Source organism: Glycine max, chromosome 9 (assembly GCF_000004515.6).
Source record: "Glycine max cultivar Williams 82 chromosome 9, Glycine_max_v4.0, whole genome shotgun sequence".
Lineage (NCBI taxonomy): Eukaryota > Viridiplantae > Streptophyta > Magnoliopsida > Fabales > Fabaceae > Glycine > Glycine max.
In genome coordinates, this window is record NC_038245.2 from 39,051,206 (window position 1) to 39,123,294 (window position 72,089).

A 72,089-nucleotide genomic window follows, 5' to 3' on the forward strand; every position below is an offset into this window, starting at 1 on the left:
TGAAAGTATTTTGTTGATCATGGTCGTCAAGCACAAAGGGAAATACGCGATGGTAAAATATATTGCTTACACGTCATGAAAAAACTTCGGGAAAATCAAGAAAAGGCTTGTTCTCACATTGTTCGGACATATGATATTCAGAGAACAATATTTGAGGTTGAGGAGGCTTTCGACCCTATGACTCAACGAGGTGGACATAAATGGGCAGTTAACTTGAATGAGCGCTACTGTCAATGTGGACAATTTACTACTTACCACTATCCGTGCTCTCATATCATTGCTGCGTGTGGTACTGTTAGCATCAACTTCTATCAATATATAGATGTTGTGTACACAAATGACTACATATTACGTGCTTACTCCGCACAATGGTGGCCTCTTGGGAATGGTGATGCAATTGTCCCATCTGATGAGCCGTGGACACTTGTGCCTGATCCAAGTTTTATTCGTGACAAAAAAGGAAGGCCAAGCCAAGATCAACACAATTAAGAAATGAAATGGATTGGAGGGAGCCATCGCAAAGTCGATACAAGTGTGGCAGATGTGGGACAGTAGGACACAACCGGCGTAATTGTCCATTGCAATCTCAACAAGGCAGTTGTTGATGTCATGTATTAGATCATATGATAATGAAATGTTTACTTCTTTTTTTGTTATTGTTAAACACATTTATGTGTCAGTGACATTATCGTAATTTATTTTAAAAGCATTGCACGATAAGATTGAAACGTTAAAGTGACAATAATATAAAATTAACATGGAAACAACCATACAAAGTATATGACATTGTTAAAACATGGGAAAAAAACAATACAAAGTAAACCCATTATTAATCAATCATCACTATGTCTGTGATGTCGCGACGATGTCCCACATGGGCGATCCCAATTCCTAGTTGCCCTATCAGGGTTTCTTCTACGATTCCCCCTTTCATCCACTTCGTCAGCCTCGGCAGAGAAATCATGACGTAAATCGACCCCCAATAAGTCATTCATGTCGGGTATATTTCCAGGTACATTCCACGAACCACCAAGTGGGGCATTTGGGGTCGGTAGTTCATTATTTTGGGTGAATGAAGGAGTCCCCCCTGAAGGAGGAGAGGATCCAAATATGCTTGTCATATTGTACCCTGGTTGGAAATCATGTGGGTATGAATACATCGGCGCCATCTGTGATGGTTCTTGGGTGAATACCGGCGGTGTGTAATACATTCCATGTTCTCGTTCTGGCATCGGAGGCAAACTGTACAGTGCTACATCAACAGTTTGTCGACGTCGCCCTAAGCCTCGAGTCTCCACACTTCGCTGTAGTATATTAAACTACTGATATTCAAATTGTGGCTGAGAAGGGGGAGCATCTTGATGTGCCTCAAGTATCCTATCCTCTTCTTCAAACATAAGAGTGATATTCTCGATACATGGCAGTAAATCGTCAAAAGTACAAACCCTTCTCCCAACAGGCGACACCATAAAATGTAGTGTTTCCGTGATTTCATCCTGCATAAAAAATAAAGGAATAGTTATTAAAATAATCTTCAACGCAACATTATTTTCTAAATTATAATGAACAATGTATACCAATAGTCCTCTTCTTGCATGTTTTGGGTCGACATAAACTTTTGTCTTACGCCTATACCACCTCATATATTCAGAGTTCAGACTAAGGGTCCCTGTTTGTGGCGGCGTTTGCTCTACTCTCCTTTTATAGCGACTATTCCATTCATTAAGCGCGGGTTGCATTAGTCGCATCCAATTTCTTCTTTCTTTTCCCTTTAAGGTCAAGTCATGTATGTTGTTGGGTTGCATTACTGGGCCCGAAATAGGTTGTTGCATTCCAAACTGTCGCATGACTCTATCCGGCTGGTGCCATTCCACTTTTTGAAAACAAATAAGTGGTACGATACATGTCCATAATACAGACCCAATAAAACAAACTTGACTCAAATTCATTTCCACATGTCCAGCATAAGAGACCCAAACAAACTGCATATAAAAGTTAAATTAAATAAATTAAGTAACAATTACAACATCATTTAATAAACAAATGTCAAAATTATTACTTTGTCGCGTTTCATGACATATAATTTACGACGAAACTCAAGTAAATTGTCATTGCCTATGTGATGCAATTCACCTCCCAACCATCTTCACTTACCTCTACAAATAAATCCACTAAAAAATATAAACGGCCTATATGCAAAAAAAAAAAAAAAATATATATATATATATAATTATTAAAATATAACAATTTATATAGTATTTAAATAACAATATTATTATCTATAATTATCTTCAACAATAATTAACAATTTCATATTATTATAAAATCAAAAACAAAGCACTAAAAATATATATCAATTTAAACTGCCTATCTACCTACAAAAAAATATATAACAAAGCACTAAAAATGTAACACACTATCAAACTAATAATAATTACCTCTACAAATAAATCCACTAAAATATATAAACTGCCTATCTGCAAAAAATATATATATATATATTAAAATATAACAATTTATATACATTAAATAAATTAAAAACACAAAATAAAAACTAACCAAACAGGGGAAGGGGAACCTGCAAACAGGGGGGAGAAGCTCGCTGCAAAACAAAAAATATATATATATAAATATTAAAATATAACAATTTATATAAATTAAATAAATTAAAAATACAAAAAAAAAAAAAAAACCTGTTGGGGAAGGGGAAACTTCAGGGGAAGGGAACTGTTGGGGGGAAGCAAAACGCGAAGGGGATGCTAAGGGGGGGGACCCCATTTAAGGGCGCCTGGATGCGCCTGGGGTCAGGGCGCGAACCAAGGCGCCTCGGGGCAGGCCACGAGTCAACGCGCCTACGTGCAGGGCGCGACCGTACGCGCCTGGTTGCAGGGCGCTTCCAGCCCCTGTCAGCACTGCCTGCAAGCCGCTGCCAGAAATGCCACGTGTCGCGTTCTGGTGGATAGCGCCCCTTAGGTAAGCGCTTCGAATTACAGAAACAGCACCCCTTGGTAAATAAGAATGGAACAGACCCATTCTGGTAATTAAAATGTAAAAGTGACCCAATATGGTGATTTTGCCTGTCCTAATCTCTATCTTCATCACAAAATTAGTTTGGAAACTACATACTACATAGCCATAGTTTGCATAAAAACTATAAGGCATTAAGTTTTTGTCTAAAATAATTATTTTTTTAACAGAAACTAAACACTATCAAAATTTTACAATTCCTTACCATTCGGCTATTTACCGATTTATATAATAAAATAAATCTTACATGATTTCGTATCTAACAATACATAAATAAATTTATAGTTTTATATTATCATTATAAATCACATGATTACAGGCCATGGATACAAGTTATTTTCCAAATCTGAATTAACTCAAACTAATTCAAATAATTTGAATTAGATCATTTATGTATTTGAATTAAAATTAAACTGAATCAATCAAAATTATTCATGTACGGGTTAGATATATAGACCCGATCAAAGCCAATAAAAAAAATTTGAAGTTGTTTATTAAAACTACAAGGATTGGGACCGCTAGTGTTAGAACTTCTTAAGGTATTACTTTTAGATATATTGTTATTTGTTTCGTCTTTTTATATTTATTTTTTCTGTCATGTTATAATATTAATAAATCATATTTTGTTCATTTGTTTTAGTAAATTTGGTTGCAACATATCTGATTGTAGCAAATTTAGTTACAACAAAGTTTAATTTGTGTAAAATAATTGTAATTCAAACTATTGTAGTAATTCTTGTTGAAGAATATTTTGTTTTAATTTGTATTAGTCTATTTTAAAATATTATGTTGGTGGTATTAAATGAATCAATTTTACTACTTTCAAACATTTGATTTGATAATAGTGTTAATTGTATTAGATATTTGGATGAATCATGATATAAAATAATATTTCAAAGAAAAAAAATCCAATTTAAATGAATAACTCGTTAGCCGAACCGAACCAAACCGTTCATGAATGGGTTAGGTTCAGCTGGGTTTAAAAAAAAAGTAAAAATTAAACCGAATCAAACCAATCAAATTTGATTTAATTGAATCATGAATTTAATCAAAATCGACCCAAAGGGGGCCATGAGCACCTCTAATTCTACTATTCATTATCCTTTCTTTTTTACTTATCTTTTACCATTGAAAAGTCATATAACAAAAAATTATTAAATGAAAAAGAATTAAAGAAACATCTAAACTTATTCGGTTCGAATATTCTACTACTTTATTTGTCACTCTCAATCAACACATGTACTCTATATACTTATATAATTACTTCGTTTTCATTTCTCTAGAATAAAAGCTTCACAATTCATAATTTTGCTTTATAAGACTTTTAGTTAAGTTGTTTTTTTTTTTTTTTTATCTTTTTCTAGATTAATTTTTTTATATTAAACACTATAAATCATTTATATTTTTTGGATCTTACCACAGGTATCTTCCACTAATAGTAATCTTGTTCAAACTGAATAAAACTATGTCATATATATACATACATATACATATATATATATATATATATATATATATATATATATTATTTGAAGTAATTTTTTTATTGTTCCTAAACATACGATTCAATACAAATTTTGATTAACGATTCAAAAATTAGTTTGATAAGCCACGATTCAAATCTCGATTAGATAACCTTACTTTAGAGTCCCCTTTTAGGTACTCATCCCTATCCAACAAGGAACAACTTGTAACGAGGGAGCAAGAATCCTAAAGTTAAGTTGACTCGTTGAGAACAGTCATAAATTTACATATTGGAACCAGCTTGTTTGTAACTCAAGCCTGAGAAGATCTCGTGCTAGTTCATTGGCAATGCTCCCCCAAGTCTCATGGAGTCATGTCTATTGCATCAACCTCCTTTCCAAGTTGATATTTTTCACTATAACTTAAACAATCACTGCTTTGGAAAACCATAGCCTGATAAGGGGCATTGCAACATCGCTCCACATTGTCCAAACAAAACTCAGATGCATCATGTATGAATGATTCACAGTAAAGCGGTAGACAAGCAGGGAGGGGGGAGAAAATTAATTCAATTAGAGAGCATGAGTTTTTAGTTACAATTACAAGTTGTAGATTGACAGTTACCTAGGAATCACAACAAAATTATTGACCTGGATTTTACTATGCGCATCAATAAGCAGTTTGATTAAAAGGGGAAAAATTGGGCAAATTGTGCTAGTATGTTCACCAGTAATACATCTTCATCCTGCCTATTACCTGACTGCCAGACCTTGAAACCTCGAGGAAAGTAGCCAGCATCACTCCAACGTTTTAGAGAAATCAAGGAAAATGGTCCTTGTACATTTCCCGTTGGATCTCTGTAATGCCACATCAAGGTATCCAACTGCACAGCAGGAACCAGTTTTGTAGTACTTTGTTTTTTATTTTCTTCATCTTCATCATCATCACTTAGCTCTATAACTTGAATCTGAGATGACTGTATTTGTTTGTTGGGCAGTGCTTGAGAGATTTTCGCTTCATGCGATTCAGCTGGCTTAGACGTGCCATTATTATATGCAAAACTTATTTGTTGCTCTGGCGGCTGCTGAACAGGTAAGCCATCACTTAGCTCTATAACATCGAGCTGCGATTGCAGCATCTGTTTGTTGGGCAGTGCTTGAGAGATCTTCACTTCATGCAATTCGGATGGCTTAGACATGTCATTCTTATATGTGAAGTTTGTTTGTTGCTCTGGAGGCTGTTGGACAGATAAGTCATCACTTAGCTCTATAAACTCAAGCTGAGATGGCCGTATCTGTTTGTTGGGCAGTGCTTGAGAGATCTTCTCTTCCTGTGATTTGGCTGGCTTAGATGGTCCATTCTTATATGCAAAATCTGTTTGTTGCTCTGGTGACTGTTGGACAGGTAAACCATCACTTAGCCTTATAGCTCGAATCTGAGATGACCACATCTGTTTGTCAGGCAGTGCTTGAGAGATTTTCGCTTCATGTGAATTGGCTGGCTTAGACATGTCATTCTTATATGTGAAGTTTGTTTGTTGCTCTGGAGGCTGTTGGACAGATAAGTCATCACTTAGCTCTATAAACTCAAGCTGAGCTGGCCGTATCTGTTTGTTGGGCAGTGCTTGAGAGATCTTTTCTTCCTGTGATTCGGCTGGCTTAGATGTTCCATTCTTATATGCAAAATCTGTTTGTTGCTCTGGTGACTGTTGGACAGGTAAGCCATCACTTAGCCTTATAGCTCGAATCTGAGATGACCACATCTGTTTGTCAGGCAGTGCTTGAGAGATTTTCGCTTCATGTGAATTGGCTGGCTTAGACATGTCATTCTTATATGCAATGTCTGTTTGTTGCTCTGGCGACTGTCGGACTGATAAGCCATTGCTTAGCCTTATAACCTGAATCTGAGGCGACCACATCTGCTTGTCGGGAAGTGCTTGTGAATCACCGGGCTTAGACATGTAATTCTTATATGCAAAGACTGTATGTTGCTCTGGTGGCAGTTGGACAGATAAGCCACGGGACTGGTGCTCTGCCAAAAGATGCCAAGAAAATCAAAGAATGACATTAGCATGGACTTAGATGAGTAGGTTGGTATCCATTAAGAGATACAATATTTTAAATTACACAGGGAGAGAGATGCTGGGAAAAAGATAGGTATTACCAATGAAGAATCATGGAAAAAGAAGAATGTTTATAACAAACCTATGGTGTCTCGAGAAATGCAATTCAACATAGTGCTATTATTTGTCATATCCAAAAGAGGAACTTCTGGTGCTCTGTGGAGAATGGGAATTGACTTTGGTGAATTGCTTTGTTGTTTTACAAGATCAGCAATATCCAATTTTGAATTTGCAACTTCATTTGGGACCTCGGTCACTGAAGATGATTTTGTATATGTAGCCTGCCAGAACTCCTGTAAATTGTTTTCTACGTTTTTATCTAGAACATCTGGTGTTGTAGATTCTGATTCTTGCTCATCTGCAATAACTTGAGGAAATTCACGTAATAACCGTTCCTGCTCATCAGGACTCTGAAGCTTCTCCCTTCTTCGTAGGTACTCATCCAGTGTACTTCCAATTGATTAAGGAATCTTTTTTTCATAGAAAACCTTTCTTACAGTTTTTGACTTAAAAAGGATCAGTTAACAGAGCATTATACACATGATGAGACAGAATTTTAAAGCACAATGTTCATCACCGCAATTGATTGCTTTCTAATTCAGGAGTATAAGTACTACTTTACTGAAAAAAGAATAAGTGAAAGTCATATACAAGGGATTGTAATGTAGTCAGTCTGCATGACTTTAAGGTGGTATGTAGTTATTAAACAGCAGATAAGTCTGCATGCTGCATTAAAGAGAAACACAGAGGCTGCCCCCACTCTTCTCCCATGCCACCTGGGCATAACTCAGGCGGTTGGGGGTTAGGAGAGAAATTGAGTAAATATCCTACTTATGCGATGTGGTTCAAAAGAGAAATATGCTTCACCCTAAAAGTAAAACTATCCTACAATGACACTGAAAGAATTGCTGCAATTCGCCAAAACAAAAGAAAGAATTGATGCAGGAAACATTAGACAAATTAAAGAATTATGCAACTGTCAGATGAAACACAGACTGAACAAGAATTGATTTGATGGCTCAAATCAATTAGGTGACCAACTCATACAAATTGAGTATAGGCCTAACTCAACCCCAAAAGTCAGCTCATGGGTGAAAGTTGCCCCCCATTTATATACACGATTCATACATCTATCTTTAGTCAATGCAAGACTTGGCGTGTAGATAATATGGTAGGTGGCTCAATATTGAATCTAGGATAGGCTTTGATACCACCTTAGGATTTGGGTTTGAGCCTAACTCAACCCAAAAACTAGTTTATAAGGTAAAGGTTGCCTATTCAGACACTGTTTCTGGTTAATGTGGGACTTGGATTTTTCCTAATACCAACAATAGTCAAAAAAGATTGTTTGTCCTGAAAAACAATGATGGGAACAGATTTTTTATTATTATTTATTTATTAGTTGAATAAGCAAATCAGTAATAGTATATGCAAAAATAAATAAAATTAGAAATCTATACAATCAAGGATCATGAAGTTGTTATTAGTTACTATATATATAGATTGCCATAAACAGCCAATGGTTTTATTTATGACAAATAGTACAGTTAAATGAGTTAATAATGTATGAAGTATCCATTAGAGAACAAATTTAATTGTATAGCAAGAGTGGTGTCATGTGCTAACTAGGTTGTTGCCATCTTCTGATGCAAAAATGGATGGGGAGACATTACCACAATATAGAAAATTCGTCAATCTAACAAATATCAGAAAAGGATATTCTCTGCGCCAACCCTTTTCATTAGCTCGATCAATAAGATTTTGTAGCAGAATAAATTCTCTTGCAAGCCACTAAAACAAAATCATCACATAAAAAGAAAGCAGGAATTAGGAAAGTTAGGCGAAAAATAAAGCCAAGATATCAAAAGGGTAAAAATAAATTCTTATTTGAAACAAGCATGTACAGTGCATGTATAGTTTTAATGTGCACACAAAACAAACATGACAAGTATACACATGCGCATGCATGTATGTAAGAATTGATATTTGACATACAAGATAAGTATCAATAAGTATGAGAGAATATATCTAAGGTACAGCTAGCATGTATAAACACGATAAATAGTATCTAAGAGGTGTCAAATGCATAAACACAAAAGTGTTCTTTATTCCCAAGAGTACCTTATAGAGGTGATAGAATGTGACACTGAATGACAAATTCTATTTATGAAGTGTCAGTGATTCAGTGCGGGTAATTGATTAATGAAAAGAATGCATGCAAATGAAATTATTATCAATGTTGATCTAATTTGCAATGGAGCATGGTTAGCCATGAGCATTGCATAGTACTGAAAATAGAAATCCGTAAAAGAAGTATCAAAAAGGCAGGCTGCTATAGAACTGAATTTTGGCTTTTCCTGGTGCATAAACATGTTACAACAAAAATCATCAGCATATGTACAGACACCAACACATGGAGTAAAAAGTGGGACTGCCCATGAAATGACTCCAGCTGCCTTCTTATAGTATACAACAGTAGCCAAGTCTTTTCCCATTAGGTCTGTGTTTACTTCAGCTTATTTTGAAGTTCACTTATTTATCCCAGCTTTCAAAGAGAGCTTTTGAAGAAAAAGCAATTATTTGCATAAAATAATCTATTAACAAACATAGACTAGGTGACATTGGTTACAGGAAGAAATAGGACATTCTGTTGCTCTTTTTCATCCTTCTTAAATAGATGCTTCACACACTCAATTATGAGTTATGATTTTGTTTTGTGAGACTTGTGGTCAAGCTATTTTGTCAATTTATTGGTATAAAATGTTATATTGCAAACTACATTATTTATCATTTATATGATATAGTTCAAGCTGTTTTTCATTGTGTCCTCCCTTAATCGTACAATTTGATTATATTCACAATTCAAAAAATAGCTTGACAAATTATGAGAAAATCATGAACAGAAACATAAATGAAGCAATCAAAACACAAGGTTCAGCTACAGTTCAGTACATACATGCTTAATCATATCCTCATGCAATACTCTAGCTGTCTGCTCCATATCCACCTACCATGTATAAAAGAAAATGTCATATCATTTAGATTCATTAAAGCATCAGACAAAATATCTAGTATCTAGAGTAAAACAGACTTGCATGTATACGGAATACACTGTGCTCTGTATTCCTTTCAGTTCACAATTTATGGAAGTAGATTGTTCTAGTGATGCAGGAATTTCACTATTTTAGAATAATTCACAGCAATAAAAAGAGCTTACAATCATAGGTCTCTTGACCAAGCCATCTTTTACTCTTTGGTGCAAATTCTCACACTCCTCCTGAAACCCAAGTCACATAATCTCAAGCCCAAAAATTTAAAGGCAAGAATAATAATACAGATACGGAAAGCATAAAGTTCTTGAACATGATAATATCATTAATATAGTATAAAGTAGCTACACAAAGTTGTGATTCTTATGCAAAAGTATGCTATTTATTCGTAAGCACTCAACACTTATTTAAACTATTTTAGCTAGTGAAACAAATTTTTAAAAAAAATGACAAAATTATTATTAGCTTATTAATGTTGAACATAGAAAGTACTTTTTCCAAAGTAGAGCATGGAGTTCGGAATTTGTATGGTAGTTACTTTGTGTTTTGTTTTAGTAAAGAATTTCCAAACCATTTTGCTCCATGCCCTATTTCTCAGACTTCTATTTATCTTCTAAGCTTTGCATTTTCCTACATGACTTGACACTGACTTTTGATTATCGTCTATTATATTTTAGGTTTGTCCTTGAGAGTTGAGACTATCCATAAATAAACCATGTTGTTGCAGGTTAGAATGAAGATGTGGTTTTGTAAAATAGCAGCAGCTAGAGCACATCCCCAGATCCCCAACATTTAGAGCAAGATACTGGCTCTACTAAAACTTAACAAGACTACTTTTATATCAATTTTTTTCTTCTATTTCCCACCCCATCCTTTACTTCTTCACATTTTAGTTTTGCACCAATTGGTACTAGAATAAAACCATGAAGCAGTAGTCAGAAGACAACATACACCGTTATGATGCATAGAACTCCCCCCCCCCCACCCCCCTTCCCACACCCTGGAGTCCCATTTTGCTTTACCGTTCTTTTGGCATTAACTCTATCAAGCATGGTTACAGCCAGATGTTACGCATACATCACATCCACAATTAAACCCCACATTATTAAAAAAATTAGGATACAAAAAAATGGTGTTGGAAGATAATCAGCAGTAAACAATATCAAACCAACCATCAACTTCCAGCTAACATGTGCTTATTTAAAACTGTCAATGAAGTATTGCGGCATTAATTTGATAGAAATTGATCAAGAACAATGATTACACAGACAACTTGACAGTTTTGGCTTACACCAGAGCCAACATTTTTTTTTCTTTTTTGGGTACATGAAAATTTATGGGGAGGAAAAGTTGCTGCATTCCAAGTTCATGACATAGCCACAAGCCATTTCAAATGGTACTTAAAGTTACAAATGACATGCCAATGGGCCTCATTTAGATAAATTTCTCAACAAACACTTATAGGAGAAAAAAAAATAGGAGGTAAAATGAATCAAATTTCTCCCTTAAGTGAAAATCAACTTATGCACCTAGCTTCTGGACAAATTAGATTAGGGAGCTTCTAAAAAACTAATGGGAGAAGTTTAATTCATTAAACCTCTTTATTTTCTTATCTTATAAATGCTTGTTAAAAAGTTATTCAAACTGGGCTTAAGTAGATAAAATTTGATCCTTCTAGTTGAAGTTAACCCTCATTAACAGAGTCCACAATTTTTGCTAAATAAAGCTAAAACTGAAAGTAGCAAGACATGTTAACTGTACCTCAGAGAAATTATCATCTGAAAGCATTTGAATCCTGATATCTTTAATGAAACCAGAAACTTGAAGGTGAATTTCCCCATTTACTTCAGAACTCTTCTTCGTACCTGGACAGTAGTCCAGAAAAAACAGTACTTCAGCTAATTAGAAGAATTAAATATCATTGCCTAATTTTTCTACATCTGTCATATTCAATTGTCAATTGCATGCCAAATTCATAAACAAATAATAGATTAATACAAAACAATAAGAGAAATAATTTTGGGAAGGAGCCCATAGAAAATTAATTGGGAACCAAATGGAGTAGTTTTTTTGTTCATAGTTATTCATTGTGAATAGTCTAAAGTATTCAACTAGAATGAATCATAACTGGCACGTGACCTATATTAATGATGTCAAAAAGCAGTAAATGATTAAGTACAATTTTTTCCCAGTTATTTAAATCCCACCCAGCTTGAGGTTTATTGGATTAGATTGCTTTGTTCATTGTCTTTCGTTGTGAATAGTCCAAATCATTCAATTAGGACTAACCATGTCTGGCCTTGACCTATCCTAATAATGCCAAAATAGAGTACAAAATAATAAGCACATTGGGATTGGCTTCACTTATGTGAATCCCAACCAGTGTGATGTTATAGGATTAGACAACTTTGTTCATTGTCATCAATGCAAATAGTCCAAAATTTTCAATCCAGACAAATTTGACTGCTTCGCCAGATCATCATATACATGTGACCTAAAAACTAATGATGTAAAAAAAGTAATTAAGTACATTTCAGTTTGCTTTATTGTTTGTAACCTCTGCTTCTAACAAACATAAGTATTCAACTTAAGCAGTTGATGAACATACCTATTGAAAGTGAAGTGTACATTTAGAGGGAAAAAAGAATTTACTTGAATGCAATGTCATAATCAACGAACAGCAGCCAAATTACCTGTGACTTGCAAAAGCTGGTGTGAGTTTTTCTGAAGGTAATCATTAGGGTCACATCTGATTCTTATGAAGCTTCCAACAACTTTAGTCTCAAAAGTTTCAGGGTCCTTTAAAAGGTCCATAACTAGACTCCTCTTCATATAAACAAGCTTGATGTTGGCAGGAACAATGGCAGCAAAACAGCTCCTTGGTTTTTCAAAAACTGGTTTCTTTGGTTGGCTCTTCCTCTCGGAAGGTGCTGTTCTCGGGGTTTCACAAGCTGTCAAGGCATTCTCATCATCTTCTGAGTCAAAGAAAACGCCATCAGAGGACTCCTCACAGTTCTCCTTAAAGTGTGACTCTAGCAGGTCATTGATTTTCAACCGGCTAATGGTCTTCCTCCCAAACAGCGAATGAAGCCTCTCATCACACTCAATTCGCTTCTTTTTCGTCTTGTGAAAGAGGTTGTGCTGCTTAACATACTCCATTACAATATTTGCAACCTCACTTTGAGCTATCTTGGTGCTCGTATCTCTACCGATGGATTCGAGAAACCAAATAAGGGAAGTTGATCCCCATCCTTGATATTCCTTTTTCTTTGTCCTGTATTTCCTTTTCCTTCTCATGGGGGTCGGAACCGCCTCATTAATTTCCTCCGTCCAGAAAGAACCAGCACGAGGTTCATCACCCATCCTTCCTATCATAAATAACCCTAAATCCAACCCTCCTCCACTAAATGCTCTCAGTCTTTCCACCTTTCAAATTCCCCTATTCCCATGCTCTCTCTGTTGTCAATCCCCAACCAAAAAAATCAAATTAATTAAAAAATGACAAATTGACAGCAGAAAACAATAAAAGAAAAAACAAAGGCATGCATTTCCATTGCTGACGAAAATTGAAAACCTAAAACACAGGGGAGCTCAAAGCACCATGAATAATCAGAAAACATAACAACAAAAACATTAATTAACCAAAGGAAGCACATATTCAGAAGCAAAATGGAATGAAAACCACTAAAAAATCGTCGTCTTCAACGACATAAACAAAAACTAACAATCATGTAATTTGGGAACGGAAAGAAAAAATTGCTGAAAAATTGAGAGAGAGAGAGAGAGAGAGAGAGAGAGAGAGTAGATACCCGCTGAAGAAGGAAGTTGACTGAGAGTGACAGTGTTGTTGAGAAAGTATCGTTCGAAGATTCTAGAAGAAACAGAGATTTGAGAGAGTTATTGCTGATTGGTGCAGAACGCAGTACTGAGCAGTATGTGTGTGTCTCTGGGCAGAGTGAAGAAGCAGCCTTGTGGTTGTTGGCCTTGTTGCTCACTGAAACAGCATAAAACGGTGAAATGTGTGCAATAGGCAGGAATCAAACACAGAAAGCAAAACGGAATGGTCCCACAAAACCAAATAAAATAACTTATTTTCAAGCATATGTATATATATATATATATATATATATATATATATATATATATATATATATTTTTTTTTACTTACTTTAGACATGACAATGAGGTGGGTCGGCGACCCGTTTAACTCTTTATTTTCCATTTCGGTGAAGCAATGGCGGGTGTGTTTGGGGTTCTTTTTTCTACAAGGGTGGTGGCACGTTGAGACTAAAACCTAGGATATTGTGTGAGCTTTTAAAACCCCTTCCATCACTAGGTCAATCTTGTGTGGGTTGGAATGCATTTGGGATTGGTTTAAAAGAGGCGAAAATAACATATTTATACCTAATTTCGCTTTTGTTGGATTTTACTAGGTTGAGAATATACATGTATTTAGAATTATTTTTTTTACAATAATAACAAGACTTGGATTTTATGTAAGTTATCCAAATCCCCTCATCACTAGGTTGATGCGGGTGGATTAGGGTGTATTTGAGATGGGTTTAAGAGAGGTGAAAAAAAATACATCTAACTTTGATTTCGTTAGGTTTTATTAGGTTTGAGAAAAATTATGAGAAACTTATGTTGCCTTTTTAAATATATTTTAATTGTTTATATATTTTAAATAAATTATATATTTGATTATTAATAATATTTTAATTCAAATAACATATAAAGATTAATAAATATCTTAAAAATAAAAAAATTAAAGAATTATGTAATATATGCATTACTTTAATTTTATAATTTAATTATTATAGTAGTAATTGATTTATATTTTTATATTTATTAAAATTAAAAATATGAAATTTAATTTTTTTTTTTAAATATATCACGAGGTAGTTTTGGAGGATGAAAGTGTAAAAGTGAAAGAGTGAGATAACACACCTTCAAACTCGACCCAAATCCAACTTTAGTAAATCAAAACCTTGATCTCAATCAAAATGAGTTTTTCATTTAAGGTTTGGTTAGTGTTAAATAGATCATTTTTTGTGAAAGACAAGGGTTAAGGCTTGAAAAGAACTTTATTTAAATTCCACGAGGGAAGTGAACTCAAGATATATTAGCTAAAATATAGCCCGACTTAAAAAAGAAAGAGCAATATTAAAGACATGACCACAAGTGTCGATACTAAGACCATGCTTACACAATAGGTCCGCTACTTGGTTTGCCTCACTATATATGTGTGCTTATAGGAATACACTCCCGTTTTGTGTTCAAAGTCTTTCACCCTCCTCGAGTTGGAATGCTACATGACTCTATAAACATCCATGCTAAAGTAAATCAATGGATGTTTTAGAATCAGATTCAACCTCCCTGCCATTGCACCATTATAGTTAAGTTTTAACTTCCCTGAACATTGTGGAAACCATGAATTACTTGATCATTGTGGAAATTTTCAGCAATAAAAACTGCCATTTAGAGATACCTTCTACAATGTCCTTTGCATGCATCCTTTCGTTTGAGAAGATATACTCATTACAATACTTCCAAATAAAAGATAAAGTGACTCCAAAGAAAATGTTCCTATAATTGGAATCTTGATCCCAACATGATTCAATAATTGGAATCGAAACTGTCTTAGAATGGTGTCATTCTAAGACATTTTTTATAGAACTGTCGTGGAAAGTCTTGACTTTCAATAACATTGACTTCAAAAATGGTTCAAAACCGTCATTGAATGTGCTTTTTCTAGTAGTGTGAGTTATTTAAAAGTCACCTTCTACAATCATGATTATAGAACAAATCATTTAGAGAATTGCCAAAAATAAGGGAATATACTTGCCTTGCTATAATGCAGTCCCTTAGACAATGCAAAACTGTCTCTACATTTGAATTGCACTAGACACAAACATTTGATTGTGACATACATCTTCTATAGTGACAATCATTTGTAAGGAGGTCATTATGTGCAACTTTCACTACTAGAAAAGTGGCATTTAGCGACCGAAACCAGTGACCGAAATAGTTGTGTCGCAATTAGCGACCGTAGTAGCCACTGAAATGCTTTTGTCGTAGCTTGCCACTGAAGTTGCGACCGAAATTTTTTTTTCTTCAGTAATTTACATCAGCAGCCAATTTAGCGACCGAAATGAAGTGTTGCAAAAAATTTCAGTGACTATTTCGGTCGCGAAATATCTATAAATCAAAACTAATTTAGCAATCGAACTAGTGACCGAAGTGGACTTAGATATAGCGACCGAAAGAATTCAGTCGCTAGTTTATGATGATAGTGACCGAAAATGTATTCGGTCGCTATATAACAATTTTGACGTCTGCAACTGAATTTATTATTTTCTAAAATATTTATGAAACTAAATTTTTAATTTATTTTAACTCATAATAAATATAAAATATATTTAAATACGTTTTATAGTTCAAAGTATTGAAATTAATATAGTAATATTTTTAAATTAGCAAAAATATATATATATTTTGTAAATCATAATAATATATAATTTTTTATTATACTATGATAATTTTTAATATAATTAAAATTTAAATTTACTTATTTGATTAATATAAATAAATATGCTATCATTAGTCTTTATTTGTGTTTGTACAAAATAATTTTTATTTATATATTTATTTGAATATTATAATAAATCAATACCTTTTATATCATGAAAATATGTAATAATAATCAAATTTTGTAAAATTAAGTATTTTAAACTCTGAGTTTCCTTATACTTCAAAATTTACTATTTGAATTGCTGATTCTAATTGTTGATTGTTAAATGTTATATATATATATATATTCAAAATTCACTATATGAGTTGTTGATTTTAATAGTTAATCGCTAAATCTTAAACATTGACTACACTAGAAAGTTGATCAACATTTACTTAAAAAATAAAATTTTAAAAATGTTTAAGAAAAAACTAGAACCATGATCCTTAAAATGAAATAAACATGACTTCTTTACCATTACACCAAAGTGTTCATTTGAATATATAGTGGTAAATAAAGTATTAATATAAGTTTTATGGAAAATATTTGAAATTCAATTTTATTCTTTTTTAATTTATTATATTTTATAATCTTATATAATATATTTTAAAATATAAATTTAATTACTCATTTGTTTTTTATAGTTTTATCATTTGTACCTTTTAATATTTGTAGTTTTAAAGTGATTTTTTTAGTTCTTATGATTTACATTTTAATCATCGTATAATTTTTGTAGTTTGAAAGTGATTTTTTTAGTTTTTATCATTTGCATTTTAATTCTCTTTTAGTAATTATAGTTTGAAATTTGTCTTTTTAGTCCCTATATTTTATATTTTAATTATCTTTTAGTTCTTATCATCAAAGTATGACTAATATTGTCAATTACAATTAACTACAAAAATATTAAAAGGTATTCGTAACTAACTTATGGTAAGATAATTTGTAATAAAAAAATAGTTAATAATTTATAACTAATTTGTAGATAATTATTTTTATATATTTTTTGTAGTAAGGACTAAAAGATAATTAAAATACAAATTATAGGGACTAAAAAAATCACTTTCAAACTATAGAGAATAAAAGAGAATTAAAATACAAACTATAAGGATTAAAAAGATCACTTTTAAACTATAGGGACTTAAAAAATCACTTCTAAACTATAAGGACTAAAAGGTACAAATTGTGAAACTATATGAACCAAATAAGTAATTTAACCTAAAATATAATATATAAGATTAAATTATATTTTCACACTAATTAGAATATGTATGTTTATATAAGTTTCATTTTTATTTTATATATCATATTTATCTTCTCAAATAATGTTTGTGATTAAGTGACAATATTTTTTTAATCTAAATTAAGACATTCATGTTATTTATTGTAATATAGATAAAAAAAATACTATCAATGAATCACATACATAAATATTTAAAAAAATAGAAAATACAGTCATTTTATTTAATTACATATCTTTACTAAATAATTAAATTCTTTTAAAAAATTACGTACCTAATTAAATAAATTTAAATATAAATATGACTTTAGTGTAATATATACACTAATGATTCAACTAAATTTAATAAGACTCAACATGAACTTAGTATAACATATATAGTAACCAAAGCTTATTAACTAATTAAAAGTTACTAGTGCGTGTTCTCGTGTGATGGACAGATTAATAAATTAATATTTTTTTTATTTTAAAAAATTAATTTAAGATTAAATATATTTTTAAAAATAGTCAAATTAATTATATTATGAGAAAAAATTTGTGTACTAACATATATAAATGTGTATTATACTCTCACTTTTTTTAAGAAATCCCTTTTTTTTAGATACTACTCTCAATTGATTATGTACAAGAGTCAAACTCATGTTTTTTTAATTTCGTATATTACATGTTAAGATCCTTTTTTAATTATCTTGAATAAAAACAATTATTTAATATTATATTTCTAAAGTTATAAATTAATTTAAGAAAAATTAATAAAGACAATTGAGTTAAAATTAAGTTAGGAAAATTAATAAAAATAACTAAATTTTACCCACACATATTACCCACGGAATATGCATTTGTCAAAAATATAAATTTTACTTATGAATATTACCCACGAGATGTGTCAGCCACTTCGAGCTGATAAATTTTTGGATTGGACTGCATTGGACTAATTTTGAGACGAGATGCTATTTTCATAGCCCCACCCAATCCTATATGGATCAAATGGGACAACTCATGGGCTCATTCATTTAAAAAAAATATAAAATAAAATTCTAAAAAATTATTTTATCTCGTGCGGGAATATTTTTAACTATTTATCTTTTTCGTGTTTTTAGATATTTTCTCAACTTTTTATGGCCATTAACATTTTTCTTTCTAAATTACATTTGAATATATTTTTAAATAAGTTATCAATAGTTAAAATAATTTTATATCATAATATGAAGTATTTTTCATAAATAAAAGATCATTTATATTTAAACATATAATTTTTATTTAAATAAATTCATATTGCTTAAAGAGAATTAGAATTTGTTTATATTTAACATATAAATACTAAAAGTGAATTTAAACCAACTTATAATAATTCAAATCCAATTAAAAAAGAACTTATATCTTTATCGGTGAAAATTAACAGGCTGATACATGCACCTGTAGTATAAAAAATGTATATTTTCAATTAATCAGAACTGATCATTAAAATAATTATTTTAAGATTTTATGAAAGATAAGAATGCAATTTTTCTAATAGTAAATTAGATTTAAATCCAGTATAGTAGAATGTAAATAATTGGGGGATAATATAATTGAAGATATCCTATAACTACGGTTGTTTGTAACTGTAATGCAGTGTTACAAACCCTGACATGAGTCACTATTATTATCAAAAAATTTAGTCACAATTGATTACTATTTTTAATTACTAACATTTTTTTATCACCGACCTATTTTTTAGTTGACATAATAATACACATAATCTTTTTTAAATATTAAAATGAACTCCACTTAAATAAATACATGTTAATTCAAATATAAAATTAAAATATAAATAATCCATCACATGCTCAATGTTGGTAAAATGTTTACCGTTGGTAAAATTTCAAAAAAATCATATACCTACAATTACTTAATATTTATAAAATCCTATAAAACTTCTACCTATGATTCTCATAAAATAAATACATATTAAAATCACACTACAAGATATACATGAAGCGAAAAGAGGGTAGTGTGTTGCGTAATAAAAGAAAACGAACGATAGGCTTCAGTCTAGATCTCAATCGTCTCCACCTTGCTTTCTTCTCCAATGTCCGATTCTCTCACCGATCTTGCGCCAAATACAAATTCGTTACATCCTAACCCAGGTATCCTTCTTAGCATTTCCCTTTATGCAACATAACTCATAACTCATAACGCACACACCCCTCTTCTCTAGCGTTTCGATTTCACCTTGTTTTCCTTTCTCAAATTAGGGTTCCGACGAGCATGGTGGACGGTCCGACGAGTCCAGGCAATGGTAGCCATGAGAGTGGCGAGCATAGCCCTCGCTCTAACGTGCGCGAGTAGGACAGGTACCTCCCCATCGCTAACATAAGCCCCATCATGAAGAAGGCACTACCTACGAATGGTAAAATCGCCAAGGACGCCAAAGAGACTGTTCAGGAATGCTTATCCGAGTTTTTAAGGTTTGGAATAAGTTTAATGTTTTGCTTATATGGAATAAGTTTAATGTTTGGAAATAGTAGGCAAAAAATGTTTTTAAGGTAACCTGTTTCATTTGGATTGTTTGGAAGAATCTTTTTTATGTAGTAAAATTACAAAAAATGATTTAAAAGTTTTTTGTAGTAGCTGGTTTTGTATTTAAATTAATCAATTTGCAGAAGTCTTCCCTGTGGCCCTTGATGCATGCTTTGAGAATCTCAAGAGATTAAATGATGAACTGTCTGAAAAGTATGTGCTTTTGGGCAATGGATTGAAACCCTCTGAAGCTGATGTTATAGTGTATTTAGTGATTCATTCTTCCCTAGTATGCATTTCACATTCATCATACTTGCTTTCAGAATACAGGACCGCTTCCCCACCCCTTGTGTTGTGAACTAAAATAGTTGGTCAAACGGGATTTTTTGGTCTTTAATGCTCTTTCTTATTTTGTTAGGATTTGTGCATCTAGCATATATCAATTTGTATTAGATTCTTGATTTGTGTTGAAGATATCTAACCATTTTGTTGGACTAATGTTATCTTAATCTTCTTTTGCACTAAAGAGTTGATGATAATCATGATATAATTTAATCATTAAGGTTTTAATTAGATATCTCTGGTTGCTTATTGCCAGATCAACCTTTCAGACACATGTATTGAGATGGATGGATTACATTCAGGTAATGTTACACCTTAAATGTGCTTATGTTCATGGCTATATATGTATAGGAGATTATACTACGTTGCTACTCATATGTGATATTTTCTGCTAATCGGTGCTACTTCCACAGTAAAAGTTAATTGATTGTTTGTGTACCGAGGTGACACTCCTCTGCATTATAAATGGACTTATTTTATTTGCATTTTTACTCTTCCAGCTTAGTTTCAAATGGGACATTAGCCATATAGGACCTCAAGGCCACAGTTTTAAATGGTTGAGATTCTTGCATCAAGTTTATAGCCCATTTCTTAATCATTATTTAGGCTTTAATATCCTATGAGTTGTTGCAGTGTGTTGTCTAGCTATGTTGAGTTTACCAAAAAAAATGCATTTATTTAAATTTTACTCTCAACTTTGTAACAAAATTGTTCATTAATTGTTCTGACTGTATGTTATTCTTTCACCAGCACAAGCAAGAATTTGTAGGTTTATTTGAGAAAATATTGTTGCAGAAGCCTGGATTTGAGCCCCCGGTGAGACATCATTCCATTGTTGCCTTTTGATTTTCTTCATATAGATTAAACAAATGTAAGGTGCAAAGCATTCAGCTATAGTAATTTAAGGCATTTATTTAATAACATTTTTGGAAAATAAAGAACAGATTTAAACAAGTTAAATTTGTATATTTATTTCTTGTTTTAGATTTCAACAATTCATTAAAGAATTAGATATCAAATGTCAAAATAAAAATATGTTAAGTTTTGTACAAATATTCCTTAATTTTTTTTTTATAACTAACTGGGTCCAATTCACAAAGAATTTTAATGGTGTTGACATGGTAGTCAACGTTGCCTAACAATTTACTGATGTGTCAGTCAATATCTATCAACACAATTTTGGGTGATTTTGGTCCCAAATTCCAATTGAAATGAAACATTTTGAAAAACCAGTTGAATCTTTTTCATTCATGGACTAAAATGAAAAATCACATGCTTTTGGGGAACTCTAATTAAACCTTCTAGTTAGATTGACTACAATACATACATCAATGAGTGCTTGTATCAAGTTCTAGATTTTTATGTATTATTTTGATTTAATCTGACCTGGTGCTAAGTTCCTTAAGTATAGCCTTTGTATTTTGGCATGCATAAGCTACTGTGAACTGTCTACTGCTAAGTGCTAACTAAGCTTGAGCAGTGTAAATAAAAAACCCAATGCTATTGTGAACTGTGTACTGCTAAGGGCTAACTAAGTTGAAGCAGTGTAAATAAAAAACCCAGCATGTCCACTTCAACTTAATGGTCTTTTCTTTCTAAGACAGTGCAAGTATCCTTAAAGAGTTGTGAAAGCAGTTTGAACTTTGAAATGACCATTGTGTATATGCTTGTCAATATCCTTAAGAAGTTCAATCATGCACCCTAAGACAGGCATATGTAGATTTGTGATGCCTAATAGCTTCTTAGTTTTTCATTCCCCTGATATTTTTTGAAGGTAACACATCCTGTTGGAGTTGTGGAAGCTGATTTAAAATCAAACAACACTGAGCAAAGCGTAAAGAATGTCAGCAAGTCCGAAGTAGACTCAAGCAAGGATAAAAACAAAGTTGAGGTAAATTAATCTATTGCTTTTTCACAAAAGTTCCAATATATATTTTTGCTTTTATTTTTCTCTATAGGAAGACGACCTAGATAAAGAGATATGACATGATTAGGTTATGACCAATGATAATGATAAAAAGACTTTTCCGGAGAAAAGAAATTTGTTGGTGAACCAGTCTTGATCCTTGTTGGGTACATATTGAGGTAGCTCAGAAGTTCATATTTAGAGTAAATATCTCTATTTCATCCAACTATGTCTTGGTAGCTCAGAAGTTCATAGTTTGCCGTGGTCTATTCCCTTTCTAAATTTGGCTACTTTCAGTTAGACGTGGGTAATGATTGGGTCAAGGTGGAAATGAATTGAGTTAAGTTAGGATTTAAGGCTTGAGCCTGTCCTACTTTACAAATCAAAGATCTGAGCTTTGCCTTGTTTACTTGATATGAGCTTTTTTAAGGCTTGGCTTGACCTTTTAAAAGTTTGGCTTAGCTTGGCAGTCTATTTAAATGCCTACTTCATGGTAAAGGTCTATTGAATTTGAATAAGTAACATACTTCTAAATAGGCTAATGAGTCTACACTTGTATGCAAGCTAGTGAATATAATCCTTTAAATAGGCTAACAAGTATATAATTTTAAAGTATTATAGTAATAATTTAATACAACAATAATATTATTATTATGGAATTATTGGTATTTATTTAAATCTATGTAGTCAATAGCTACGGCCGCTATAGCGGCGGAGTAGCCCCCATCCGCGACGGGCACCTCTGGGAGTGGTTTTGTGTCGCGGCTGGAGCGGCCGCTATTGCGGTGACGCAGGGCGGAGCGGCATGGGTTCTGGAGCGGTTTTTCACGCCGCTACTTCGAACCATTGGAATTTCCAAAAATACCCTCAATGAGGGTAAGTGAAGGTATTTTAGGTTTTTTGAAGGTCACTCTTCCAGTTCCTCCCACCCAAGCCTCCCCCTTTTCCTCCTCCTCTGCCACCCTCCGTCCTCCTCCCCCTCACACATCGCCGCGGCGGCTTCATCCCCTCCTGCCTCTCCGACGACGCCGTCTCCATGCGTAACTTCGACCATGGCTTCACCGTGATCGCCGCCATCCTCCGCCGCATCGAGCCCCTCGACAACTCCGCCATCTCAAAAGGCATGTCGCCCGCTGCTAGAGACTCCATGAAGTAGACCATTTCCACCATGCTCGGATTGCTCCCCTCCGACCACTTCGCTGTCATCGTTACCGTCTCCAAACACCCCCTCCATTGCCTCCTCTTCTCCTCCATTGTCACAGGTTAACGTAGTTTATAAAGGAACTCTTGGTTTGAAATTTAATTAAAAATAAAAGCTAGAGATATGAGTGCGGTTGTTGGCATTGAGTGACACTAGCTGAGTGATGAGTTCAATGCTTGTCTGGACTTTCTTTCCTTTTGATCTTTTTCTGATTTTCTTATCTCTTTCCTTTATCTCCTCTTTTTGTTCCCATTTAATCTATTTTAGTAGTTGTACTAGTAATTTCTCTTTACTCCTACGAATAATTAATTTTATATTGATTAAGAAAATTAATTAATGTTATTTAATTTTATTAATCTCAAATAAAAAATATAATTATTTTTTAAAAAAATTATTAAAATTTGATATCATAAATAAAAAATCATTAAAAATAAATAAAAAATATTATATATAACATAAAATAAAATAAAATAATTTATATTTAAGTATGTTATTTTTTTCTTATATATTATTTAGTAGGAAAACTAAAAACTTATATGTAACCGTTGGTGCAAGTGCTACAAACTCAATTCCTCTAAGCATAATTATTTAATTTGTTTTGGAGGGTATTTTATCATTTTCAATAAATTTTTCTACTTTATATTTTGTATCTTTTGTTTAAGTAACTATATTTTGAGTTATTTTTCTGTTTTTGAACTTATATATATATATATTATTAATTATTTAACATATATAAAAAAACATTAGAATAGCGGTCATCCTGCTATCCGCTATCTTACTTTTGGGGTTGGCCGCCCCGCTACGCCGGTATTGACAATTATGATTTAAATAGGTCTATTGAGCCAAAAAGACTTTTTGAATGACTAGAAAGACTAACCTTTTTAACTAAATAAGCTTTTAAAAAAGTCTTGATCTGACCTCTTTAGCAAACAGGCGTGCTAATTGCTCAGTTTTAATTTTAATGACCAAAAAAGAAAAAGATGTCTGGTCCCTATCTGTGCTGGTTGTAAGTTAAACTAGCAAAGTAGAAAAGTAGAGACAAATTATGTTTGGGTACCCATTTAGTTTTATATATCCTCTTCATATGATAGTTTGCCAAATACCTTATGACTTTGTTATATACCTTTTATCGGGCTTGGAGACATCACTTTAAATATAATGGTAAGATCGAATTTAATGTAAGGATCAATGTGCCAGCCAATCATCAGGCAAACTAAAGTATCAAACATATATATATAGTGGCCCCATTTTAAGGTATATCATGACAATTGCAAATACTTTTTTGTTCCAATAGCACTTGACTAGAAACTTGCATGTGGTTCAATTTTAGTTTGTCGCACTTGTTTTATTGTTCTTTGGATATAACTTACAGTTCTTGAAATCATTAATTATACTTATGCTTTGTCGTTCTAATTTAGGATTGACGGAAAAGAAACAGCCGGATAAGATTACACCGGTATTTTCTTTGCACTCGTTAACTTTGCATTTTTAAAATTCATAACTCATGTTTTGTTTAAGGGTGAAGATTTAACATTCAACATGAGTCTAAAGGTGGGGAACATGAGTTTAGTGGTTGCATTGGAGCAGTATATCAGCTTCTTTCAGAGATAAAGTTCCTGGATGGATGAAAGATACTTTTTTTGTGAGTTTGTATTGTTAAGGCATAGTATTTTGTTATCTTTTGAAGATCAATTCTTATTATAGTTTAACTAGTAAATTTTTATTCTTTTCTTTTAGCCTATTCTTATTTTTTTCTCTTGTTAAAAATCATAGTAATGTTATATGGTGCAATTTATGGTTTTAGGAGTGCACAAATAGTTGTTAGGGGTAATTTCAAAAATTTTAATTTTTATTATTTTTATAATGTGATTATTATTGAGATTATTAAATGCATACTATTTTTATGTCATTTTTTTTATCTTCGTACTATTGGTTTTTATTTTTCTTTTTCATTGTTTCTTTTATTTTTATAACTTACATATTCTTCCAATTTAAATGTTATTTTCCACATAGTAATTAAAAAAAATATATGAATGGTAAAGTAGCAGTGAGCATAGAAGATTTATTATTGTTTATAAATTTGATTATATAATTTAATTGAAAATTATATTTACATTCAATAATTATTAAGCAAATAAAAAATGTAACAAATGAAAACAAAAATAGCATTTTTTCTTTTAGCGACCGAATTAGCAACCGAACAACATTTATAAACTAAAATTAATTATTAACTAGCGACCGAATTAGCAACCGAAAGTAATTTCTTAAAATTTTAATATAAAATAAATTATTCAATAGTGACCACAATTATGACCAAAATTAATTTTTTAAAATTTTAATTTAAAATTAATTATTCTATAGTCACTGAAATAAGCAATTTTCATTTATTTTGTGTTTCAAATTAATTATTCAACAGCCAACCAAAATAGCGATCGAATCTCCTTTAAGTTTGTTTATAAATAAATTTTTGTTATTTATTAGCGACGAAATTGGTGACTGAAGCAACCATATATATAGCAACCGAATTTACTTTCTTGCGACCGATAGTTTCAGTGGCGAAATAGCGACCAAATATTAATTCGGTGACTAATGACATAACGACTTGGGTTTTGTGATGTATAGTCTTCGGTTGCTATTTCGGTTATTAACACTTTTAGCGATCAAATATGTTGGTCGCTAAATCGTGTTTTTCTTGTAGTGTTTCCACATCATCACCCTAATTCTCTCTTTGGGGCCTTTAAACACCAGATAGCCTTGTATTAAAGAGTCATTTCCACCGTCTCTTCCAATAGATTTATACACAACCTTAAAAGAAAAATTCCCATCTATGCAATCTCTCCAAGTAGGCCTACCGTCATCCTAAGTAATTTTAGGTGCAACCAAACCAACCCTCTAATAATGTTGCACATATTTGTAGGGATCAAAGATTGGAGCTTCTGCCAATCCCATTCTCCATTAGGTGAGACAAAATCTAACGGGGCATTTGGTAGGGGGGAATTTTTGTCATGCCCAGGAATCATGAATTATAGGAATTAATAAAATTTGTTTGATTAACCATTGAAATCTTAAGATAAGTTTTCTAGGAATCAAAGAGTTATATAATATTTTTACCACATTAAATAATTTAATAAAGAATAAGGTGATATTTTTACTGTAGTAAAAAAAAAAATTAATCAGGAAAATAAGATTCACACATTTCCCCATGAGAAATTTTTTACGAGAAATTGATTAAAAAAACATTTCTAGAAAACATGCTTTCATAGAAATGTTATTTTTTAAAGAAAATTTGATATCAAACATGTTAGTTTCACATGAACATATCTATATTTCATACTCTAATGAATAATAAATAAGTAGTAAGAGAGATTTTGTCATGAGAACGTAAGATATATAATATGTTGAGTACAATTTGTTTGTCATTTGACCTTATAATAAATTTATCTATTTTAATGAAAAAAATAACATATTTAACATGATAAAGATATTTTAATAAGAGTTTAATATTTATGTTATAATTACATTATCATCCAAATCATACATCATTGTTTGAATTAATAATTATAATATATATTTTCAGAAAAAATAATTTAACCAAACTTAATTATTCCTAAAAAATATAAATATTCTCAACTAGTTTTATAATTAATCAAATATATTTTTTATTAAATAGTTGAGAATAACATTCTCGCATTTTATTCTCAACAATAAAAAAGTTATCCAAAACAAATGCCCCGAAAGGATTTGCACTTAAATTTTGTTATACACAAGAGAGTCTAGTGGAGAGTTTTGAATAATTTTCATAAATACATAAATTCAAACCTTACAGTAGGATTGTACATAAAAAAAATGTCGTCTTAATAAAAAGTTATAACAATATATTGTTAAGGGTGTAATTCTAAATCTTCCTTTTCCTATTCCCTCTTGCTTTATTTAGATTAAATGGTAACTATAAAATGTGTTTTATATTTTAATGACATTAAATTAGTTTACTTTTTCTTTAACATTTTTTTGAGATAATTGGGATATCTAGATCTTCTTTTTTTTTTTGGTGCGGATATCTATATGGTTTTACTTATCATAAAAAATTTCATTTCAACTTTATTTTCTTTAGAACTTGCCTCGCATTGTTTAAAATTTCAATGTGTGTATATATATATATATATATATATATATATATATATTATCATGCATTAATTTATTAATTACATTTTAATTTAAATAATCTATAAGAATTAATGTAAAACAAAAATATTTTTTTGACAGAATAAAAAAATTATTAAATGTAACAAAGATATTATTTTTATAACTTATTATTTATTTCTTAAATTTGTTACTTTTAATAATTTTGTTTTATTCTGTCAAAAGAAAATAATTTCTAATTTCTAAATTTACATATATATATATATATATATATATATATATATATATATATATATATATATATATATATATAATATTGTCATTACTGTATATGAATAGAAAAAGTTATTCTAATTTCTAAGTCCTCATACAATAACAAAGTACTAATCCTCCCAACATTTGTTACTAATATTATTTTTTAAGTTTTTATTAATTTTGTCAAAATAATATTTTTTTATTAAATTTAATCTCTGATTTCTTTAGTATGGTGAGTATTTAATGCTTTTTAATTTTTCATTTAAGTGTATTAAATGAAAATAGATTAATGCATTGAATTTTTTGAAAATACAATATCTTATTATTAAAATGAAGAAGTTCTATAAAGAAATTTTCGCGTCCTTTTTTTTTTTATTATGAAAACTCCGCTAAAAAAATCACGTAAATCACATAACATGCATATTGATATTATTATTAAAACAAACTGTATTAATTAGTGCCTAATTTATATTAAAAACGAATGTGAATCAATGAATATATTATCCGGAATCTCTGTAGTAAATGAGCCCAGAAACAAGCTTATTGATTTTCATCGAAATTCGGCAATTAACAAGGTAATTAAGCAGCCGTTAATTGTATCGTTATTTTTTGCACATAAATTTAGTATCCACTAATAATTGAATTAAGAACACTGATTAATTTACGAATTAAATTAGAAAAGATTTGTTTCGTTAACCACTATGTAGTCTGAAGCTTTTCACATTTAATAGAAAAATTGAAGAGAAAAAATAAAAAAAATTGAATGCAAAAAGTAGAAAATAGTCCGGTAGAACTAAAATAGAAAAGTAATTATATTTAATAACACCACACTATTTTTAAGTCTGTAAATTTTTTAGTTTTCAGGATGAAATGTTCTTATAAAATAAGTTTACGTTCATATGAAACAATACTTTAATAATTTATTAAAGTATATACTATTATCTTAATGTACATATAAATATGATTAATGTAATAATTAAGGTTTGTTTTAAAGGATGTAATTTGTTTTAAAGTTTTATATACTGCACCTTTAATTTTTAATATTTGTGGTTTGGGATATTTTAGTATTTGTGGTTTGTAGATTCCAAGGGCAAAAGAAATTTACAAATATAATGAGGAATAAAAAATGTATAAATTCATAAACTTCAATTCTTAGACTTTGGTTTTGTAGATCCTCAGGTTACTAAATTTGCAGTCTTATTGAAATATTTTGATAGCAATGAAAAATTCGTTTAGGGAATTAAAAATATCATAATTTAAAATAATGAGCTTTCACTTTTTTTCTGTCTTACAAGAGAGAAAGGAATTTTCAAGATGAACATTATGATTTTGAAATTTGAAAGGATGTTTAGCCACAATATACTACAAAATATAATTCAAACGTCTATATAGAAAATTCAAGCATCTTCCAAAACATATGTTTTTCATATTTAACTATGAATACATATTTTTTCTACTGGTTAAAATAAATTAAAAGTCCTTCATCTATATGTTTTTGTTAATTTTGATTACTAAAATTTCTCATTAATTATTTTTTAAGAAAAAAATCCCATAGTAGTAAGTTTAAAAAATGGCCCGTGCATGGCACGGCGACCAACTAATTGAATGAAAAAGTAATTGCATTGAATGTGTTGAAAATACAAAATGCACTAAATACTTACCCCCACAAATCCACCTAGTTAATTACCATAAAAAATAAGCATTTTAATAATCAGGAATTGGTATAAGAAACTTAAAGAGGAAATTATTTATTATGAAAAACATAATAGTATAAAAGAGTATGAAAATATTTTTATTTAAGTTACTTAACGAATATCCTAATGATACTGGTTAATATTTGTCAAAAAAAATTAACAACAACTTTATTCTGATCATGTTTTATTATCCAACTTTATTCCGATCACGAATACAATGATTTTTCATATCCTAATAAAATATGTTTTATTCATTATAACACATTTTTTATTAGTTTAAATTTATTGAAAAGGATAAAATTTTATGAGTTTCGCATCACATTTAATGATTCACTCTCTGATTTTGTAAATTTTATTAAATTTTGACCGATTAGAGAGAATTTGTATTCCTAACAATGTATATAATATTACCCAGAACTCACCTCATATATATATATATATATATATATATATATATATATATATATATATATATATATATTATTTTTAATTTCTTTATATATTTTAAATTAATCATGTATTAAATTATAATTATATTATAATTCAAAGAATATATAAAAACTTATAAATATTAAAAGTAAAAAAGATTTAAAATTGTTTTTAGTTTTATTTTAATTATTGTTATAATTTAAATTATCTTTTGTTGTTACACTTCAATATTCTTATATAAGATGAATTTGATTGATTTATGAAAATTAAACATCAATAAAAAAATATTAAATGATTTAAATTTTAATATATTATAAAATATATATAATATCAATTTTGGTATTTTTTATCAATACAAATAAAAAATAATATAAGAGGTTTATGATAACTCATAGATCCTTTCAAATTTTTTAAATGAATCAAATGATGTAAAGAGTATGAGTCGTCGGAGGAAAATTTGGTTAACTTATACATTTTTTTATTTATAAATCCTGAAATCATAGAACCAAATGCAAACGAAAAACTATAAATTAAAATTGGCCAAATTAATTAACATTGGAATGAAGAAGACCCAGATTTGCAGAAAGCAAATTATGGGCCACGAAAAGAGAGGAAGTTTTATTCCAAGTTTATTTAGTCATTCCTTACATAACAAACAAAGCATAAAGGGGGCTTTGTCCGTTGGAGAGAGAGCTTACATGCATAACACTTGTTCATTAGTAGTTTTCCTTGTCATCCTCACTGGGTTTGCAAGGTTCATAGCAGAAATCGGTTATGTCAACACAAAAACACTGTGCAGGATACGATAATGCGCAAATACAAGATTTGCAAGCTGAATGGCACGAATTCAGCCTCATATCTGAACAGCGGCATTGAGGAGGGTTTGACTTTGTGCATGCGCATTGATCACAGCATGGTTTTGAAGACTCATCATCATTTGAGTGTTGATGATGATCACTTTTCATGAGCAGGCCAAGCTTACTCAGCCTCAAGTTGGCACTAGTAGTACCCCCCACAAGGAAAAGTAGCACCAAACACACCTTTAGCACCACCATGTTGTTCTTCAAACCCATCTTCTTCTCTTTTTTCTTCTGTGAAGAGATTACTTAAAAGAGCCACTGAAGTGGGTTATTTATATTAAGAGGATCATTTGCATGCAGATGGAAACGTGATGACTTGGTTCTTTTCTGAGTCATGGAGCAGTAGTGAATAGTGATATCTTGGTTCTTTTCTGCATTGCATTTCAAAGGTGGCACACATGCAGGATATCATGGCTGGCTTTGCTCCCACGTTGGGCTAGGCGTGTCTATTAGCATTTTATACAGGGAAAACTGGATAAGAGGTTCAGGTGTTAGCCTAGTACTGACTCAAATATATTTTTAACATATTTTAATTTAGAAGTATGAGTCAATTGTCTACGTCATTAATTATATGTTTGTGGTTAATTTTCATAACATCAATTAAACGGGAGATCCAATTAAAATCAAAAGTTTAGAGATTCAATTAAAAAAAATTCAACAATCTAATTAAAAATTTGGTACAAGTATAGGGACCACAGAATAATTAACCTTTTTAGTTTTAAATTTTTATTTTAAAAAATCAAAATCAAAATCATTTTTCAATTTTTAATTTTGTAGTTTTATTTTGTTTCAGTTTTAAATTGTAAGCAATATTATAATTTTTTTTTAATCACTAAAAAGATGTGAGATTCTTCACAAGGTTGTAATGAAGGAATTTGGAATGATACCATAAAAAAATATTTAAGTTTTTGTGGGCCAAGTCTATATATATATCATGCTATGATCGTATTTGTGATAAAAAAAATAAAAAAGATAAGATCTAATTTGTGCTCAAAACTTAAAGTCTGAATCATATATTTTATTAAGTGGGTTCTAATTGAGTTGGTCACGAGCCCAATGTAAGTGACCACAAGTTATTGTTGGTCCTACAAAAATACTCTAACTCAAGGTTATGATTAAATGAGGAAAAAATTCGAGAAAACTTGATTTGTACCATATAACCTAGCCTAGATCAAGTCATGATCGATGTAGGCTGTTAAAATCCCATATTAAATTTATGATCAATAGCCTAATCCTAATATATATTTCATCCAACAGGTTTGAATTGAGATGACAACAGGTTTGGTACAGCTTGAATTTGTCAGATTCCACTTTCTCTTTCACGATGTAATTTGATAATTGACATATGGAATTGATAAATAAGATTTCGAGTAATTGGTTATAGTATGGCAAAATGGGCTTAAAAAGGCTAAATTCAATTAAGAGTTATAAACTACGACCTATGCTTTTAATTACTAGATTTCTACCAACTTATTTCACTATATATTATTGTTTTTTAATTATGGCTAAGTCTCCTAAAGTCGCAGTTTAACATATAGGAACTATCAAGTGGCAATATTAATTTAGACAAAATAAAGGTAAAAAAAATATAAAATATATGGGAAAGGTAGGTCAAAATTACAATGGCTGAAAACATGTAACTTGGTTTGCTCACCCTGCAAGCATACGGTTGATCAAATTAAGCTTAGGCCAATACATATTTTGATTGAATGTTTCTTTATGTTCTAACTTCTAATTAACACACACACACACAAACGGTTGATCAAATCTGTCCTTCTTGGCAGGTCTCTATGTACCTGTGTTGGCTTCTGAACGTTTACACTTTGATTCACACATGCACTTAATCAACCTTTACATCACTACGTGTATATTTTTCAGAAATTCAAATCTTGGATTAAGAGAAACTGAAAAAAATGAAAAGGTTCAAGTATATATATTAATTCATGATGTGGTGGAAAGACTGAGAAGTTTTTAATGGCCTCTCCCCTTTCTCTTACACTAAAAAGACTTCTTAAAACCTTTTTCCACCCCACCCTCTTAAAGAATGCGAGCCCCTTATCTCAACTTTTAAATGTTTTTTCAATTTAATACTATAACTGACTTTGATGATAATTGGATGTATTATGCTAGCTGTATTATTTGAATTTGTATATAGGCTACATATTAGTCTTGGGGCGAAGTGTATATACATTTTTAAAAAAGAAAACTATCTATATTAACTCCACCTAATTAACATATTAGTCTTGCGACGAAATTAACATAAAAACTCACCACTTCTTTTTTATTCCACATATTCTTCAAGAACGGCCTCAACGAGTTGATGAAGACGAAACAATGACATCAATAAAGGATCAAAAACACGATCATTAGGCTTCACCTTCACGTGGTAATTTTCTCCTCTTTCCTTTCCATTGATCTTTTCTTATGTTAATTATCTTCTTTAAAACCCTTGATATGCATTGCCCTATTATTATGCGTAACATAGTTTTTCGATTCTTCTGTTTCCGTTGATCTAATTAAGCTACATTTTTCTTCGTTGAGATATATGTGAGGTTAGTTTAATTTATCTTCGTGCTACATGATTCATCGTCATATCACAAATTAATCCCTGCAATTTAATTACCCTCACTGAAACGGTAGTCAGGATTATTATTAGAGTAAATTTGTTGGAATTGATTTTATTATATTATTGTTAATTTGTTATTATTATCATTTGTTTTGTTTTCGTCATGTGTTTCTAGTTTAGAATCTTAATTAAAGATAAACATTATTAAATTGAGAATCTGAATTAGAGTTGAAATAAGGAAGGCTTACAAATTCCTTATACTGTTGTTATATTTAGATATATATAGTTTAGCTTCCAATATTTATTAGATTCAGAATGTCTTTTTATAGCTCTACTTTAACCTGTTTATATTTTTTAGTTGTTACTAAAACTAGTTACTTTTAGTAGTTGTTACATGTTGAATTCAAACAATAATGGTTGGAAAACTAGTTTTTATGGAGACATTGAGTTCGATTAAATGCAAATGATAATTAAATTTAAATGTACATATTTGCGGTAGATCATGCAATATCTGAACAAGTTTACCCTCTAAAAAAATTTGAACAAGTTTATTAAAAATGTCAATAAGAATAAGTTTGACTACACTTTTTCCTTCAGCATCTCACTTGTAGCAATGAAGATCCTAAAAAAGATGACCAGCATGGTGAGGCAAATTTCTCACTTTAGTCTTTTTTTACAAAGTATATTTCGAAATGGTGTCCTTTTCAAACATTTTCCCAGGGGGTGTTGTTTTTGCACGTACCCAACATGCAAGTCGCAAGTGGGAATGACGATTTAGGGCAGAAGTGGACACGTGGCATGCAACACGCCAGTTGGAGTAGCGACTTCATGCATGATCGACACATGGCAAGGGCTGGGGGACGCGCCAGGCTCATTGGCGATTTCCGCCTACCACACTGGAAGCTCCAGGCTCATTGGCGGTTTGAGCCTGCTATGGTCACATCTTGTCGGAGCAGTGCAGCAGCGTAGCCATGCAGTGTGCAGGTTTGCAGCTAGAAATCGCAAATGCCATTGGCAATTTGCGTTGATTTGAAATCGCAAATCGCATTGATGATTTGTGTCATTCTTCGTTTAAAAGCTGATGGTCATGCCATTCATTCCTTGCATGCATTCCTTGCTTTCGAGTTTCCCTTGCTTCTCCTTCTTCATTGGTCTTGCTTTGTTTCTCCTCCTTCAGTGGTGTTACAAGCCTATCGAATATAAAAGTTAATTTAATTTTAAGAAAATAAATACTTCAACCTAACAAAATTACTTTAAAAAAATAATTCATACCACAAAATTTTAACTATTCGAACCTCAAACCTTACAAATTTAAACGCCAGCAGTTAGGAAAGAAACAGGTTTCAGAGAGAAAGGAATGCCAGGAAAACAGGTTGCAAAAAGAAAGGAAAGGAAGGCTGAAGATGCAAAAAATGTTGGATGAGTAAGAGTATTTAAACACCCTAACGTTTTCTACATATCCTAAATCGCAAACTCTGATAGCGCCTTCCATAACCGTGATTGCGTTTTCTATAAAGCTGAAGCTATCACTGATTCAGTTGGGAAAGCTGAAAAGCTACTACCATTTTACTTAAAAAGCTGCCATCTACTTAAAAACCTGCAAAGCTGTCAACCCTAGCTTTATTCCTTCAAAGCGCAACTTGGACCGGTGTTTCCCATGCATGGCCAAAGCGCCACTGCAGGTGGCGATTCCACCTGTGTCGCCAGTGGCAGTGGCGCCACTGCCACGTGTCGCCGCAATGAAAGACGCGTCAATCATGCTGGTGTTTTGCATGGATATTTCATGCAGGATACGTAAAAAACAGTCCCCTCGGGAAAAACTTTGAAAAGACCCCAAATGGGAAAATAGTTTGTAAATAAGTCCCAAACTGGGAAATTTGTCGCATGGTGACTGTGAATCCTTGGCAGAAATTGTGATGCTTGCCACTTGCACCATAGAAATTAGTTAAAAGTATAAGCACATCAATGGAGGTTGGGTTTAGCAAAAGGAATTGTCTATTATAATGTGATGAATTAAAGTTTGAATTCCCGCATTTAATTAGTGTCCAATTGTGTTTCAAAAAGAATAATTGTCTCTAAAGAAGAAAGAAATGTGTGGAAAAACAAAAACAAAAAAGTATAAGCACAAAGAAACAGACTTGCAACCTGTGGTTACATTTCTGAACAAAGCCCCACATCGAGTGGTACTATAATAGCAAGTGAACTGTTTCCACCATAAAATGAAAGGCCTGTAACACAAATATTTACGGAACCGTGTGATGAACACAAAGCGAATTATTCTTTCGCCTTTTACTAAAGAATACCGTGTGTTCGTCACCCAAAGCGGTGTACGCCTATTTTTGGAAGAGCCTTCGATTATTGAGGGCTCTGCAATTTCAGTTCAAACTTCTATATATTCTGCTTTTATCTGTACGTTTCAGTTCTGCTTAGAGTGTATATTCTGCTTCGATTATTGAGCCTTCGAATATATGTTCGGTTGTATTATCCAAAGCCTCACCTAGAACTTTTGCTATTGAAATGTGTACTTGTAATGTCTTGTGTTCCTCATTCTTCAATTATGCAAACTCTCTTCATACAGGGATTTGAGGAGGGGGGCAAAAAAGAGAGTCAATTTTGATTCAGGAGCATTCATGAATTTCTGTATTGAAAAATTCAAGATTCAACACATTAAACAGGACAACTACGTTGTGGAATTATGATTTCTCTTTTTCGTGCAGAGCAAGGACATGCAATCTCAAAACCACTTGTTATTGCTGTTTCTCTTCAATTCACTCGTTAAATTAATTACTAGTGTTTTATTGAACTAAGTACATTACTAAGTCCCACATTGGTGAGAAGAGATAACAATCACTTGATGTTTTATCATAAAATACACTATTTTTTGCCTTTCTGTTAAGATCTGATATGTAGCTTACCACTGTGGGTTCACATGGGTTCACACACTTTATTCTAGGTGTTGATATCTAACTTGATCTAAAAATAAAAATAAAAAATTATATAAAATGATACAAATTGATTTTTTTTTGTTTGAATGATTTTTCAAAGCAAATATGGTTCGTGAGTTGTGTTTCTGGAACTAAACCTCCAACACTTATATTAACCGATGTAATTACTTTCACTTATATTAGCTGATATAATTATTTAGTGTTATGTATTTTATCTCCAATACTTATATTAACATTTATAATTATTTTAGTGTTATGTATTTTATTGTATATCATTTAAGTTATATTAACACTTATAATTATTTTATTATTATATGTATATTGTTTGAGTTTTACCGTGTAATTGAAACTTATAAAACATATATTACATTTTTTAGAGTATTATTTTTAGGTGTGATTGGTTTAAAATGGATGAAAATTTGATAAATTTTTATTATACAAAATCAAACATTAATAAGTTTTATAGATTAATATAACCAAATTTTTTTTGATTTAATCTAATTTAAAAGATGAAAGAAATTATATAAATTTTAATGAAATAATATTTTAATAAAAAAATATAAAAACAATCGAATCCAACCATAAAATATTAGTTTGATTTGATTATGATTTTATTTTAAATTAAAATTAAATCACATATGTTTTATAATTAAGTTTGTTTTAGGCGATTTTTTTCATGAAAAATGGAATCTAACAAAGTGATAAAAATGACCAAAATTTGCCAAAAGCAAATTACTGGCCACTGCGAGCTTTTTATTCCATGTTTTATTTGTCTCCCTTACATAAAAGACAAAGAAAGCCTAAAGGGCTTTGTTCATTTGAGAGAGCTTTTGTTGATTAATTCCTAGTCATCATCTTCATCACTGGACTTGCAAGGTTTGTAGCAGAAGTCGGTGGTGTCAAGGCAACGACACTGGCCTGGCATCGAGCGTGTGCACGCACAGCGATCACAAGCTGAGTGACATGAATTCAACCTAATATCTGCACAATGGCATTGAGGTGGCATTGAGGCTGTGCACATGCAGAGATCACAGCATGGTTTTGAAGACTCATCATCACTTGATGAGTGATCACTTTTGAAGAGGTTCAGTTCCATGCGTGCATTAGTAACCCCCACAAGGAAAAGAACCAAGAAACACACCTTTAGCACCACCATGTTGTTCTTCAAACCCATCTTTACTGTTTTTCCTGTCAAGTGTGAAGAGAAAAGAACCCGTGAAGTGAGTTATTTATATAAGAGGATTTGCAGATGGAACGTGATACTGAGAATTTTACTTTGTCGTGGAGTGATGTCATGCCTTTTTCTGGATTACATTTGAAAGGTGGCACACATGCAGGATATGGAGATTGAGGTTGCTTCCACGATTGCTAGGTGCTGTCTAGCTATCTGCATGAAAAACAGGTTCAAGTAGTGGAAAATTAATCCGACTATAATGAAAATTTGAAAATGGAATTATAATATTCTCTATAGATTTTGTGGTGAAAGTGTGAAACTCATTAAAATTAATAATTTTTAATAAATTTTACACAATTATAAAAAAATATTAGGAAAGAAAATGTTATGTCGTTAACATTCATCTCTTTAATTATAATTTAGTTTTCAAGTGTGAGTGTGATTCCTTTCTAATGTTTCAATTAGAAGCAAAAGAAGTTGACATGAAATTTTTTCATTATTCATAATATACATATATTATTTTTTATTATTTTGATTTATTGGATTTCACAATTTGTATAAGGAAACTTAAAATTTTTTTAAGTTGTACTTAGATTAAGGAATGCCTTTATGATATGTTAGCAGTGAATCTGAATCCTTATGTTAGAGGATGAGATGATTGGTTATCCAGTGATAGAAGGATCAGGATGTACTAAATAGTTTGGAACCCTTACATGACTAGTGTTAATCACATTGACAAGTGTTTCAAATTGTCATAAGTAATAAAGTAAAACGAAAGTTCGAGTGTCGAGTTTACAGAGACTTTGTTTGTACTTAGACTGGTACAAACTCAATTTTCAAGCAAGAGATAAGGAATTGAAAGTGGAAAATTAAAGGGAAAAGTAGAAGATAAAAAGACAAGAAAAATAAACAATGATTTGAATGCGAAAGATGAATTCACAATTCAAATGTATTGGGGCCTATCATGCCTGACTACCGTTGATGCAATGTTAATGTGTTTTTCTATTTAATATTATTCTAATTTCCATCCACATCTACAATGATACTCAACCATGATCCCTCACATTGAAGAATTTAATTTATATATTCTCTCTCTCAACTCCTTTTGTAGAGATAAAACACTAAATTGCATCTTGGTCTATTAAGTGAGACTAAGAAGTTTCTCTCTAACAACTTTGAAATCAAAGATATGGGTGAGGCAGACTATGTGATATGAATAGAAATATTTTGTGATAGATCACAAGGACTGTTAGGCTTGTCTGAGAAATCATATATTAATAAAGTTTTAGAGAGATTCAGAATGGATAAATGTTTAGCATCTCCCGTTCCAATACAAAAAGGAGACAAATTTAATCTCATGCAATGTCCAAAGAATGATCTGGAACGAAAAAGATGAAAAATATCCCTTATGCATCTGTTGTTGGGAGTTTGATGTATGCTCAAACATGCACAAGGCTATATTAGCTTTGTAGTTGGTATGGTTGGTAGATACCAAAGTAATCCAGGATTGGATCATTGGAAAGCTGCAAATAAAGTCTTAAGATACTTGCAAGGGACAAAGGATCACATGTTTACTTAAAGGAGATCTAGTCATCTTGAGGTGATTGAATATATAGATTCAGATTTTGCTGGTTGTATAAATACAAGAAAGTCTACATTTGGTTATGTGTGTCTTTTAGCCGGAGGAGTGATTTCATGGAAAGGTGCAAAGCAGTCAGTCATTGTTGCATCCACCATGGAAGCTGAATTTGTGGCATGCGTTGAGGCCACAGTTCAGGTAATTGGTTGAGGAATTTTATTTCAAAATTTGGAGTAGTTGACAATATTGCCAAGCCGCTGAAAATTTATTGTGATAATATCGTAGCTATCTTCTTTTTTAAAAACGACAAGTATTCTAAAAGTGCTAAGCATATGGAATTGAAATACTTTGCCGTTAAAGAAGAAGTTCAGAAACATATAGTGTCAATAAAACATATTAGCACTAATCTAATGATTGTTGACCCTTTAACAAAAAGGTTACCGTCCAAAGTATTTACTGGCCATGTAGTGAATATGGGCATTATGTCTGCTAGTGAATGTTGAATGCTATTATTATTAATAATGTCTATTTGACACTTTGAGCTCATTATTGTGTAAGTTTCTGAAATTTGTGTTTTCTACTTTATGTGTATATGCATGCAAATTATGATGTGGAAAACATATTATGTTTTGTTAATGAAAGAATGACTTTTGTTTAAACCCATTATGAACTTCTCATTTTACAGTCATATTAAAGAGAGATAATATAGTAATATATGAAAGGGAATATGTTGATTAAATGACATGTAATTGTCATGACTCTTATTATTTTTTGTCTTTAATTATGATTAATGATGGAGAAAAAAAAACAAAAAACTTCAGTTTTACAAAAATATTTGAAGGTGGCTTTGGTCTTGTTCATAAAGGTGGCCTACAAGATGTAGCAATGAAGATTCTCAAAAAGATGATCAGCATGGTGATCGTGAATTCTTGGCAGAAATTGTGATGTGCCACTTGCACCATAGAAATTAGTTAAAAGTATAAGCACATCAATGGAGGTTGGGTTTAGCAGAAGTAATTGTCTCTTAAAATATGATGAATTAAAGTTTGAATTCCCGCATTTAATTAGTGTCCAATTGTGTTTCAAAAAGAATAATTGTCTCTAAAGAAGAAAGAAATATGTGGAAAAACAAAAAAGTATAAGCATAAAGAAACAGACTTGCTACCTGTGGTTACATTTCGTAACAAAGCCCCACATCGAGTGGTACTATAATAGCAAGTGAACTGTTTACACCATAAAATGAAAGGCCTGTTACACAACTATTTACGGAACCGTGTGATGAACACAAAGCGAATTATTCTTTCGCCTTTTACTAAAGAATACCGTGTGTTCGTCACTCAAAGCGGTATACGCCTATTTTTGGAAGAGCCTTCGATTATTGAGGGCTCTGCAATTTCAGTTCAAACTTATATATATTCTGCTTTTATCTGTACGTTTCAGTTCTGCTTAGAGTGAACCATGCCACGCTTCACGTATTTTTGAACGGTTATTGATTCTGTTTTTGTTGAACAGCTATGCAAAAGATTAAACAGATCAGTACCCTATGTTCGCTTGTATTATCCAAAGCCTCACCTAGAACTTTTGCTATTGAAATGTGTGTACTTGTAATGTCTTGTGTTCCTCATTCTTCAATTATGCAAACTCTCTTCATACAGGGATTTGAGGAGGGGGGCAAAAAAGAGTGAGTCAATTTCGATTCTGGAGCATTCATGAATTTCTGTATTGAAAAATTCAAGATTCAACACATTAAACAGGACAACTACGTTGTGGAATTATGATTTCTCTTTTTCGTGCAGAGCAAGGATATGCAATCTCAAAACCACTTGTTATTGCTGTTTCTTTTCAATTCACTCGTTAAATTAATTACTAGTGTTTTATTGAACTAAGTACATTACTAAGTCCCACATTGGTGAGAAGAGATAACAATCACTTGATGTTTTATCATAAAATACACTATTTTTTGGCCTCTATGTTAAGATAAGTATAGTATCTGTTTTTATGTTAAATATCTGATATGTAGCTTACAACTGTGGGTCTGGCCCTATAGCAGCATGGGTTGACACACTTTATTCTAGGTGTTGATATCTAACTTATCTAAAAATAAAAATAAAAAATTATATAAAATAATACAAATTGATTTTTTTTTGTTTGAATAATTTTTCAAAGCAAATTGGTTTGTGAGTTGTGTTTCAACTAAACCTCCAACACTTATATTAATCAATATAATTACTTTAGTATTATATATTTTATCTCTGACACTGATATTAACATTTATAATTATACACTTATATTAATCAATATAATTACTTTTAGTATTATATATTTTATCTCTAACACTTATATTAACTTTTATAATTATTTATTTTAGTGTAATGTATTTTATGCATATATCATTTAAGTTATATTAACACTTATAATTACTTTACTATTATATGTATATTAATTATTTGAGTTTTACCGTGTAATTGAAACTTATAAAATGTTACTTTTTTTAGAGTATTATTTTTAGGTGTAATTGGTTTAAAATCGATGAAAATTATATTAGTAAGTTTTATAGATTAATATAACCAAATTTTTTTAATATAATTTAATTTAAAAGATCAAAAGAAATTATATAAATTTTAATAAAATAATATTTTAGTAAAAAAATAAAAAATATAATTGAATTAAACCGTAAAAGTTTGATTTAATTCTGATTTTATTTTAAATGAAAATTAAATCAAATATGTTTTATAATTAACTTTATTTTAGACGATTTTTTTTTCATGAAAAATGGAATCTAACAAAGTGATAAAAATGACCAAAATTTGCCAAAAGCAAATTACTGGCCACTGCGAGCTTTTTATTCCTTGTTTTATTTGTCTCCCTTACATAAAAGACAAAGAAAGCCTATAGGGCTTTGTTCATTTGAGAGAACTTTTGTTGATTAATTCCTAGTCATCATCTTCATCACTGGACTTGCAAGGTTTGTAGCAGAAGTCGGTGGTGTCAAGGCAACGACACTGGCCTGGCATCGAGCGTGTGCACGCACAGCGATCACAAGCTGAGTGACATGAATTCAACCTAATATCTGCACAATGGCATTGAGGTGGCATTGAGGCTGTGCACATGCAGAGATCACAGCATGGTTTTGAAGACTCATCATCACTTGATGAGTTATCACTTTTGAAGAGGTTCAGTTCCATGCGTGCATTAGTAACCCCCACAAGGAAAAGAACCAAGAAACACACCTTTAGCACCACCATGTTGTTCTTCAAACCCATCTTTACTGTTTTTCCTGTCAAGTGTGAAGAGAAAAGAACCCGTGAAGTGAGTTATTTACATAAGAGGATTTGCAGATGGAACGTGATACTGAGAATTTTACTTTGTCGTGGAGTGATGTCATGCCTTTTTCTGGATTACATTTGAAAGGTGGCACACATGCAGGATATGGAGATTGAGGTTGCTTCCACGATTGCTAGGTGCTGTCTAGCTATCTGCATGAAAAACAGGTTCAAGTAGTGGAAAATTAATCCGACTATAATGAAAATTTGAAAATGGAATTATAATATTCTCTATAGATTTTGTGGTGAAAGTATGAAACTCATTAAAATTAATAATTTTTAATAAATTTTACACAATTATAAAAAAATATTAGGAAAGAAAATGTTATGTTGTTAACATTCATCTCTTTTATTATAATCTAGTTTTCAAGTGTGATTCCTTTCTAATATTTCAATTAGAAGCAAAAGAAGTTGACATGAATTTTTTTTCATGATTCATAATATTCATATATTATTTTTTATTATTTTGATTTATTTGGATTTCACAATTTGTAAAACGAAACTTAAAGAAATTTTTAAGTTGTACTTAGATTAAGGGATGCCTTTATGATATGTTAGGAGTGAATCCTTATGTTAGAGGATGGGATGATTGGTTATCTAGTGACACAGAAGGATCAGGGATGCTCTAAATAGTTTGGAACCCTTACATGACTAGTGTTAATCACATTGGTAAGTGTATCAAATTGTCACAAATAATAAAATAAAATAGAAGTTTGAGTGTCGAGTCAACAGAGATTTTGTTTGTATTTAAATTGATGCAAACTCAATTTTCAAGCAAGAGATAAGGAATTGAAAGTGGAAAATTAAAGGAAAAAGTAGAAGATAAAAATACAAGAAAAATAAACAATGATTTGAATGCGAAAGATGAATTAAGAATTTAAATGTATTGGGGCCTAGCATGCCTAACTACCCTTGATGCAATGTTAATGTATTTCTCTATTTAATATTATTCTAATTTTTATCCACATCTACTATGATACTTAACCCTGATTCCTCACATTTAAGAGTCTAATTTATCCATTCTCTCTCTCAACTCCTTTTGTAGAGAGATAAAACAGTAAATTGCATGAAGTTTAGCGATGTATGCATAGGCTAAACAATATCACTCTATCTCTAGCAATGATTTGTTTGTTTAGATGTCCTTTCTCAAATCTTTAGAAATTAAACACTTCCTAATGCCTAATTCCTAAACAGATGCTTGGATGATCAGACTATTCAATAACAATAAATCACAGGAAAGAAACAATAAAAATTGACATTGCATTAAATAGATACTAAGAAAAAATTACATTACAAGGATATTTAATGGGGGTTCAGCCTCTCATTACCATGAGATGCTTTACACTTTAGGGGCTGATGTGGATAGAATAAGAAGAGGGATGGATAATGAAAGAGAAAGAGAGAATGACTAAAGATGGAGGGTTTCCCCTATTTGAGATGCTCACGCTTTGAAGGTATTAATTAAAGAGCTCTGAGTCTCCGTGTATCTTTTTCATTTGCTTCCTACTCATTTTATGGGCCTAAGGTATCTTAAAATTCACGTAACATCTTGCTAAGCGGGCCTTCTGGGCTTAGCGAGTATGACAGTGATCGCGCGGTAAGTGCGGGATTCGCGGTAAGCGCGCCTTTGGGGTTCTTCCTATGCCTTCTTTGTGTTAAGCTTGTGTTGGCCCCTAAGGGAGACGTCGCGTTGGGCTTGTCTTGTGCACTAAACGATCTGTCTCAATCTACAATTTTTCTTCAAGGCTCTTCCTTCACGTTTTTACATCAATTTTCCCTCCAAATCACTTATAATTTTCTTCTTGAATCCTGCTGGTAAAAAATTAAAATGATATTAAAATCCTCGTTATTTTATTAAAAAAAACAACAACAAAGTGAAAAAATTCTAATCATTCTTAATAAAAATTGACTATCAATTAAATCCAAATTTCACAATTATCAACTAGATGTAATAAGACTATGCAAAATAAATAATATACATGGATAGTTGTTTTAATCATCCTTTAGCACAACAGACTCCATTTTAAGAATATTGTCATCCTTCGAATAATTCCTTATAATTTACAATTTTTTATTTTTGGTTCATATAATTTTTTATTTTAGTTCCAATAATTTTGTGGTTTTTCATTTATAGTCTATGTTGTCAGTTATCATTTCTAAAAAAGTGTTAATGTTGATATGATAAGGACTAAAAATGAAAAAAAAAAAGAATTTAGAGGGGTTAAAAATGAAATATATATATATATATATATATAAAACTAAAAATAAATAAAAAAAATTTACAAGAATAAAAAATGAAAACAAATAACTCACATGGATGAAAAAAGAATACATAGACTAAAAGCAAAAATGACATATTTCATTTATAGACACAAATAATTAGGCCTCAAACATCATGTGTAAATTTAATTTATATTTAATATAAAATAAAAAATAATAAAGAATTAATTAAAATATTTACGCATGACAAAGTAAAGTATCCTTAAAGTTGTGCATCTTTTAATTAATTATTTCTTTTTTATTTTATATTAATTTTAAATTAAAATTATGCATAATATTTAAGGCTTGAATATTTATCTGTCTACAAATATATCATTTTTTCCTTTTATTCCATGTATTTTTATTTTTTGTCCTGTAAGATTTTTCATTTGTAGTTCCTAATTTTTTTTAGTCTGTGAGTTTTTTTTTCATTTTTAATCTTAATGACATGAGCATGACATCAATATTAATGTTTTCTGTAACAATACGTGACAGACAACAGGAATTAATTAAAAATAAAAAAATACAAACTTACAAAAATTAAAATAAAAAAAAAACTTACAAAAAGACCAAAAGTTAAAAGAAGTCAACTTCCATGCACCAATTTCATATTTAAGTCATCCTTATTTGTTTAAATATTTCTGGAATTAAATCATGAGGAATTAAATGCAAGTAAAAATTAAATTCGCCAAATTAAAACATTTACGTTAGTGTTCCCCGAACACAACTTGCATTCGAGCATCATAATAAGAGTTGCTTAATCGATTATTTATCAGAAATAATATTATTTTGTCATAGGGTTGAGATTGGATCTAGCGGAAAGGATTAATTTTTCATAATATGAGTTTAAATCTGACTGTGAGATTTGAGTTAATTTGATTGTCAGTTTTGATTAAGAATGATTGGAATTTCATTACTTTATTGATATTTAATGAAATAATAAAAAAAATTAATATCAAAAGCTCATAAAATGAGTAAGAAACAAAGGAGAAAGATACATGAAGACTCGGTGCTTTTTAATGAATATATCCAAAACCTGAGCATCTTAAATAGGAAAAACTCTCTATCTTTAATCATTCTCTCTTTCTCTTCCATTATCCATTCCTCTTCTTATATATTCTATCCACATCAGTCCCTAAAGTGTAAAGTCTCTCATGACAATGAGAGACTAAATCCCCATTAAATGTCCTTGTAATGTAATCTTTCCTTAGTACCTATTTAATGCATTGTCAATTTTTATTGTTTCTTTCTTGTGCTTTATTGTTATTGTATGTTTGATCATCCATGCATCTGTTTAAGGATTAGGCATTGGGAAGTGTTTAATTTCTAAAGAACTGGGAAATGACATCTAAACAAACAAATCATTACTAGAGATAGAGTGATATTGTTTAGCTCATGCATATATCTCTAAACTTCATGTCTGTAAAAGGAGTTGGGAGAGAGAACAGATAAATTAGACTTTTTAACGTGAGGGATCAGGGTTGAGTATCATAATAAATATGAGTGGAAATTATAATAATATTAAATAGAGAAACACATTAACATTGCATCAACGGTAGTCAGGTATGATAGGCCCCAATACATTTGAATTGTGAATTCATCTTTCGCATTCAAATCATTGTTTATTTTTCTTGTCTTTTTATCTTCTTTTTTCCTTTAATTTTTCACTTTCAATTCCTTATCTCTTGTTTGAAAATTGAGTTTGTACCAGTCTAAGTACAAACAAAGTCTCTGTAAACTCGACACTCGGGCTTTAGTTTTACTTTATTATTTATGATAATTTGAAACACTTGTCAATGTGATTAACACTAGTCATGTAAGGGTTCCAAACTATTTAGTACATCCTGATCCTTCTATCACTGGATAACCAATCATCCCATCCTCTAACATAAGGATTCGGATTCACTGCTAACATATCATAAAGGCATTCCTTAATCTAAGTACAACTTAAAAAAATTTTAAGTTTCCTTATACAAATTGTGAAATCCAATAAATCAAAATAATAAAAAATAATATATGTATATTATGAATAATGAAAAAATTTCATGTCAACTTCTTTTGCTTCTAATTGAAACATTAGAAAGGAATCACACTCACACTTGAAAACTAAATTATAATTAAAGAGATGAATGTTAACGACATAACATTTTCTTTCCTAATATTTTTTTATAATTGTGTAAAATTTATTAAAAATTATTAATTTTAATGAGTTTCACACTTTCACCACAAAATCTATAGAGAATATTATAATTCCATTTTCAAATTTTCATTATAGTCGGATTAATTTTCCACTACTTGAACCTGTTTTTCATGCAGATAGCTAGACAGCACCTAGCAATCGTGGAAGCAACCTCAATCTCCATATCCTGCATGTGTGCCACCTTTCAAATGTAATCCAGAAAAAGGCATGACATCACTCCACGACAAAGTAAAATTCTCAGTATCACGTTCCATCTGCAAATCCTCTTATATAAATAACTCACTTCACGGGTTCTTTTCTCTTCACACTTGACAGGAAAAACAGTAAAGATGGGTTTGAAGAACAACATGGTGGTGCTAAAGGTGTGTTTCTTGGTTCTTTTCCTTGTGGGGGTTACTAATGCACGCATGGAACTGAACCTCTTCAAAAGTGATCACTCATCAAGTGATGATGAGTCTTCAAAACCATGCTGTGATCTCTGCATGTGCACAGCCTCAATGCCACCTCAATGCCATTGTGCAGATATTAGGTTGAATTCATGTCACTCAGCTTGTGATCGCTGTGCGTGCACACGCTCGATGCCAGGCCAGTGTCGTTGCCTTGACACCACCGACTTCTGCTACAAACCTTGCAAGTCCAGTGATGAAGATGATGACTAGGAATTAATCAACAAAAGCTCTCTCAAATGAACAAAGCCCTTTAGGCTTTCTTTGTCTTTTATGTAAGGGAGACAAATAAAACATGGAATAAAAAGCTCGCAGTGGCCAGTAATTTGCTTTTGGCAAATTTTGGTCATTTTTATCACTTTGTTAGATTCCATTTTTCATGAAAAAAATCGCCTAAAACAAACTTAATTATAAAACATATGTGATTTAATTTTAATTTAAAATAAAATCATAATCAAATCAAACTAATATTTTATGGTTGGATTCGATTGTTTTTATATTTTTTTATTAAAATATTATTTCATTAAAATTTATATAATTTCTTTCATCTTTTAAATTAGATTAAATCAAAAAAAATTTGGTTATATTAATCTATAAAACTTATTAATGTTTGATTTTGTATAATAAAAATTTATCAAATTTTCATCCATTTTAAACCAATCACACCTAAAAATAATACTCTAAAAAATGTAATATATGTTTTATAAGTTTCAATTACACGGTAAAACTCAAACAATATACATATAATAATAAAATAATTATAAGTGTTAATATAACTTAAATGATATACAATAAAATACATAACACTAAAATAATTATAAATGTTAATATAAGTATTGGAGATAAAATACATAACACTAAATAATTATATCAGCTAATATAAGTGAAAGTAATTACATCGGTTAATATAAGTGTTGGAGGTTTAGTTCCAGAAACACAACTCACGAACCATATTTGCTTTGAAAAATCATTCAAACAAAAAAAAATCAATTTGTATCATTTTATATAATTTTTTATTTTTATTTTTAGATCAAGTTAGATATCAACACCTAGAATAAAGTGTGTGAACCCATGTGAACCCACAGTGGTAAGCTACATATCAGATCTTAACAGAAAGGCAAAAAATAGTGTATTTTATGATAAAACATCAAGTGATTGTTATCTCTTCTCACCAATGTGGGACTTAGTAATGTACTTAGTTCAATAAAACACTAGTAATTAATTTAACGAGTGAATTGAAGAGAAACAGCAATAACAAGTGGTTTTGAGATTGCATGTCCTTGCTCTGCACGAAAAAGAGAAATCATAATTCCACAACGTAGTTGTCCTGTTTAATGTGTTGAATCTTGAATTTTTCAATACAGAAATTCATGAATGCTCCTGAATCAAAATTGACTCTCTTTTTTGCCCCCCTCCTCAAATCCCTGTATGAAGAGAGTTTGCATAATTGAAGAATGAGGAACACAAGACATTACAAGTACACATTTCAATAGCAAAAGTTCTAGGTGAGGCTTTGGATAATACAACCGAACATATATTCGAAGGCTCAATAATCGAAGCAGAATATACACTCTAAGCAGAACTGAAACGTACAGATAAAAGCAGAATATATAGAAGTTTGAACTGAAATTGCAGAGCCCTCAATAATCGAAGGCTCTTCCAAAAATAGGCGTACACCGCTTTGGGTGACGAACACACGGTATTCTTTAGTAAAAGGCGAAAGAATAATTCGCTTTGTGTTCATCACACGGTTCCGTAAATATTTGTGTTACAGGCCTTTCATTTTATGGTGGAAACAGTTCACTTGCTATTATAGTACCACTCGATGTGGGGCTTTGTTCAGAAATGTAACCACAGGTTGCAAGTCTGTTTCTTTGTGCTTATACTTTTTTGTTTTTGTTTTTCCACACATTTCTTTCTTCTTTAGAGACAATTATTCTTTTTGAAACACAATTGGACACTAATTAAATGCGGGAATTCAAACTTTAATTCATCACATTATAATAGACAATTCCTTTTTTGCTAAACCCAACCTCCATTGATGTGCTTATACTTTTAACTAATTTCTATGGTGCAAGTGGCAAGCATCACAATTTCTGCCAAGGATTCACAGTCACCATGCGACAAATTTCCCAGTTTGGGACTTATTTACAAACTATTTTCCCATTTGGGGTCTTTTCAAAGTTTTTTCCGAGGGGACTGTTTTTTATGTATCCTGCATGAAATATCCATGCAAAACACCAGCATGATTGACGCGTCTTTCATTGCGGCGACACGTGGCAGTGGCGCCACTGCCACTGGCGACACAGGTGGAATCGCCACCTACAGTGGCGCTTTGGCCATGCATGGGAAACACTGGTCCAAGTTGCGCTTTGAAGGAATAAAGCTAGGGTTGACAGCTTTGCAGGTTTTTAAGTAGATGGCAGCTTTTTAAGTAAAATGGCAGTAGCTTTTCAGCTTTCCCAGCTGAATCAGCGATAGCTTCAGCTTTATAGAAAACACAATCACGGTTATGGAAGGCGCTATCAGAGTTTGCGATTTAGGATAAGTAGAAAACGTTAGGGTGTTTAAATACTCTTACTCATCCAACATTTTTTGCATCTTCAGCCTTCCTTTCCTTTCTCTTTGCAACCTGTTTTCCTGGCTTTCCTTTCTCTCTGAAACTTGTTTCTTCCTGACTACAGGCGTTTAAATTTGTAAGGTTTGAGGTTCGAATAGTTAAAATTTTGTGGTATGAATTATTTTTTTAAAGTAATTTTGTTAGGCTGAAGTATTTTTTTATAAATTAAATTAACTTTTATATTCGATAGGCTTGTAACACCACTGAAGGAGGAGAAACAAAGCAAGACCAATGAAGAAGGAGAAGCAAGGGAAACTCGAAAGCAAGGAATGAATGACATGACCATCAGCTTTTAAACGAAGAATGACATAAATCGTCAATGCGATTTGCGATTTCAAATCAACGCAAATCATCAATGGCATTTGCGATTTCTAGCTGCAAACCTGCACACTGCTTGGCTACGCTGCTGCATTGCTCCTAGGCTGCTGCACTACTCCGACGAGACGTGACCATAGCAAGCTCAAATCGCCAATGAGCCTGGAGCTTTCAGTGTGGCAGGCGGAAATCGCCAATGAGCCTGGCGCGTCCCCCAGCCCTTGCCACGTGTCCACTTCTGCCCTAAATCGCCACTCCCACTTGCGACTTGCATGTTGGGTACGTGCAAAAGCAGCACCTCCTGGAAAAATGTTTGAAAAGGACACCATTTCGAAAAATACTTTGTAAAAAGAGACTAATGTGAGAAATTTGCCTCACCATGCTGGTCATCTTTTTTAGGATCTTCATTGCTGCAAGTGAGATGCTGAAGGAAAAAGTGTAGTCAAACTTATTCTTATTGACATTTTTAATAAACTTGTTCAAATTTTTTGAGGGTAAACTTGTTCAGATATTGCATGATCTACTGCAAATATGTACATTTAAATTTAATTATCATTTGCATTTAATCGAACTCAATGTCTCCATAAAAACTAGTTTTCCAACCATTATTGTTTGAATTCAATATGTAACAACTACTAAAAGTAACTAGTTTTAGTACCAACTAAAAAATATAAACAGGTTAAAGTAGAGCTATAAAAAGACATTCTGAATCTAATAAATATTGGAAGCTAAACTATATATATCTAAAATAACAACAGTATAAGGAATTTGTAAGCCTTCCTTATTTCAACTCTAATTCAGATTCTCAATTTAATAATGTTTATCTTTAATTAGGATTCTAAACTAGAAACACATGACGAAAACAAAACAAATGATAATAATAACAAATTAACAATAATATAATAAAATCAATTCCAACAAATTTACTCTAATAATAATCCTGACTACCGTTTCAGTGAGGGTAATGAATTGCAGGGATTAATTTGTGATATGACGATGAATCATGTAGCACGAAGATAAATTAAACTAGCCTCACATATATCTCAACGAAGAAAAATGTAGCTTAATTAGATCAACGGAAACAGAAGAATCGAAAAACTATGTTACGCTTAATAATAGGGCAATGCATATCAAGGATTTTAAAGAAGATAATTAACATAAGAAAAGATCAATGGAAAGGAAAGAGGAGAAAATTACCACGTGAAGGTGAAGCCTAATGATCGTGTTTTTGATCCTTTATTGATGTCATTGTTTCGTCTTCATCAACTCGTTGAGGCCGTTCTTGAAGAATATGTGAAATAAAAAAGAAGTGGTGAGTTATGTTAATTTCGTCCCTCCCCTTTTTTTGTTCTTTTCTTATGGCCCCCTTCACCATTTTCATCAATATACATTGCTAAAATACATGAAAATTAGCTTTATATGTAAGCAAAATTATTAGGTGGAGTTAATATAGATAGTTTTCTTTTTTAAAAATGTATATACACTTCGCCCCAAGACTAATATGTAGCCTATATACAAATTCAAATAATACAGCTAGCATAATACATCCAATTATCAGCAAAGTCAGTTATAGTATTAAATTGAAAAAACATTTAAAAGTTGAGATAAGGGGCTCGCATTCTTTAAGAGGGTGGGGTGGAAAAAGGTTTTAAGAAGTCTTTTTAGTGTAAGAGAAAGGGGAGAGGCCATTAAAAACTTCTCAGTCTTTCCACCACATCATGAATTAATATATATACTTGAACCTTTTCATTTTTTTCAGTTTCTCTTAATCCAAGATTTGAATTTCTGAAAAATATACACGTAGTGATGTAAAGGTTGATTAAGTGCATGTGTGAATCAAAGTGTAAACGTTCAGAAGCCAACACAGGTACATAGAGACCTGCCAAGAAGGACAGATTTGATCAACCGTTTGTGTGTGTGTGTGTTAATTAGAAGTTAGAACATAAAGAAACATTCAATCAAAATATGTATTGGCCTAAGCTTAATTTGATCAACCGTATGCTTGCAGGGTGAGCAAACCAAGTTACATGTTTTCAGCCATTGTAATTTTGACCTACCTTTCCCATATATTTTATATTTTTTTTACCTTTATTTTGTCTAAATTAATATTGCCACTTGATAGTTCCTATATGTTAAACTGCGACTTTAGGAGACTTAGCCATAATTAAAAAACAATAATATATAGTGAAATAAGTTGGTAGAAATCTAGTAATTAAAAGCATAGGTCGTAGTTTATAACTCTTAATTGAATTTAGCCTTTTTAAGCCCATTTTGCCATACTATAACCAATTACTCGAAATCTTATTTATCAATTCCATATGTCAATTATCAAATTACATCGTGAAAGAGAAAGTGGAATCTGACAAATTCAAGCTGTACCAAACCTGCTGTCATCTCAATTCAAACCTGTTGGATGAAATATATATTAGGATTAGGCTATTGATCATAAATTTAATATGGGATTTTAACAGCCTACATCGATCATGACTTGATCTAGGCTAGGTTATATGGTACAAATCAAGTTTTCTCGGATTTTTTCCTCATTTAATCATAACCTTGAGTTAGAGTATTTTTGTAGGACCAACAATAACTTGTGGTCACTTACATTGGACTCGTGACCAACTCAATTAGAACCCACTTGATAAAATATATGATTCAGACTTTAAGTTTTGAGCACAAATTAGATCTTATCTTTTTTGTTTTTTTTATCACAAATACGATCATAGCATGATATATATATAGACTTGGCCCACAAAAACTTAAATATTTTTTTATGGTATCATTCCAAATTCCTTCATTACAACCTTGTGAAGAATCTCACATCTTTTTAGTGATTAAAAAAAAATTATAATATTGCTTACAATTTAAAACTGAAACAAAATAAAACTACAAAATTAAAAATTGAAAAATGATTTTGATTTTGATTTTTTAAAATAAAAATTTAAAACTAAAAAGGTTAATTATTCTGTGGTCCCTATACTTGTACCAAATTTTTAATTAGATTGTTGAATTTTTTTTAATTGAATCTCTAAACTTTTGATTTTAATTGGATCTCCCGTTTAATTGATGTTATGAAAATTAACCACAAACATATAATTAATGACGTAGACAATTGACTCATACTTCTAAATTAAAATATGTTAAAAATATATTTGAGTCAGTACTAGGCTAACACCTGAACCTCTTATCCAGTTTTCCCTGTATAAAATGCTAATAGACACGCCTAGCCCAACGTGGGAGCAAAGCCAGCCATGATATCCTGCATGTGTGCCACCTTTGAAATGCAATGCAGAAAAGAACCAAGATATCACTATTCACTACTGCTCCATGACTCAGAAAAGAACCAAGTCATCACGTTTCCATCTGCATGCAAATGATCCTCTTAATATAAATAACCCACTTCAGTGGCTCTTTTAAGTAATCTCTTCACAGAAGAAAAAAGAGAAGAAGATGGGTTTGAAGAACAACATGGTGGTGCTAAAGGTGTGTTTGGTGCTACTTTTCCTTGTGGGGGGTACTACTAGTGCCAACTTGAGGCTGAGTAAGCTTGGCCTGCTCATGAAAAGTGATCATCATCAACACTCAAATGATGATGAGTCTTCAAAACCATGCTGTGATCAATGCGCATGCACAAAGTCAAACCCTCCTCAATGCCGCTGTTCAGATATGAGGCTGAATTCGTGCCATTCAGCTTGCAAATCTTGTATTTGCGCATTATCGTATCCTGCACAGTGTTTTTGTGTTGACATAACCGATTTCTGCTATGAACCTTGCAAACCCAGTGAGGATGACAAGGAAAACTACTAATGAACAAGTGTTATGCATGTAAGCTCTCTCTCCAACGGACAAAGCCCCCTTTATGCTTTGTTTGTTATGTAAGGAATGACTAAATAAACTTGGAATAAAACTTCCTCTCTTTTCGTGGCCCATAATTTGCTTTCTGCAAATCTGGGTCTTCTTCATTCCAATGTTAATTAATTTGGCCAATTTTAATTTATAGTTTTTCGTTTGCATTTGGTTCTATGATTTCAGGATTTATAAATAAAAAAATGTATAAGTTAACCAAATAGTACCTAAAAACATTTTCGTGGAACACTTATATGAGTTGTTTAATTAATTTAAATAATGTTGTTTAACTTTTTTTGATTGGAACAAGAGTTCCCTAACTATACAAACACCTTTTGTATAGGTAGTGCCCAATCTGAACTACCAAGTACAAATTAACTTCCTTCCATTTTCTTACTCTCAAATGCACAAGATACTCCTCTGTTGGAAAATAAATTTGTATGTTCACGATCCAAGTCATCATATAATCAATTCTAATTTTAATAATAAAGTATTATTTTATTTTCATTATCATATTTCAGTATTTGATTAAATGATCCATTTGATAATATCCTTGATTAAAATTAAAGACTTATTATTATAATAGAGATTATGATAATGAGAAATAAGTTTGTTCTAATTTTAATCTAAATCGTTTTTTATCATAGGATTATTGTAAATAAGATATCAATAATCGGGATAGATTAATATATATGTGATAGTATTTATTAGATAAATATTAATAGATCTCATTTATTAATTTGCATATATAGATGAGTTACATATTGATGTGATCATTGAATTAACTCAATTGAAATTTTCTAATGATTAAAATTTACCATAAACTGTCAATAGAAAATTCTCAAGAAGAGGTATAATAGTTTTCTTTGACCTGAGATTGTCATAGTAATTAACATGTTATTTGTTGTATTTTGATTCTGGACACCTAATGCTTTAGAGCACTTGTTGAATAAATATTGGATATGATTAAATACCTGTAGAATTAGTGATTAATCAAGAAGGAATCCATCAACTCTTGGTAATGAGTTTGAGTTCTATGAATAAAATTATATCCTAGCCAGGAAAATTAAATGAAAGAAGAAATGAGTTTCTTAAGTCATTATGAGTTAACTCAAAAAAGGGTTTGACAATAATACCATACTCTAGAGTTAACCCAGAGCTGTAAAGATGAAAAAAATTATTACACTACTCTTCTAATGGTTCTTGAAAGTAAAATGTTACTTCATGCTATCCAGACGCGTTAAGGAGTGTTGCTAGACGCCTATCTTGATTAGTATATTAAGTTGATTAATATATTACCGGCTTAGTATTGAATCTACAGGGTCACACACAAACGAGTGTTCTAATCTCTGTTAAAGAAATTATTTTAATATTTGATGATTAATTAAATAAGAGAATTTAATATGATCAAATGATTAATTGATTTCAAAAAGGTGGAATATTATTATATTTTTGCTAGCACTGAAAATATAAATAATATGAAAGATTTGGTAAAAGAAGATAAACAAACATGTATGATTTTGTATTTGGAATTTGGGTTGAAAATGTGGCTAGATACAAGTTTGACTTGGTCAATTATTATTTCAATTTTAATTGTTAAATGATTAGCAATAAAAGGTAACAAAAAATAATATAGCTTAAAAAAGGATACTATCAATATAGATACAAGTTTGACTTGGCCAATTATTATTTCAATTTTAATTGTTAAATGATTAACAATAAAAGGTAACAAGAAATAATATAGTTTAAAAAATAATACTATCAATAATGATTTTGATTTGATCAGAAATTTGCTAGCCATAACGTGCTATAAATAGAGCCTTGGGCTACACGTTGAAATGATCTCAAAATCACTTCTCTATTCTTATTTTTCCACTTGTCAAAGTTGTTGACGAATAGAGGTCAGTCTCGGTGGTGTGGATACACGTAGAGTCTTCACACTATTGAAGAATTTTTATGCTTCAAGAGCTCATCAACAAGTATATTTTTTAAGATATAATATATTTATAATATAATTTAAATACAAAATAGATTCTTTTAGTCCGCAATGTGTGTTTTTGAACATCCTTTTTCCAACCGTTGGTATCAGAGCCATGGGTCTTTTGTATTTAAATTATATTTAATAAAATTTGAAAAAGTTTCAATTTTTATTTACTTACACGTAATATTGCCGGTTATTATTGCATGATTACATTGTCAAATCAAATTAATTTTTTTGTGCAATTTCTAATCTTGTTACATGGATGTTGTTTTGAATCGGTGGATCGTTTGCAATTGGTTGTTAATACGGTACTTGATTTGCTAGAGGTGTTCCATATCATATACGTTGGTATTTTTATATAAAGGAGAATAAAGATTTTTATTTTATTTGGATTCCTTTTAAAAGATTAAACCTTTCCTTCAATTTTGAGCAATTTGTTATTAGTTCTTTTATTTTCAAATTGTTGGACATTAATTTAATGGAAAGACGTTGCATTAAGATATGTGATATCAAAGAGATATGCGCCTCAAGCACTGTATCTCGTTCAATTATTTGAGAGAAAAAAAATTTTATATGCTATATGCGTAATTATATAATTGTTATATATCTAAATAATAAATATGTTTGTTATCTGACATACCTTACATATTAAATTGTTTAATCATGAGGAACGACCTGAAGAACAGGAGATTTATAATTAATAATTATTTTTTTGTGCTATTTTTTTCTCGCATAAGATGCATGTTTTTGAAATTAATTATATACTGAGCGACTAGACAACCTAGAGAAGTATTAAAATTAATTTATTGATATCAATAGGATTGGCCTGACAACTAGAAACTTATGTGATAACAATATGTCTTCTCTATCGCTTCGTGGTATTCTTGAACCTGGAAAACTAGTCAGAGCCAATTATGATGATTGGTACCGCAACTTGAGAATTGTTCTCATGCATGAGAAGCTTATAGACACTATTGATAAGCCTCCCATGGAAGCACCTGATCTGAGTGATGCTGAAGCAACCAAGGTTTTTCAAAAGTACCTAGATGAGTGCCTTACTGCTAAGTGCATTATTTTGGCATCAATGAGTTCAGAACTCCAGAGGCAACATCAAGACATGGACCCATATGAGATCGTTGAACATCTTAAGAAGATGTACGGTGGTCAAAGCAGGATGACTAGATTTCAATTATCTAAGGCCCTGTTTAGATCCTCACTTGCTGCAAATGAAAATGTTGGACCCCATGTTCTTAAGATGATTGATCTCATAGAACAACTTGAGAAGTTGGGGTGCACTCTTGGGAAAGAGCTTTCTCAAGATTTGATTATGCAATCACTTTCTGATTCATTTTCACAATTTATTGTGAATTTCAACATGAATAAGATTAGTTGTGACTTGCATGAGATGCTTAATCTACTAATTGATTATGAGAATCAAATTGCTTCTAAAAAGAAGAAAGGAACTGTCATGGTAGTTGGCAACAACTCCAAGAAGAAAGGCAAAGTACCAAAAAGGAAGAATCTTGGACCTAAGGGTGGTATGACCAAACCCATGAACAAAAGGAACAAGATTGACCAAACCGATGCTGAATGTTTCTTCTATAAGGAGAAAGGTCATTGGAAGAGAAATTGCAAGAAGTATCTTGATTCTTTGAAAAACAAGAAACAAGGTAATGTAGATGCAATTGGCTTTGATGTTTTGATGATGATCATGATGATGTGTTGCAATTGATGCAAATGGGCTTTTCAAGATTAAAATTCAAGACAATACTTCAAGATTACAAGTCACAACATCAAGATGATCACGAGAATATTAGGAAGGGAATTCCTAATTGAATTAGCAAAGGTTTGGCCAAGTGATTTAAAATAAAAAGTGTTTTTCAAAGGTTTTACTCTCTGGTAATCGATTACCAGAGGATGTAATCGATTACCAGTGGCCAAATACATTTTATAACAGCTATAAAAATTTGAATTCGAAATTTTAGACTGTGTAATCGATTACACAATTTTGGTAATCGATTACCAGCAGTTAGTAAACGTTTTAATTCAAATTTTAAAAGCTGTAATCGATTACACAATTACTGTAATCGATTACCAGACAGGAATTTCAGAAAAATAATTTCAAGAGTCACAACTTTTCAAAGGCTTTACTCATGACCACCAATGGTCTATATATATGTGACTTAAACACGAAATTGCTCAGAGATTTTCAGTACAACAAAGTGTTTATCCTCTCAAAGAGCAAATTCATTTTATCCTCTTAAGAATTCCTTGGCCAATTCAATTGCAATTCATTAAGGAATTAATTGAGTGCTCAATCTGTAAAATCCATCTCTTTCTAGAGAGATTTGTTCCTCTTCTTCTTCTCATTCTCTAAGGGATTAAGAGACTGTGAGTCTCTTGTTGTAAAGGATCTCTAAACACAAAGGAAGGATTGTCCTTGTGTGTTTAGAACTTGTAAAAGGAATTTACAAGATAGTGGAACTCTCAAGCGGGTTGCTTGGGAACTGGACGTAGGCACAAGGGTGTGGCCGAACCAGTATAAAACTGAGTTTGCATTTTCTCTTCCCTTAATCTCCTTTATTTATTATTGCTTTATATTCATATTCAAGTTGCTTCGTTTGAATTAATATTTAAGAAGATTGTCATTAAGGGAATTCATAACTTGAGTAAAAAGTGAAATAGATTTTTAATTAGGGGAAACAGTTTGGAATATCTTAATTCAACCCCCCCCTTCTTAAGATATCTGAGGCCACTTGTCTAACAAGTGGTATCAGAGCTTCATTCTTGTACAAAGTTTAGAAGCTTCAAGAAAAAGATGGCCTCAGCAAATTCCTTATTTCCAGAAGGGAATTCTATCAATAGACCTCCAATCTTTAATGGAGAGGGTTACCACTACTGGAAAACCCGACTGCAAATTTTTATCGAGGCAATAGATCTAAATATCTGGGAAGCCATTGAAATAGGGCCTTATATACCCACCACAGTTGAAAGAGTTTCAATAGATGGTAGTTCATCAAGTGAAAGCATAACCATAGAAAAACCTAGAGATAGATGGTCTGAAGAGGATAGAAAACGAGTACAATACAACCTAAAAGCCAAAAACATAATAACATCTGCCCTAGGAATGGATGAATATTTTAGAGTTTCAAATTGCAAGAGTGCTAAGGAAATGTGGGACACTCTTCGATTAACACATGAAGGAACTACAGATGTTAAAAGATCTAGGATAAATGCACTAACTCATGAGTATGAATTATTTAGAATGAATACAAATGAAAATATTCAGAGTATGCAAAAGAGATTTACACATATAGTAAATCATCTAGCAGCCTTAGGCAAAGAATTTCAAAATGAAGATCTTATAAACAAGGTGCTAAGATGTTTAAGTAGAGAATGGCAACCCAAAGTAACGGCTATTTCTGAATCAAGAGATTTGTCTAACATGTCTCTTGCCACTTTATTTGGTAAGTTGCAGGAACACGAGATGGAACTATTGAGATTGCACCAAAATGAAGAAAATGACAAGAAAAAGAAAGGAATTGCTCTTAAAGCATCATCCTCAATTCAAGAAGAAAGTGATCAGGATAATGATGCAGATGATGATGATGATCTAAGTTTCTTTGTAAAAAGATTCAACAAATTTCTTAAAGTAAGAGGAAATCAGAGGCGACCAAATTTTAAATCAAAGAGAAGGACAGAAAATTCATCCTCTACTCTAAAATGCTTTGAATGCAATCAACCTGGACATCTGAGGGTTGATTGTCCCATTTTCAAGAAAAAGATGGAAAAATCTGAAAAGAAAAATCATAGTGAGAAGAAACTAAAGAAAGCATACATCACATGGGATGAAAATGATTTGGAATCCTCTGATGATTCTGAAAATGAAGAGATAAATCTTTGCCTTATGGCAAAAAGTTACGAAAGTGATGAAGAGGTAACATCTTCAAACAACTTATCTATTTCTTTTGATGAATTGCAAGATGCATTTGCTGATTTGCATAAAGAATCAATTAAACTTGCAAAATTAGTTTCATCATCAAAGAAAACAATTTCAAATTTAGAAAATGAAATTTCAAAATTAAACAAAGAATTAGATCTTCTTAGAAATGAAGTTTCAATCTCTAAAACAAATGAAAAAGTTAATATCTCCACTATTAATGACAAGAAAATAACAGATTCTTGTAGTTGTTGTGATAAATATGTAAAAGAAATTAAAGAGTTAAAAAATTCACTTGCAAAATTTTCATATAGTAGAAATAATTTAGATGTTATATTAAGTAAACAAAGATATGTGTCAAATAAAAATAGACTAGGGTATAAATCTGAAAAACTACAAAAGGTTCATAAAAACTTTTCCACTTCCACACAAAAATGTAATTCTAATTCTATCACTTGTTTTTACTGTGGAAGAAGAGGACATGGCATATCAACTTGCTACTTCAAGAAAAATTACAGTAATATTAAAATGATATGGGTCCCAAAAGGATCCTCAGTTTATACTAACATGCAAGGACCCAATAAAATTTGGGTACCTAAGTCAAAAACTTGATTATGCAGGTATCTTTGAGAAAGAAGTGGTACATAGATAGCGGATGCTCAAAACATATGACTGGAGATGCATCAAATTTTACACACATATCTCCAAAGAAAAGCGGGCATGTAACATATGGTGACAACAACAAAGGTAGAATTCTTGGAGTGGGTAAAATAGGAAACTTGCTAAAGTCATACAAAACAAGAAAAATCTCAAGATTGCATCCATTAGAAGTGATCATGGGGGTGAATTTGAAAATAAAGATTTTGAATTATTTTGTGATGAACATGGTATTGAACATAATTTCTCTGCACCAAGAACTCCTCAACAAAATGGAGTTGTTGAGAGGAAAAATAGGTCATTGAAAGAAATTGCAAGAACTTTATTAAATGATACTTCTCTTCCAAAGTATTTTTGGGCTGAAGCTGTCAATACTGCATGTTACATCATGAATAGAGCCTTGATAAGACCTATTTTAAAGAAAACCCCATATGAGTTATTTAACGGTAGAAAACCTAATATTTCTCATCTACATGTTTTTGGTTGCAAGTGCTTTGTACTTAATAATGGTAAAGATAATCTAGGAAAATTCGATGCAAAATCTGATGAAGGCATTTTTTCTTGGATATTCTTTACAAAGCAAAGCATATAGAATATATAATAAGAGAACTATGAATATAGAGGAATCCATTCATGTTACCTTTGATGAATCTAATGCTATATTGTCAACAAAGAATATGCTAGATGACATTGCAGATTCTTTAGAACATATGAACATTCATGAACAAGATTCCAAAGGAAATGACAAAGGAAACAATGAAGATCCTCCAGAAGAAGGCAAATCCAATGATGTACTCCCAAGAGAATGGAAAACTTCAAGAGATCATCCCCTCGACAACATTATTGGTGATATCTCAAAAGGGGTAACAACTAGACATTCTCTTAAAGATTTATGCAATAATATGGCTTTTGTATCTATGATTGAACCTAAAAATATAAAAGAAGCCATAATAGATGATAATTGGATCATTGCCATGCAAGAAGAACTAAACCAATTTGAAAGAAACAATGTATGGAAATTAGTAGAAAAACCTGAAAATTATCCTGTCATTGGAACAAAATGGGTTTTTAGAAATAAATTAGATGAACATGGTATAATTATTAGAAATAAAGCCAGGTTAGTAGCAAAAGGGTATAATCAAGAAGAGGGGATAGACTATGAAGAAACATATGCTCCTGTTGCAAGATTAGAAGCCATTAGAATGCTTTTGGCATATGCATCCATAATGAACTTTAAACTTTATCAAATGGATGTTAAGAGTGCCTTTTTAAATGGCTTAATTCAAGAAGAGGTATATGTTGAACAACCCCCTGGTTTTGAAATTTCTGATAAACCAAACCATGTTTATAAATTACAAAAGGCTCTTTATGGTTTGAAACAAGCCCCTAGGGCATGGTATGAACGATTAAGTAATTTTCTTCTTGAAAAAGAATTCTCCAGAGGTAAAGTGGATACCACATTATTCATAAAGAGAAAGCATAATGATATTTTGTTGATTCAAATATATGTTGATGATATAATTTTTGGATCCACTAATGATTCATTGTGCAAGGAGTTTTCCCTTGATATGCAAAGTGAATTTGAAATGTCAATGATGGGAGAACTAAAGTACTTTCTGGGATTACAAATCAAGCAAACTCAAGAAGGTATATTCATCAATCAATCCAAATACTGCAAGGAATTGATCAAAAGATTTGGGATGGATAGTGCAAAACACATGTCTACACCGATGAGCACTAATTGTTACTTAGATAAAGATGAATCTGGTCAGTCTATAGACATAAAACAATATCGAGGTATGATCAGATCTCTTCTTTATTTATCTGCTAGTAGACCTGATATTATGTTTAGTATATGCATGTGTGCTAGATTTCAATCCAACCCCAAACAATCACATCTAAGTGCAGTAAAGAGAATCATGAGATATCTATTAGAAACAATCAATTTAGGATTATGGTATCCTAAGAATTCAACATGTAACTTAATAGGATATTCTGATTCTGATTTTGCCGGATCTAAAACTGATAGAAAAAGTACAAGTGGAACTTGTCAATTTATTGGATCGGCTCTTGTCTCATGGCATAGTAAGAAACAAAACAGTGTTGCTTTATCTACTGCTGAAGCGGAGTATATCTCTGCCGGTAGTTGTTGTGCACAAATTTTATGGATGAAGCAACAATTATCTGACTATGGCATCATTCTTGATCGCATACCTATTAAGTGTGATAATACTAGTGCCATAAATCTATCCAAAAACCCAGTTCAACATTCAAGAACTAAACATATAGAGATTAGACACCACTTTCTTAGAGATCATGTCTTAAAGGGAGATTGTGTATTAGAATTTGTTGATACTAAGAATCAACTTGCTGATATTTTCACTAAACCTCTCCCCAAGGAAGTGTTTTTCTCTATTAGAAGAGAATTAGGTCTCTTAGATGTAAGAGATTTAGAAAAATAGGAATTGATTGGTTGATTGATTGGTTGATTGATTGATTGATTTACTTTTTACCTTTTGATTGTAGATTATTTTGTTTGATCTTGTTTGAATTCTTGTTTTTATGATAGAATTTATGATTTCTTGTGTATATAGTAATTGAATGATTGAATTTAGTGTATTAGTAGTGAAAATTAGTCATATAGGATGTATTTGAGCATAAATATAGATATTCTCTTAGAAACTAGCCTAGGATAGGCTCTGGTAATCGATTACCATCCAGTGTAATCGATTACACATGAACAGGCAGCCTGTAATCGATTACAACATCCTGTAATCGATTACCAGAAGGCTTATTGGCCTGTAATCGATTACCAATACCTGTAATCGATTACAATGCGTCATCTTCTATAAATACTCACGAAATCAGAGCTGATGCGCAGCCAAAGCTTCCTCCACGTTTCCTCCATACCTAGAACTTCAAACCTTCGATTCTCACTCGATTCTTCACCAAATCACGTCCCGTAAAGCCCAATCTTCCTCTTTTTCACTCCTCTTTCACTTCCACCGATCAAAATCCAGAAAAACTTCATCAAATGGCAGAGCCATCAAAGAAGAGAAAGGGATCATCCTCCACCGCTACCGCTGCTGCCCATCGCCGTCACGGCCCATCCGAGCACCCACAGCACCTATTCCTCCTTCTTTGTCATCTCCAAGATCATCAACATGTTTTCATCCGATGATCAACGTCTACGGTACCTTTCTCAGTTTTCTTCTAGAATAATCTTAGACCCTAAGTACCTAGACGTAGAGTTCTTTAATGATGAAACGTTTGATTGCTATCAAGTGTTTCAAAATTCTGGTCTTGTTGATTTCATGTCATTTAAATTGCCATATTATCCTGAACTTGTAAAGTCTTCTACTGCAATTTAAAAATTCAGGATGGTATTATTATGTCTGAGGTGCATGGTACTTCTATGGTCATTGATCAGTCACTTTTCTTTTCTTTGACTCATTTACCCAGTCAAGGTGCACCTTTTGAGGGCACCATTGTTGATGACTGGAAATTCGATTATTCGAGTCATGATGCTCGTCGCATGGTCTGCAATGATCAAGCTGACATACCGGTAGATTGTTGGCCGGGTCATTAACTTTTGATAATCGCATCATGCATTATATCATTGTTAGAATTTTGCTTCCTCGGTCTTCAAATTTAGCACAAGCCTCTGAGGAGGATTTGATTCTTATGTGGGCTTTTCTAACCGGTCGTCAGATCGACTGGGCCCATTTGGTTCGGTACCGAATGCATAAGGCATTACGGGCCAATGCACCTCTTCCTTATCCACATTTGATTACTCTGTTTTTGCGTCATTTTCAAATTCCGCTTGATGATGAACCCTTTGTTCAAGTCAAGCGTTCCTTTGCAATTGGTGCTGGAGCAGTGACCTCCTTTGGGTATCGTAAAGATCGGAATGGACAATGGCTGAAGAAGGATGCACTCCCTCCTCAAGATGAACGTACTCCTTCACCTCCTCCTCAACGTGAAGATTCCGCACTCATGAATGAAGTCCTCTCCGAATTACGGGGTCTTCGTTCGTATGTTGGTGACCGCTTTGACTCGTTAGATTCACGCTTTGCCGGTATGGACATTCGTCTTACACAGCTTGAAGAGGATGTCGGATACATTCGTCAGAGTTTCGATCTTCCACCACCTCCTCCGTCTTCTTAGCTTTTAGATTCTGATTATTTATCTTTTATAAGCCGTGTATTTTGGCTTTTAGTTTCTTAGAATTTACATTATTATGCTAAGTACTTTGCTTATTTATCTTGTGTTTTAAATTTCAGTCTTGGATATTTTGTGGTTGTTGACATTTTATGTTATTTGAATTCTGGTTTGATTATTTCTTGATTATGAGTTTGGCTTATTGTATTTAATACTCTGATACTTATATCTTGCTACTCCATTGTTATAACTGTGTTGATTTCCGAGTTCTTTGGCTTTTTGATGTTGCCAAAGGGGGAGAAAAAGGTTGTAGCAAAAGCTTAAGAAAAAGCTTAACAAACTTAGAAATCAAGTGATCATGTATTCCGAAATATAGGGGAGAAAACGATGCACATTTTATCTATATACAATTGTTTGTTGCTTGCTTGAATCTTGATTTCAGGTATTGTATTGTCATCATCAAAAAGGGGGAGATTGTAGATGCAATTGGCTTTGATGTTTTGATGATGATCATGATGATGTGTTGCAATTGATGCAAATGGGCTTTTCAAGATTAAAATTCAAGACAATACTTCAAGATTACAAGGCACAACATCAAGATGATCACTAGAATATTAGGAAGGGAATTCCTAATTGAATTAGCAAAGGTTTGGCCAAGTGATTTAAAATAAAAAGTGTTTTTCAAAGGTTTTACTCTCTGGTAATCGATTACCAGAGGATGTAATCGATTACCAGTGGCCAAATACGTTTTATAACAGCTATAAAAATTTGAATTCGAAATTTTAGACTGTGTAATCGATTACACAATTTTGGTAATCGATTACCAGCAGTTAGTAAACGTTTTAATTCAAATTTTAAAAGCTGTAATCGATTACACAATTACTGTAATCGATTACCAGACAGGAATTTCAGAAAAATAATTTCAAGAGTCACAACTTTTCAAAGGCTTTACTCATGACCACCAATGGTCTATATATATGTGACTTAAACACGAAATTGCTCAGAGATTTTCAGTACAACAAAGTGTTTATCCTCTCAAAGAGCAAATTCATTTTATCCTCTTAAGAATTCCTTGGCCAATTCAATTGCAATTCATTAAGGAATTAATTGAGTGCTCAATCTGTAAAATCCATCTCTTTCTAGAGAGATTTATTCCTCTTCTTCTTCTCATTCTCTAAGGGATTAAGAGACTGTGAGTCTCTTGTTGTAAAGGATCTCTAAACACAAAGGAAGGATTGTCCTTGTGTGTTTAGAACTTGTAAAAGGAATTTACAAGATAGTGGAACTCTCAAGCGGGTTGCTTGGGGACTGGACGTAGGCACAAGGGTGTGGCCGAACCAGTATAAAACTGAGTTTGCATTTTCTCTTCCCTTAATCTCCTTTATTTATTATTGCTTTATATTCATATTCAAGTTGCTTCGTTTGAATTAATATTTAAGAAGATTGTCATTAAGGGAATTCATAACTTGAGTAAAAAGTGAAATAGATTTTTAATTAGGGGAAACAGTTTGGAATATCTTAATTCAACCCCCCCTTCTTAAGATATCTGAGGCCACTTGTCTAACAGGTAAGACATTAATGAAAAATGTTTTCATGATTTCTTTAACTGTCACTGATTCTTCAATGTGGGTATTAGATATAGACAGTAGTCTTAATATTTGCAATACGTTGTAGGGACTACACATAACTAGATGGTTGAAGAAAGGAGAAATAAATCTACAAGTAGGGAATGGAGTAAATGTTGTCGCCTTAGCTTTAGGACCAGTTTCTTTAATAATGTCTACTGACAAAGTACTAGTATTGAAAGATTGTTATTATGTTCTGAAATTTATTTCAAACATTATTTCAATTTCCATGTTGGACAAGCAAGGTTTTTGCATTATCTTTAATAATAACATTTATTCAATTTATCATGATGATGATTTATATGGGAATGGTTATCTCCAACGTTGCATTTATGTCTTACTCCATGTGAATCATAACTCGATTATGCATGTTTCTTCTAGTTTCAAAAGAAAAAGAGATAATCAAGTAAATAAAACATATCTTTGGCATTGTAGGGTAGGTCACATTGGCGAGAAAAGAATTAACAAGTTGCACAAGGAAGGTTACCTTGATAATTATGATTATGAATCATATGAAACTTGTGAATCTTGTCTCAAAGGAAAAATGACTAAATCTCCATTTATTAGAAGTGGAGAAAGAGCTTCTAAGTTATTGGGGGCTAATTCATACAGATGTTTGTGGGCCCATAAAGATTCAAGCCAAAAGAGGATATTCTTATTTTATCACCTTCACTGACGATATGTCTAGATATGGATTTTTGTATCTTATGAAACATAAATCTGAATCATTTGAAATGTTTAAAAGATTTCGTAATGAAGTTGAAAAGCAAACTTGTAAGAGTATTAAAATGTTTAAATTTGATAGAGGAGGTAAATATCTTAGTGATAACTTTATTGACTATCTAAAGGAGAATGAGATTCTCTCTCAGTGGACACTTCCGGGAACACCACAACACAATGGTGTATATGAAAGAAGAAATCGAACCTTACTAGATATGGTTAGATCCATGATGGGGTTCACCGATCTTCCATTAAACTTATGGGGATATGCTTTAGAAGCAGCAGCCTACTTGCTAAATAAAGTTCCTACAAAAGCAGTCTCTACAATTCCATATGAGATATGGAAAGGAAAGAAACCAAGTCTTAAACACATCAAGGTCTGGGATTGCCCAACTTATGTTAAAAGATTGCAAACAAATAAACTTGAGGCAAGGTCTGATAAATGTAGATTCATTGGTTATCCTAAAGAAACAATGGGATATTATTTCTACTAACCTTCTAACCATAAAGTGTTTGTGGCAAGAGGAGCAACCTTTTTGGAAAAAGAGTTTCTTCCATGGTAAAGAAATTGAACTTGATCAGACTCAAGTCACCAATGATAACATAACTCAAGAACATGAGATGGAAACTGAGAGGCCTTTCTTTGATGTTTTGAAATTAGGACAAAGCTCTTCAACTTAAACGATTATGGCTCAAGAACCAGTTATTGTTCAAGAACAAGTCATTGTTCAAGAAGAAGTTAATGAACCAATCTTAGAACAATTACAACAACCTTTGAACCCAACACAAGAACCTCTTAGAAGATCTACTCGAATGCATCGTGCACCTGATAAATTAAACTTAATGGTGCAAGATGACATGTCAAATGAGGTTTATCATAATGATGATGATCCCAAGAGCTATGAGAAGGCCATAAGAAGCACGAATTGCAGCAAATGGCAAAAAGCCAAGGAATCTGAAATATAATCAATGAAGATCAACAAAGTATGGACTTTAGTTGAAGCTTCAAAGGATATAAAACCAATTGGTTGTAAATGGGTTTACAAGAAAAAGATTGGAGCAGATGGAAAGGTTGAGACCTATAAAGCTCGCCTTGTTGCTAAAGGATATCGTCAACAGGAAGGAATAGATTATGACAAAATATTTTCTCCTGTGGGAATGCTCAAATCAATTCGGATTCTACTTGCCATAGCAACATACTATGATTATGAGATATGGCAAATGGATGTGAAAAAAGCTTTCCTTAATGGTGAGTTGAAAGAGGAAGTGTACATGACACAACCTAAAGGATTCACATCATTGGCTGGTTGTAATGAAGTTTGCAAGTTGCAACGATCTATATATGGATTGAAACAAGCTTCTAGAAGTTGGAACATTCATTTTAATAAGACAATTGAAAAGTTTGAGTTTGTTAAATGTGAGGAAGAGCCATGTGTTTACAAAAAGGTCAGTGAGAGTGCAATTATTTTCTAAGTATTATATGTAGATGACATATTACTAATTGGAAATAACGTACCAATATTGCAAGGCACAAAGATTTGGCTATCAGAACAATTCTCCATGAAGGATTTGGGAGAAGCAGTCTATATTCTCTAGGTATAAAGATTTATAGAGATAGATCTAAAAGATTGCTTGGACTCTCCCAATCTATGTACATTGATACTATCTTAAAGAGATATAATATGGATAATTCCAAATGAGGCTATTTGCTTGTAGGTGTTGGAATTACTCTTAGTAGGGAGAATTGTCCAACAACTCCTAAAGAAAGAGAATGCATGAGTAGAGTACCACATGCTAGTGCAGTGGGAGCTATCATGTACACCATGACTTGTACACGTCCTGATGTCGCTTATGCACTAGGTGTAACTAGTCGATATCAAGCAAACCCTGGTGAGGAACATTGGAAAGTGGTTAAGACCATACTTAAGTACTTAAGAAGAACTAAAGACAAATTCCTCATTTACAGAGACTCTGAATTGAAACTGAAGGGTTATACTGATGCAAGCTTTGCATCAGACAAAGATGATAGTAAATCCATTTCAGGATATGTTTTCACTTTAAATGGTGGTGCAGTAAGTTGGAAAAGTTCCAAGCAAACTATGGTAGCAGATTCAACTACTGAAGCAGAATATATAGCGGCAAGTGAAGCCGCTAAAGAAGCTGTTTGGATGAAAAAGTTCATATTTGAACTTGGTGTGGTTCCTTCAATAGAAGAGTCAATCCCATTATTGTGCGACAATAATGGGACTATTGCTCAAGCAAAGGAACCAAGATCACACCAGAAGTCTAAACATATTTTGTGAAGGTATCACTTGATTAGAGAGATAATAGAATATGGTGTCATTAAGATTGAAAAGGTAGATGGAAAGGAGAATGCAACAGATTCCTTCACCAAGGCGCTTGACATAAAAGAGTTTGACAAGCACAAATGAGAATTAGGAATGAAGTTCATGAATAATTGGCTCTAGGCAAGTGGGAGATTGTTGGGAATAAATTTTTATACCCACGATCCAAGTCATCATGTAATCAATTCTAATTTTAATAATAAGGTATTATTTTATTTTCATTGTCATATTTTACTATTTGATTAAATGGTTCATTTGATGATGTCCTTGATTAAAATTAAAGACTTGTTATTATAATAGAGATTATGATAATGAGAAACAAGTTTGTTCTAATTTTAATCTAAACCGTTCTTGATCATAGGATTATTGTAAATAAGATATTAATAATCGGGATAGATTAATATATATGTGATAGTATTTATTAGATAAATATTAATAGATCTCATTTATTAATTTGCATATATAGATGAGTTACATATTGATGTGATCATTGAATTAACTCAATTGAAATTTTCTAATGATTAAAATTTACCATAAACTGTCAATAGAAAATTCTCAAGAAGAGGTATAATAGTTTTCTTTGACCTGAGATTGTCATAGTAATTAACATGTTATTTGTTGTATTTTGATTCTGGACACCTAATGCTTTAGAGCACTTGTTGAATAAATATTGGATATGATTAAATACCTGTAGAATTAGTGATTAATCAAGAAGGAATCCATCAACTCTTGGTAATGAGTTTGAGTTCTATGAATAAAATTATATCCTAGCCAGGAAAATTAAATGAAAGAAGAAATGAGTTTCTTAAGTCATTATGAGTTAACTCAAAAAAGGGTTTGACAATAATACCATACTCTAGAGTTAACCCAGAGCTGTAAAGATGAAAAAAATTATTACACTACTCTTCTAATGGTTCTTGAAAGTAAAATGTTACTTCATGCTATCCAGACGCGTTAAGGAGTGTTGCTAGACGCCTATCTTGATTAGTATATTAAGTTGATTAATATATTACCGGCTTAGTATTGAATCTACAGGGTCACACACAAACGAGTGTTCTAATCTCTGTTAAAGAAATTATTTTAATATTTGATGATTAATTAAATAAGAGAATTTAATATGATCAAATGATTAATTGATTTCAAAAAGGTGGAATATTATTATATTTTTGCTAGCACTGAAAATATAAATAATATGAAAGATTTGGTAAAAGAAGATAAACAAACATGTATGATTTTGTATTTGGAATTTGGGTTGAAAAGGTGACTAGTTACAAGTTTGACTTATTATTTCAATTTTGATTGTTAAATGATTAGTAATAAAAGGTAACAAGAAATAATATAACTTAAAAAAGGATACTATCAATAATGATTTTGATTTGATTAGAAATTTAGTATCCTTAGTTATAAATAGAGTCTTGGGCTCTACGTTGAAATAATTCTAAAATCACTTTTCTATTCTTATTTTTTCAGTTGTCAAAGTTATTGACAAATAGAGGTCAGTCTTAGTGTGGATAAACGTAGAGTCTTCACACTATTAAAGGATTTTAGAGTCTTCACACTATTAAAGGATTTTTATGCTTTAAGAGCTCATCAACAGATACATTTTTTAATATGTCATCTATTTATAATACAATTTAAATACAAAATAGATCATTTTATTCCACAATGTGTGTTTTTGAACACCCTTTTTCCAACATCCTGTATCTCAACTTTCCTCCATTTTTCATTCTAAGAAAAACCCGAACAAGTAACGCTGCCCCGGTAGAAATGAAAAAAAAGGCCTAATTATACAAGATAGAATTTTTTTTTTTTATAATTTTAGAAGGAAATACAAACAAAAGTTAAAAAAATATACAATAAAATGAATATAGAATAAATAATACAATGAATACAATAAGAGAAAACATTAAAAGGAGAAAAAAAAAGTTCAGGTAATTAATACTGGATATCAACACTATTTTCATGCTACATGGCGTGTTGATTTTTCTGGTTCCCTCTAGAATGAGAAGACTCCATTAATAATGCAAGCACGCAGAAGTTATTGTCATTACAAAGGAACTCGCCTAACGCTAGGACCATATGGTTGATGATGAGGCTACTTGATGTGAGGCATCATATTTATGCTGCAATTATGATAGTTTTTGGTGCATTTTGCTTTTTTAAAAAAAGGTTGCATATGAGGCTGGGATATTTTTTGCATCAGCTTTTTCTTGTTGTTGTTGAAAGGATTGTTTGCACCAGTTTATCGTGAAAGGAATGCACGTAATAAAGTGTTCATAGCCAAATATGAAATATGTGCTTTTGCATGATAACGACTTCCTTGTTTGGAAATAAGTTCTTATGGGAAAGGATTCTCTCAAATGATAGGTACTGTACGTATGTGTTTGCTTTTATTAATTTTTACGGAACTTCATTTATTATTTTATATTATGAGATAAGATTGATACAAAATTCATACACAATCCTATCATATGATATTTGACCATAATAAGAAGATCCGCTTATTTGAACACAATCTTTTATGATCATATTTTTTACTTATAAAAAAATCAATACATAATTTACACATAATTAATCTTATTTTATGAAATTTGAACTAAAGACCTTCCCAGCTAGTTCCTTTAGTAAGTGGGAGTTAACTTTCCAA

General features: G+C 31.6%; 7 protein-coding genes and 3 non-coding genes across 12 annotated transcripts; 5 read left to right on the forward strand and 5 right to left on the reverse strand.

The window, feature by feature from the left end:
* Positions 1–5,042: 5,042 nt before the first annotated feature.
* On the reverse strand, positions 5,043–13,846 carry LOC100779294 (uncharacterized protein At5g08430). Of its 2 annotated transcripts, XM_003533224.5 has the most exons (9): positions 13,832–13,846; positions 13,473–13,657; positions 12,357–13,119; positions 11,425–11,528; positions 9,831–9,890; positions 9,570–9,620; positions 8,334–8,404; positions 6,696–7,060; positions 5,043–6,522 (listed from the first exon to the last, which is right to left on the reverse strand). In XM_003533224.5, exons 3-9 carry the CDS (start codon positions 13,036–13,038, stop codon positions 5,177–5,179), a joined length of 2,679 nt encoding a protein of 892 aa, XP_003533272.2. In that variant the 5' UTR covers positions 13,039–13,119; positions 13,473–13,657; positions 13,832–13,846; the 3' UTR covers positions 5,043–5,176. The 2 variants fall into 2 exon arrangements, with proteins under 2 accessions (XP_003533272.2, XP_040860892.1); XM_041004958.1 differs by lacking the exon at positions 13,832–13,846 and having other exon boundaries at positions 13,473–13,726.
* A 5,533-nt stretch (positions 13,847–19,379) lies between these two features.
* LOC102661431 (nuclear transcription factor Y subunit B-2) lies at positions 19,380–25,098 on the forward strand. Of its 2 annotated transcripts, none has more exons than XM_006587338.3 (6): positions 19,380–19,540; positions 19,649–19,861; positions 20,512–20,557; positions 21,006–21,071; positions 22,030–22,146; positions 24,781–25,098. In XM_006587338.3, the coding sequence occupies exons 2-6, from the start codon at positions 19,779–19,781 to the stop codon at positions 24,784–24,786; spliced, it is 318 nt and encodes a 105-aa protein (XP_006587401.1). In that variant the 5' UTR covers positions 19,380–19,540; positions 19,649–19,778; the 3' UTR covers positions 24,787–25,098. The 2 variants fall into 2 exon arrangements, with proteins under 2 accessions (XP_006587401.1, XP_006587400.1); XM_006587337.3 differs by having other exon boundaries at positions 24,881–25,098.
* A 5,314-nt stretch (positions 25,099–30,412) lies between these two features.
* On the reverse strand, positions 30,413–30,984 carry LOC100305553 (Bowman-Birk type proteinase inhibitor). Its single transcript, NM_001250058.3, has one exon. It carries the CDS (start codon positions 30,951–30,953, stop codon positions 30,597–30,599), a length of 357 nt encoding a protein of 118 aa, NP_001236987.2. The 5' UTR covers positions 30,954–30,984; the 3' UTR covers positions 30,413–30,596.
* A 4,571-nt stretch (positions 30,985–35,555) lies between these two features.
* LOC112997994 (U5 spliceosomal RNA) lies at positions 35,556–35,673 on the forward strand. Its single transcript, XR_003263041.1, has one exon. It is a non-coding gene; the product is annotated as a U5 spliceosomal RNA (small nuclear RNA).
* A 1,240-nt stretch (positions 35,674–36,913) lies between these two features.
* On the reverse strand, positions 36,914–37,450 carry LOC547818 (protease inhibitor C-II). The gene has a single exon (NM_001251480.2). The coding sequence runs from the start codon at positions 37,423–37,425 to the stop codon at positions 37,096–37,098; it is 330 nt and encodes a 109-aa protein (NP_001238409.2). The 5' UTR covers positions 37,426–37,450; the 3' UTR covers positions 36,914–37,095.
* Positions 37,451–40,273: 2,823 nt separating this feature from the next.
* Positions 40,274–40,391, forward strand: LOC112997982 (U5 spliceosomal RNA). Its single transcript, XR_003263028.1, has one exon. It is a non-coding gene; the product is annotated as a U5 spliceosomal RNA (small nuclear RNA).
* Positions 40,392–41,792: 1,401 nt separating this feature from the next.
* Positions 41,793–42,298, reverse strand: LOC100814794 (Bowman-Birk type proteinase inhibitor C-II). The gene has a single exon (XM_003534016.5). The coding sequence runs from the start codon at positions 42,265–42,267 to the stop codon at positions 41,938–41,940; it is 330 nt and encodes a 109-aa protein (XP_003534064.1). The 5' UTR covers positions 42,268–42,298; the 3' UTR covers positions 41,793–41,937.
* A 4,792-nt stretch (positions 42,299–47,090) lies between these two features.
* On the forward strand, positions 47,091–47,627 carry BBI-CII (Bowman-Birk type proteinase inhibitor C-II). Its single transcript, NM_001251438.3, has one exon. The coding sequence runs from the start codon at positions 47,116–47,118 to the stop codon at positions 47,443–47,445; it is 330 nt and encodes a 109-aa protein (NP_001238367.2). The 5' UTR covers positions 47,091–47,115; the 3' UTR covers positions 47,446–47,627.
* A 1,240-nt stretch (positions 47,628–48,867) lies between these two features.
* On the reverse strand, positions 48,868–48,985 carry LOC112998006 (U5 spliceosomal RNA). Its single transcript, XR_003263053.1, has one exon. It is a non-coding gene; the product is annotated as a U5 spliceosomal RNA (small nuclear RNA).
* A 4,601-nt stretch (positions 48,986–53,586) lies between these two features.
* Positions 53,587–54,234, forward strand: BBI (Bowman-Birk proteinase inhibitor). Its single transcript, NM_001251618.2, has one exon. It carries the CDS (start codon positions 53,618–53,620, stop codon positions 53,972–53,974), a length of 357 nt encoding a protein of 118 aa, NP_001238547.2. The 5' UTR covers positions 53,587–53,617; the 3' UTR covers positions 53,975–54,234.
* Positions 54,235–72,089: the final 17,855 nt, after the last annotated feature.

Coding starts and splice junctions, on each gene's coding strand:
- LOC547818 (NM_001251480.2), bottom strand. CDS start 37,425: ATGGGTTTGAAGAACAACATGGTGGTGCTAAAGGTGTGTTTCTTGGTT.
- LOC102661431 (XM_006587337.3), top strand. CDS start 19,779: ATGAAGAAGGCACTACCTACGAATGGTAAAATCGCCAAGGACGCCAAA. Junction 19,862..20,511: donor TGCTTATCCGAGTTTTTAAG/GTTTGGAATAAG, acceptor GCTTATTGCCAG/ATCAACCTTTCAGACACATG. Junction 20,558..21,005: donor GATGGATGGATTACATTCAG/GTAATGTTACAC, acceptor TTCTTTCACCAG/CACAAGCAAGAATTTGTAGG.
- LOC100814794 (XM_003534016.5), bottom strand. CDS start 42,267: ATGGGTTTGAAGAACAACATGGTGGTGCTAAAGGTGTGTTTCTTGGTT.
- BBI (NM_001251618.2), top strand. CDS start 53,618: ATGGGTTTGAAGAACAACATGGTGGTGCTAAAGGTGTGTTTGGTGCTA.
- LOC100779294 (XM_003533224.5), bottom strand. CDS start 13,038: ATGATAGGAAGGATGGGTGATGAACCTCGTGCTGGTTCTTTCTGGACG. Junction 11,529..12,356: donor CCAGCTTTTGCAAGTCACAG/GTAATTTGGCTG, acceptor ACTACTGTCCAG/GTACGAAGAAGAGTTCTGAA. Junction 7,061..8,333: donor GAAAAGGGTTGGCGCAGAGA/ATATCCTTTTCT, acceptor AATTGGAAGTAC/ACTGGATGAGTACCTACGAA.
- BBI-CII (NM_001251438.3), top strand. CDS start 47,116: ATGGGTTTGAAGAACAACATGGTGGTGCTAAAGGTGTGTTTCTTGGTT.
- LOC100305553 (NM_001250058.3), bottom strand. CDS start 30,953: ATGGGTTTGAAGAACAACATGGTGGTGCTAAAGGTGTGTTTGGTGCTA.